Source organism: Notolepis coatsorum (genome assembly GCF_963971535.1).
Source record: "Notolepis coatsorum genome assembly, chromosome: 18".
In the NCBI taxonomy this organism is placed as follows: Eukaryota; Metazoa; Chordata; class Actinopteri; order Aulopiformes; family Paralepididae; genus Notolepis; species Notolepis coatsorum.
In genome coordinates this window covers 20,239,661-20,311,749 of record NC_140182.1, presented here as the reverse complement: position 1 = coordinate 20,311,749, position 72,089 = coordinate 20,239,661, and the positions used below count along the sequence as shown (strand labels likewise).

The 72,089-nt window shown below is 40.2% G+C and overlaps 3 protein-coding genes across 4 annotated transcripts in view; all 3 read right to left on the bottom strand.

Annotated features, from left to right (window-relative positions):
* The window catches only part of ppib (peptidylprolyl isomerase B (cyclophilin B)), a 13,231-nt gene extending 5,797 nt beyond the window's left edge, over positions 1 to 7,434 (bottom strand). Inside the window, exons 1-3 of the mRNA XM_084334640.1 lie at positions 7,233 to 7,434; positions 5,864 to 5,977; positions 1,929 to 2,022 (exon numbers count right to left, since the gene is read on the bottom strand). Of these exons, the coding sequence (XP_084190766.1) occupies positions 1,929 to 2,022; positions 5,864 to 5,977; positions 7,233 to 7,367 (343 nt within the window). The 5' untranslated portion in view covers positions 7,368 to 7,434. The remainder of the gene's footprint in view (positions 1 to 1,928; positions 2,023 to 5,863; positions 5,978 to 7,232) is intronic.
* Positions 7,435 to 13,220: 5,786 nt separating this feature from the next.
* adpgk (ADP-dependent glucokinase) lies at positions 13,221 to 40,345 on the bottom strand. Of its 2 annotated transcripts, none has more exons than XM_084335598.1 (8): positions 40,199 to 40,345; positions 24,808 to 25,048; positions 23,978 to 24,203; positions 22,010 to 22,072; positions 20,486 to 20,606; positions 19,984 to 20,180; positions 19,147 to 19,245; positions 13,221 to 18,330 (listed from the first exon to the last, which is right to left on the bottom strand). In XM_084335598.1, exons 2-8 carry the CDS (start codon positions 25,038 to 25,040, stop codon positions 17,764 to 17,766), a joined length of 1,506 nt encoding a protein of 501 aa, XP_084191724.1. In that variant the 5' UTR covers positions 25,041 to 25,048; positions 40,199 to 40,345; the 3' UTR covers positions 13,221 to 17,763. The 2 variants fall into 2 exon arrangements, with proteins under 2 accessions (XP_084191724.1, XP_084191725.1); XM_084335599.1 differs by having other exon boundaries at positions 13,221 to 18,327.
* A 3,473-nt stretch (positions 40,346 to 43,818) lies between these two features.
* On the bottom strand, positions 43,819 to 67,840 carry snx22 (sorting nexin 22). Its single transcript, XM_084334662.1, has 7 exons — positions 67,617 to 67,840; positions 55,118 to 55,201; positions 52,965 to 53,069; positions 50,959 to 51,053; positions 46,470 to 46,502; positions 46,244 to 46,311; positions 43,819 to 45,692 (listed from the first exon to the last, which is right to left on the bottom strand). Exons 1-7 carry the CDS (start codon positions 67,707 to 67,709, stop codon positions 45,592 to 45,594), a joined length of 579 nt encoding a protein of 192 aa, XP_084190788.1. The 5' UTR covers positions 67,710 to 67,840; the 3' UTR covers positions 43,819 to 45,591.
* Positions 67,841 to 72,089: the final 4,249 nt, after the last annotated feature.

The following is a 72,089-nucleotide window of genomic DNA, read 5'->3' as shown; positions in this document are numbered from 1 at the left end:
CTCCTGATTTTTTACTAATTTAGCCCGCCCACAAACAAGTGTGTAAATGAAACATTTCAAAAAGGTGCATCCTTTTTGTCCCACATTTCCGCTGTATAAAAAAACTATTTTTAATTGACGACCACCTCTCTCGTAAACCTCATATACAGAGTCTGGGGCGAAAAAGCTGAAATTGAGGTTTTTATTTTAGAAACGAGTCTCGTTTTTCTCTTGATGTCAAAGAGACAGACTGGTTCAAGCAATGTTCTTGCCGGTTCTTGACCGAGGTGATGCGGTCAGATGCGCTAATAAATGCATCAGCCCATTGTCTCTATATGTTGGATACTGTATTATGGCTCTTTCATCATTGTATATTGTATTCCAAAGTCAATTGGCCCGCTCTGTCAAGACTTTGGCTTAGTCATTTCTATGTTTTTAACTATAAAGGAATTCTGGGTAAACTCCTGTTATTTATCCGTCTTGCTAACCAGAAAACAGGGAACATGTGGGTTACGGGACTGGTCCTCGAGTTCAGACTGAATTAGGAAAGAAGGCCTTCATGTTTTCCGCACCATATGCATGGAATAGCCTGCAAAATGTACTTTGCTCTTCTAGGATCTAGTGAGCACTTCTGAAAAATCCCATTCCTCATGATGACCCAACACCATGTGGGGCAGATGATCTTCTACAATATGTGTAGAGTGCCACCTAGAGGCTCTGATTTATTCTGGAATGAGCAACTGCCACCTATAGGCTCAGATATAATCCGTTAATGAAGAAAAATTGTGTTCCAAGTTTTCCAACCACCACCGAATCTCAAACGAGGCAGTCAAAAGAAGCAGTGTGGCCGTCTTCTGGGTAGAAAACTGGGGTGGAGTTTTCTGAATTTGCCTCCAATGGCACAGTAACTGTAGTGTTGTTTGGTGGTCTTCCTGTGTCGATGAGTCAGTGCTCACTGTGCATCTCTATGAGATTGACCCAATTTTCGGAGAGGTTGTGCTTTCGAGACGAAGAAACCGAATCTGTTCTTACGTGAAATTAAATATGCTATTCTATAAAAAGGATACGTGTTCCTTCAGTTTTATGACACTAAGGTGATGAGCACAACGTAATTCCCATACTTTTTTTTTTATCCACTTTTTCTCCTCTTTCTATTTTTCTCCCATCCCAATTCCATCGTGCCAATTCTTCCCTCCCCTGTCTTGAACGTTGCTCGCATATGCCCCCCACTGGCTGGTTGTAGGGAGGATAGAAGCCTTGCATCACGTGTCCCCTCCGGTACGCGTGAATACTTTGGGCAGCCGAAGAGTGCTTCCGCGTTCGAGTTTTGCGCTCCGATTGGCCAGGTCATGTGACATGTGCGCCAATCGTGGGACAGCAAGTTCTGTGCCTATTTCCGGGTCTAACAGCCTGCAAACTACCTGGCGTTCTATCGCCATGCTCTAAGACAAACTCTAACCTTAACCAACTTCGAAAGAGTGCCTAAGCTTAACCGTCGGAATCAGGGCAGGCGTTCTATCGCCATGCTCTAAGACAAACTCTAACCTTAACCAACTTCGAACGAGTGCCTAAGCTTAACCAGTGTAGAAACTTGCGGTCCCACGATTGGGCGTACATGTCACATGACCAGAAATGACCTGGCCAATCAGAGACGCGGAAACACTCTTCGGCTGCCCAAAGTATTCAGGCGTCCCCTCCTGTACACGAGGAGGCAGCCTGTCACATCTAGGACTGTGTATGTCATTCACCGGAGAGCTCAAAACAGAGAAACACAACAGGACTGTATGTCCTTCACCCAAGAGCTCAAAACGGAGCAATACATTTGAGGAAAATATCTACTTTTGCACAAACTGTTTTTTAAATATATATATATATATACATCTTTTCTCAAATTTGAGAATTTGGGGAATTCTCTCAAATGTGTTACTGGTGTGTAGGTGTCAAATTACCGCCAGTGCCGTCTCCTCTGGTGAAGTCTCCACCCTGGATCATGAAGTCTTTGATGACTCGGTGGAATTTGCTGCTCTTGTAGCCAAATCCTTTCTGGTCAATGGAGAAAACAACAAAAGAACTTTAGTCTCTCACACACACACACACTGCCTACAACGCAGCATTTCCTCTCGTATGTCTGGCTCTATTTCCGTCTAACTAGCATCTCATGGATTTTATTCGTCAGAAATGTGTGTTTTTGCGGCTGGGTGGCGCAGCGGACTAAGCGCTCGTCACCAACGCGAGAGACACTGGTATCGAATCCGGCTGTCAGCGTTGCCCTGGGCTTGGCCGGCCGTCTTACTGGCTCAATTGGCAGAGTCAGCGGGAGGGAAGCCGGTGGGGTGGTATTCTGGTCGTTGTAAACAGCGACTCCTACAGGTCGGTCAGGGCGCCTGCACAGCGAGGGAGGGAGATGGTGAAGGTAGTGTGACCTCCCACACGTTACACCTCGCCAATGAGAGTCCGCGGTGGCAGGTGAAAAGATGCTGCTGGCTGTCTCCTATGTCTCGGAGGAAGCATCTGATAAGACTTCAGGGCTCCCTAGACCGACCAGTGGGGGGCACATGCGAGCAACGACCAGGAAGGGGAGGGGGGAATTGACATAACGACTAAATTGGGATGGGAGAAAAACAGGAGAAAAAGTGAATAAAAAAATAAAATGTGTTTTGTCAGATACATTTTTTACTTTGTGTAAGTATGGCTTTATTTGTATAGCACCCGGCCTTGCCAGCACAAATGCACAGAGTACTTTACACGTAAAATAAAAACACAAAATAAAAACACATCCAAGGTAAAAACTGTGTAAAAAACAGTGCTTCACCAGTTTAAAAAACAAAGAACAGGTCAATTCATAAAAATAAAATAAAAAACAGGCATGGTCAAAACAGAAGAAACTAAATCACGTGTGTACGCGGCCAAACGCCAACCTGAACAGGTGGGTTTTTAGTTGACCCTTGAATGAGTTCACAGAGGGGGAGGCTCTCAAGACCTGGGGAGCTCATTCCAGAGCCTTGGGGCCACAGAGGGGGAGGCTCTCAAGATCTGGGGGAGCTCATTCCAGAGCCTTGGGGCCACAGAGGGGGAGGCTCTCAAGAACTGGGGGAGCTCATTCCAGAGCCTAGGGGCCACAGAGGGGGAGGCTCTCAAGACCTGGGGGAGCTCATTCCAGAGCCTAGGGGCCACAGAGGGGGAGGCTCTCAAGACCTGGGGGAGCTCGTTCCAGAGCCTAGGGGCCACAGAGGGGGAGGCTCTCAAGACCTGGGGGAGCTCGTTCCAGAGCCTAGGGGCCACAGAGGGGGAGGCTCTCAAGATCTGGGGGAGCTCATTCCAGAGCCTAGGGGCCACAGAGGGGGAGGCTCTCAAGACCTGGGGGAGCTCGTTCCAGAGCCTAGGGGCCACAGAGGGGGAGGCTCTCAAGACCTGGGGGAGCTCGTTCCAGAGCCTAGGGGCCACAGAGGGGGAGGCTCTCAAGATCTGGGGGAGCTCGTTCCAGAGCCTAGGGGCCACTACTTCAAAAGCTTGGTCGCCCTTAGTCTTTGTGACCATGGCGTTTTGTTAATGAAACATTATCGTGACTCCAGACAGATCAGCCCGTCTGCACTTCTCCTCATTACGCTGCTTTCATGAATGAATGAAAACTTTATTTAACAGATTGCAGAATGGGTACAATACAACAGTACGGCTCAATACACACAATTGTTAAGGGGATGCAGACCAGAGAAAGACATTTGTCTTGTTTACATCAGGGTCCCCCATTTTCAATTCATAGTCTGGTGTTGGGGACACTAGGCAGACATGTCGCTTCCCAAGGGAGCTCACTAACTGCACCTTCTGTGTAGCTAGCAAACAACAATGATGATCAAATAAACACCCAATAAAGCACTTGGGTGTTGAATTTTGGGCCTTTTGTCTTAACGAGTGTCACTTGTTGTTGTTACTAGAGCTGTGGTCCATGGACAGTGAAGTTATGTTGGAATGTTGTATGCATAGAGCTCAGAGCTCAGGTCACAGGTCACTGGAGCTCACAGGTCGATGACAGAACTACACACAGCACTAAACCGTGTGTACTGTACCATGTCTAATGTTTACTCCTATAACCCAATTATCATAAAGTAACCCATACCAGCCACCAGGGAAATGTGGTTAATGCACGGCTTGGCATGTATAGAGCTTACATAAGTCCAAATATAATACTTCTAAATTATAAACAAACAATACAGAAATATTATTTTGTGTAATATATATATATATATATTTCTTTTTATAATATTGCCTGAGGGCCATAGATGTCCCTAGATGCCAAGAACATGCAAATGGACCTTGTAGAAGTGGAGCAATCTTCCATTTACTTGGGTGTGCACTTTTAGGTGAATTTTCTGAAAATATAGCTAGTGCTTAAGAAGAGGTTAAGTTTATGTTAATTTGTACAATTACTTTTAGATTCCAAAAATGGGGGGAGACTATGTAAACACTTCCTACACGGTTCACCTTATATATGGATGTAAACACTGAAATTACAGCTGAAAGTCTGACCTCAAGTTCAAGTGTAAGTTTCTTTAATTAGTGGTCATACAGAAGTACAGAATACTTTTATACAAAATGCTTCTTACTGTTACGCTCCAGAGACTGTGCTAGACAAGATAAGTATCAAATAACATAGTATAGCATGTAAATTAGAGCCTCAGTCATTGTTCATTGTCATTAAGACTAAATCATCATGTGATCTAATGTGACGAGTACAGAGTCAAACGACATGTGATCCAATGTGATGAGTACAAAGCCAAAACCACTAAAACATTTCCACTGAACTCAGACATACGGACTGCTTCAGCCACTTCATTTGGGGGATTTGATTTAGGCATCCATATTGATATACTCCTAAAGAACAGCCGAGTGCACAGGTGCAGAGCATCCATATTGATATACTCCTAAAGAACAGCCGAGTACACAGGTGCAGAGCATCCATATTGATATACTCCTAAAGAACAGCCGAGTGCACAGGTGCAGAGCATCCATATTGATATACTCCTAAAGAACAGCCGAGTACACAGGTGCAGAGCATCCATATTGATATACTCCTAAAGAACAGCCGAGTACACAGGTGCAGAGCATCCATATTGATATACTCCTAAAGAACAGCCGAGTACACAGGTGCAGAGCATCCATATTGATATACTCCTAAAGAACAGCCGAGTACACAGGTGCAGAGCATCCATATTGATATACTCCTAAAGAACAGCCGAGTACACAGGTGCAGAGCATCCATATTGATATACTCCTAAAGAACAGCCGAGTACACAGGTGCAGAGCATCCCTTCTCCATCGGTTGTTATTGGAGGCCACAAGAAGCTGGTGCGCCAAAGTGCATTGAGCCCAAACGTGCATAGTTGGGAACGTGAATCAATCAATAAAATTTGATGACTGTACAATAAAAATGTTCCATCTACGCGCCCATGCCAGGTTGTGCGGTTGTTTGCATCTATTCGAGCTCTTAAATTTATTAATTTCCACAAGCATTCTTAATCCACTTCTCTACCAAATCAGTGATAACCAACTAACCAGAAGACCACAATATGAATATGATCATAAATTCTTCTTGACGTTTTATTATTTGTGGTAAAGTGCAAAACGATTATGATCTTGTGACGACTTGGATTATTTTTTTTTTAAGTGTGACCACTGGACAACATGGACAAAATATGGCATCACATTTTTCTTATTTTTGACAGTATAATGATATTGGACGATATTTATTTTTTCCAGTGCAAAAGTACAGTGTGATTTGGCATGGAGTGTGTGTTCCACGCCAACTGGCTATTGGCTAAGCCACATGGAGTGTTCCATCACCAAAAAGGTCACAGCTATTGCCAATTCACGCTCATTAATATCTCACCTCCCCAGTTGCCAGGCTGATGAAGTTGTCAACCGTTTTTGGAACAGTTTTCCCGAACACTCCAATAATAATTCTTCCGACATCTTCATCTCCAATTCTCATGTCGAAGTATACCTATGAATTTAGATACAAAAATAAAAATGAAGGCAAAGAAATTTTATAATTTCATCGTGAAAGAAAATAAGTAGGGTAATCTGCTGACAACTACCACAAACACAAAATAATCATTCGATTTTTCCCGGTTTCCTACACCAATCAAATCCATTTGGGATTCAGGGCATGCCTTAGTTAGCACATAATGTCATGAGTGCATGGTCGTTCTTCCAGTGTTGATCAACTCAGGCTGATTGGGAACATGAATGAATGAAAAACTTTATTTAACAGATTGCAGAATGGGTACAAATACAGTACGGCTCAATACACACAATTGTCTGGGGATGCAGACCAGAGAAAGACACGCGTCTTGTTTACATCAGGGTCCCCCATTTTCAATTCATAGTGACATTTATGACACACAACATGCATGACATTTATGGCATAGGGACATACACAGGTTGGTATATAGTACTGTTACATTTGTGACATAGACGATATGCAAATATACAGTACTGTAAATCAATAAATACAAAAACCGGTTGTGCGGCTTGTTTGTTCAAATCAGGCTGGTTGCACATTGATTACAAATTGATGAAAGAATAACTTTCCCATTACAAATTGATGAAAGAATAACTTTCCCATGGCTGCCTCCTCTCCGTTGCTGCTGAGCCAATAGGCTCATAGCTTCCTGATTTGTAGACGTGGCCAAAATCGCGCACCGTGAGTCTGACAAGTCAATAGGGGATATCTGCAGAGCCGCAAGCCCAACGTCTGGGCGGGGCTTCGTGGCTTGGACTAGGTTTGAGACGTTGGGCTTGCGGCTCTGCAGATATACCCTACTCGACAAGTCAGGCTTTAAACACATAATGCAGCAGGGCCACTGACAAAGTGCAACTCGGTCGCATTTTTACAGTCACGAATGCAAACGATATCTCAAGGTTACATGGGTGGATTCATTGGACGCATTTGTGTGACTAGTATGGATTATTAATGCAGCCCCACAGTCAAGACTACTTAACAATAACAGTATCGAACACATCATCCAGCTAGCTATAACAGAGCCTAACCCAAGGCCCATTTTGGCAGCTCTGGGGTTGATGATCCACTGGAAAACAAGCGGTGTGTGTGTGACGTGGCTTTTTAAAATGCCAAAGCAAAGCAGTTGCTAATAATGCTAATAACGGGACGCCAGCTAGCTCAGCGTTTAGCTTTGATTAGTTTGCATGATCAGCTTGCCTCGCCGCGCCGCCTACACCATTATTATTATTATTACCTTCGCCGTCACTTTTGGGCCCTTTTTCTTCTCGTCCGCGTCCGAGCCGCTCGGGAACAGGAGGAAGATCACTGAGCCCACAATGACTGTAACAGCTACTAGGAACTTCATTTTCCTCTCGCAGATCCGAACCATTAAATGAAAACGGGGCAGCCGAGAGACGGCCAGGGGTATCTGCTACCTTTTATATGAGCCGGGTGGGGGGGGGGGACTCGGGTATCCGGGGTCTACTCGGGGGCGGGGCTTCCAGATCACCGAACAGACGCACACGACTAGGATTGGTTCATGCTTTGTAGCGCGTGACCCAAATCACCCAATCAAGTACATACGCGTATAATGCAAGTTTTGACTACGTTTTCAGTCCCAGTCGAGAAGCATTCCTGGCTCAATAATAATAACGTGACCCAAAAGCTATTAGCCTTTTAGCTATTTATAAACCCACAAAGCCTAATTCAATATTATGCCGTTGCAGCATTCCCATGCTTTCTGTACATGCAGGGGACTTTTTTTTTCTTTCTTTTTTTTTTTTTTTAATAATGTAAAATCTAATTTCAGTAAATCTACTATTTGTTCAAGCAGAATGGTTAGCTTCATTCACAATAGGTTTAGGTAAACACTACAGTCAAATAGTTTGTCGTATAAATTGCTTTTCCTTATACTAGCTCAGGCTAACGACAAACTAATGCCAACTCAATGGGGATAAGCTCACACACACAAAGTTGTCTTCAGTCATCTTGTACAGACAGGAACTTGACCCCATTGACTTAGCATTCTTTTATGGTTAACTATCTGGAGTTAGCATGAGGAACAGCATGGATTGTGCTGAGAAAGGATTCTACCAATCAACAACATCATTGGCAAGTAGGAAATAGGGATAGGGCTCCAAAAACCATAACTAGCCAAGAGTCCAAGTAAAGAAAATGTAATCAACTAATCAAAATCACATCATCAAAGTGCATTCCTGAGATGGTTTGGGGGAAGAACAAGGACAGTCATAGTCTTTGACCTATATTAAACATGAAACATATTTTATTCCAAATGTTTAATAGAGGTATGTATGTATGGAAACATACTGTAACTGTACATACAATGTTCTTTCAACGATCTCAGACAATTCAATTAGCATTTTCCTTACTTCCTTAAAAACAATTGTGGCAAATTTTAGGAAAATTTCTACTTTTGCAGAATGATGTGAAAGTAAATTTCAGTGGCACTCTAGTATATCTAAATAACTTTCTAATTCGATTAGTTAGTTGGAACTAATCAAGTATGAGTGCCTATTTTAAAGGAACATGACAACATTATGGGAACTAAGTGTGCTTACTCCAGTCAGATTGATTGATTGAACATTTTATTAACAGACATTTACCGGGGCCAGTTTCGAATTACAGCCTCCCGTAGGTGCTCTTTGAGAGCGGTTTTGAAGGTTTGATTGATTGATTGATTGATTGAAAATTGTATTAACAGATTGCAGAATGGGTACAATACAGTACAGCTCAATACACACAATTGTTAAGGGGATGCAGACCAGGGCCCTATTCCCCGTACCTGGTTCAACTAAGTCGATCAAGAGTCCCATTATCCAGATTCAATTAACCCGATGTTTGAAGCCGGGATTTTCCTGTTCCTCGAAGGTGGATTCAGTCTCGTTAACTCGAACCAGACTTGAGACCCAGGATAAGTGCGCGCGGCCGCTTCAGTTGAAAAGCCAGCACGTATCGATAGCAGAAATCCTGATTTTCTAACGGCATTGATTGATTAATTGATTTAAAACTTTATTAACAGCTATGTTTGAAGTCTCACGGTGTTCCATTAGACAGACCAATTGAACACCACAGATACCACAAATTCTTCTACTCAAGAGAGACATCGAGAGGTTTTGTTTCAGAATTTTATCATCAATTACTAACGTCCTCGTATGAAACCCTCCAACTTGACTCTGTCTGGAGGAGGGATATACCAGACCTGGAAAATGACTTTGATTGGCAAGGAGCCTGGGCAAATGTCCGACTTACATCAAGGAACCCGGATCATCAACAAATCAATCTTAACTATATTCACAGGACATACTTGACTCCTATAAGACTGTGCCGAATGGGGCTCAAACAAGATTCCAAATGCACCCAATGTACAAATGGGGACGAAGGGACATTTATGCACATGTATTGGGACTGCTCACCAGTTAAGGCATTCTGGAAAGATGTGACCCAACAAATATCAAAACTCGTATCTTGGAATATACCTGTACACCCCTCGGTATTGCTGTTGAATGATGTTTTTGAGTTTGCAGTGAATCCACAGCTAAAGAGATTGGTTTTATCGGGTATCACAGTAGCCAAAAAGCTGATCGCATCACGCTGGTTTCAACCGGAAAAAATGTGCCGTAAAGTTTGGTTTCTTACATATCTCGATGTAATTTACCATGAAATATCTACAGCAAGAATTCTGGGTCTCAATGAATCCAAAATGTCAATGTGGTTAGAAGTGGTGGAGAGAATAAAAGCTAGCTTATAATGGTAGTGTCTGGTTAGGTGCGAGGGATAGTGGAGGTACTTCTCAAGGTGGGGTCCGGGAGGGGGGGTTTCGAGCTGAGCATATGTATGTAGGTTTTTTTTTTAGATAACAGGTATTATGGGTATATCTTATATAAAACAACTAACCAAAATGTGATCTCATTGGATGTGCCCTGACAATTAATGCTTGTATATCTTATCGTGTGTTGTCATGTTTGTTTATATGTTTGTTTTAAAAAAGAATAAAAAAATAAAATACAAAAAAAAAAACTTTATTAACAGATTGCAGTACGGCTCAATAGCCTCTCCGACAAGTTAAATGCATAATCTATAGGCTAATTTTAAGTCCCTCATTACCCCAATCAATCAGATTATATTTCTTTAAACTTGCCTGCTGGCAGTAGGTTTATGGAATGGATAATCAAATGAGATCTTGCTAGCGAAAATAATTAGTTCAACTGTTATACAGAATAAGGATACGGCTCTCTTACCCATTGCTTGATGTATGGTGGATGTTTTACTTATCTGCACTGTGGTGTGACGGTTTGTCATTTTGACTTTCACGCAGACGACCGGGGTTCGAATCCCACTTCTTCTAGTCTTTTTCTTCTTTTTGCAATGTAGGAATAATTCAATTTGGTGCACGTTGAGAGCTATATAAAGAATGACATCCTCAATGCATGTAGATTTATAATATTTTAACTTAAAACTAGGCTACTTTTGCGTATAATCATTAATATTATATTCCAAAAGAATTATATTGGAAACGCGGGGTTTCGAACTCGGGCCGTCGGGTTGACAGGTTTGAGCACTAGCCGTTGGACCACTGTGCCAGAAAGGATATATCCATTGTGTATCCATCAATGGACAAAGACCCGTGTTTCGAATATTTTTCTTTTGAATGAAGTTTTATCTCTTTATTCTCAAATGCATTAATGTGACGTCAACGGCTCATTCAATTTCTCAAATCCGTCAAACAGCGCATCTCATCAGACATTTTAATCCCAGTTACAATATCACAATAACGTGTGAGTGATGATACAATTCAACAATCCTCAGAGTCCTCGTAATTCATAATCCACAAAAACCACAATCCACGCATAGACACTTCAATTTTATGCTTGAATGAAACACAATCCGGGCGCTCCGTTAAGCAAATCTACAGCGGAGAATATATGAAACTAATCAGAGCCAAACGGCCGATAGGTTTCATTCATTAAAAATATCCCTGCGGGATTCACATTTGCAATGCGCCTGCAGCGTGTATCGCACTCCGAGCGCCGTATATGACGTGCATTATTTTATTTAGGACAAAGTAAATCTATAGGCTGAATATGATTTATTATCAGCATTTAGTTCTATTATTATACATTTCAAAAGCCCCCTCTAGGAAAACGAAGCACAGAAACATAATTCAGAATGGTATAAATGGGATCTCTAGACTGTGAGAATCATTTCAGGAAGCGAGCTGTCATTTATTTGCGGGGCGTGGCCATGGTTCATCCGGCTAACTGAAGTTAACCCTGCTCTCGACCAGGCTCAAACTTTTTGATCTGTTGTCATGGTGATTTAGACAATCGAGCGTCGGGGAACAGAAAGGTCCGGCTTAAGTCGGCTATACTGGAAATGATCCGGCTAACTCAGTTAGCCAGGTACGGGGAACGGGGCCCAGAGAAAGACTTTCATCTTGTTTACATCAGGGTCCCCCATTTTCAATTCATCATAACATATATGACATACATGACATACAGATAGACAGTACTGCTACATCTATACATTTATGACATACCAGATTTACAAATACAGTACTGTTTGTGATACAAAAAGAGTTAAAAAAAAACAAAAAAGAGAGTATATACATTTGAGGAAGAGGTGGGGGGGGGACTGTACATTGGAGGTGGGGTGGGGGGGGGGGGTGGGGGTAACTGTACATAGGATTATCGACGAAACCTTACTTGGTCCAAGAAGAGGGTCTTGTGTATTACTGGGTTAGGACATTTACTGTACATTGGAGGGGGTTGGGTTAGGACATTTACAGGGCCCAGTTTCGAATTGCCGTCTCCCATAGGTGCTCCTTGAGAGTGGTTTTAAAAGTGGGTAGTGATTCACATTATTTTACGACTGTGGGTAGGGGGCATTCCACATTGTTGTGGCATAATTGCAAAATATGTTTAGTCCCTTGTTTGAGCCGAATCTGGGTTGAACATGATTTGTGGAACTCACTCTGGTGTTATGGTCGTGGTATTCACTGACCTTTGGGAAGTATTTCGACATGTACATGGGTATCTTATTGGTGTAGTGTATCTTGTAGACCAGGCCCATTGCAAGTTGCTGTACTCTGTCGTCTTCTACTCTAAGCCATCCTAGGTTGTCAAAGTGGGCCGGGGTGAGGTGGGTTTTAGGAGTAAGGTCAAGCAGTAGGTTGACCAGTTTGTTTTGTGATGTTTGTAATCTTGTTTTGAGTGCCTTTGAGGTGCTTTGGTACCATGAGGTGCAAGCATAGTCGTAGTACCCTTGAATGAGTGCTCCTACCAGAGTCTTCAGGGTATTATTGTTTACCAGAGAGGAGATCCGGTACAAGAATCTTGTTCGTTGGACAAGAAGACAAGAATATAGAATACCAATTTCCTGCGTTCAGTAGAAAGCTATAGCTTAGCACAAATTAATGGAAGTGGATACAGACCACTAGCTTAGCTTAAAACTCTGGGAGAGGTGTTTCTGGCCAACAGCATAGGCTAGCCGGTTCCATTAATTTGTGCTAAGCTAAGCTAGCTTGCAGGAGGATAACCTTCTACTGAACGCAGAGAGGAAATCGGTATCAATCTTCTGGCTCACTCTGGAGAAGACGGTAACCACATTTCCCATAATGTTGCTGTGTTCCTTTAAGCTACTAGCAAAGACTAGGGAATATGTGTTAAAAAAAACAGCATGCTCTTGTCGTCATATCAAAGAGCACCTACAGGAGACTGCAATTCGAAACTGGCCCCTGTAAATCTCGAAACCCAACCCCCAACCCAATGTCAGCCCCCCCCCCCCCTCATGTAGTCCCCCCCCCCCCTCCTCCAATGTACAGTTTCTTCCCCCTCAAATGTATATACTCTCTTTTTGTACTCATAAACAGTACTGTATATTTGTAGATCTGGTATGTCATAAATGTCTAGATGTAACAGTACTGTCTATCTGTATGTCATATATGTTATGATGAATTGAAAATGGGGGACCCTGATGTAAACAAGACAAAAGTCTTTCTCTGGTCTGCATCCCCTTAACAATTGTGTGTATTGAGCCGTACTGTAGTACAGTATTGTACCCATTCTGCAATCTCTAAAATGTTCAATCAATCAATCAGTCAGTCTTCACCTTTCAAAGTTCTATCAAACTCTTGTGACTTTGACAAAGACCAACACCACTCTGCAACACCACAGTAGATCCAAATATTACTCTTGATATACATTTTAATGACAAACTACAATGAAATAAAACAATTTGACAGTTACAAATGTTAAAAACACAAAATAGGAACTTAAGTAAAATTTAAATAGATTGTACTTGCTAATAAAAAAAACTGTGGGGTTTTAAATGTTCAGATAAAGCTATATTCACCTTTGCAGATGCCCCTTCAAAGCACATCTGTCACGAACTAGTGCAAAGAATCCATACCGTTAAATTAGATGCCATTCATAATTTCTGCATTAAGACTCCATTATTGCATGCCTTCAGTGGCCATTTGAGGTATAAATGAGTAATTGCAACACCTAACAAACATTTTACTTGATGTAGTCATTTGCAAGTAATTTCACTTGAACTAAAAGAACCCTGAAAAAATGTATGCATCTATATATTAGTACAATGACACGTGAATTGAAAATCTTGCGTAAATTCCTGGTGAAAGACTAGCAATGACATCACAAAAGGCCAAATTATTGGGAGTGGACAGTCGATACCGGTGTCATCGTTTTATTAAAGAGTAAAGCCAAGAGTGTGGGAAGCAGACATGGAACAAGACGACACTGAACTCTCCTAGCCTCCTCACCCCAAGGCAGTATTACTACACTGGGACTCTCTAGCCTCCTCACCCCAAGGCAGTATTACTACACTGGGACTCTCTAGCCTCCTCACCCCAAGGCAGTATTACTACACTGGGACTCTCTAGCCTCCTCACCCCAAGGCAGTATTACTACACTGGGACTCTCTAGCCTCCTCACCCCAAGGCAGTATTACTACACTGGGACTCTCTAGCCTCCTCACCCCAAGGCAGTATTACTACACTGGGACTCTCCTAGCCTCCTCACCCCAAGGCAGTATTACTACACTGGGACTCTCCTAGCCTCCTCACCCCAAGGCAGTATTACTACACTGGGACTCTCCTAGCCTCCTCACCCCAAGGCAGTATTACTACACTGGGACTCTCCTAGCCTCCTCACCCCAAGGCAGTATTACTACACTGAACTCTCCTAGCCTCCTCACCCCAAGGCAGTATTACTACACTGGGACTCTCCTAGCCTCCTCACCCCAAGGCAGTATTACTACACTGGGACTCTCCTAGCCTCCTCACCCCAAGGCAGTATTACTACACTGGGACTCTCTAGCCTCCTCACCCCAAGGCAGTATTACTACACTGGGACTATCTAGCCTCCTCACCCCAAGGCAGTATTACTACACTGGGACTCTCTAGCCTCAAGGCAGTGTTACTTAACCCGTTTATACCTGTACACTGTATAAATGCATGTGGAATGTGTGTCCTGACACATTCGGTGTGTTAAACTGCAGGGTTGGGACACCAAATGGTTTGTGGACCTACATATATATTTTGGGTCCTCACTTGACAAGAATAGGTACTACTTTTAATGAGCGTGGGTCCCGTTAATAACTTAAGACTTAATTTCTCAGTGAGAGTCCCTGACTGATTACATTTAAGAACCCTGCTGTAAGGTCTGGCTAGTGTCTAATGACTACACCTCTCTAAGCTACTGAGCTGGTCTACGCCTCTCTAAGCTACTGAGCTGGTCTACGCCTCTAGGCTACTGCGCTGGCATCTAAGTGTTAACTAGACTTGCATAAATTGTCTATACGACCCCTCCATAATAATAATAATAATAATACTTAAAATATTTTTTATTTATTAGATGTTAGTTCCTTAAGAGGAACATCTCTTGAATGTAGCCAGAAGCCACTGATGTGGGCCACCAGGCACAAAAAAAACATGACTGAAAATGTACCAAGTAGGCATTCACTTCTTAGGTTGTTTCTCATAAATCTTTGTCTTTGTTGTATAATTATATATATATATAATAATAATTTAATTTAAATTTGCATCACAATAGACCAAAGATAATATATTTTCACTCTCTGGAGGCATTTTGAAAGAAGGTGTGTGTGTGTTTCAGCCCATGGGTTGAAGTGGATGGCCCCAACATAAGAACAAGTGACAATGACTACAATAGTCATAATAATGACTATAAACGTTGTAACTTTGTTTATACACTTCAGAAACTATAGGTCTTTAAGTGGAAATGTGTAGTCTCTAGGTATTAAAGTGGAAGTGTGTAGTAAGCCAAAGAAAAAACAGACATGAATCTCTGCTCCTAGTACTCTCACCGTTCCTCCTGAAACGGATCAAAACTAAAATGTAAATAAACATCTGGCAAGAGGTCGAGTCTATTCAGGAAGCGACTTCACAGGGAACGCTCCTCAGGTGGTAGCGTTTAACCCTTTCACTACCACAGGGTTAACCCTTTCACTGCGACAATACAGAAGGTTGATCCTTTCACTGCCACACGACAAAGGGTTAACCCTTTCACAACCACACTACAGAAGGTTAACCCTTGCACTACCACACTACAGACGGTTAACGGTCTGTAGTGAAAGGTAGTGTGGTAGTGAAAGGTTAACCGTCTGTAGTGTGGTAGTGAAAGGTTAACCTTCTGTAGTGTGGTAGTGAAAGGGTTAAGGTAGAATCTGTAATGGCGTCAAACAGCAGCAGACTCAATAAGGGCAATAAGAGCTATACGCTTGGTACTGCACTTTGTTTACATTGCTTTTGTTTATAGCAATCCATCCCCTTGTCCTCACTCCAACCCCAGACGTCAGTCCAAATGTAAATTAAGTGCAAAACCAAGCAGGGCTCTTTTTCCTATAGAGGTCGCTGTTTGATGCCATTACAGATTCTACTTTTAAGTACCTTGAAGCATTAGTTTCAAGCTCCGTTGAAAAAAGAATAAGTGTGTACCAGTGTGGAAATAACTTTCCCAATTGATCTCATCGCTCTATTGCTGGGTCTTATTTAAATGTAACAAAAAGATGTAGACCGGAAGAAATACGGAAAAATAATAAACAAAATGTGTTTTTAAGCCTAACATCAATAAAACCACTTAAATCAACTAGAAAATCAGTAACAGGTATAGCGACCGAGTGAACATGTTCTAAAAACATATAGTCAAGAATGTTTCTAAGACCATATAGTCACTAAGTTTCTAAGACTATATTCCTGGCCATTGCTGAGATGTTTATAGTTTGCTTTGCAACATTTAAAAGGGTGTACTCTAAAGTCATTTCAGTCATCCACCAGTGTTTTGCTTTTTAAAGCTGCAATAATCTTTTTCTGACAGTATTTTCCACATTTTCAAAACTTCTTATGACCACCTGCCATCATCAGAAGGTGTCGCTGAGCCATGGTCTCCGGCTCAATCAACCCTGCGTCTCCAGCAGCCTGTTGTTATTAAAAATTCTTCTTTGTTGACAATTATCACTTTGTTTTGGGAGAAAGCGATGTTTACAAATGGCTCATTGCTACCCTCTAGTGGTGAGAAAATTATTACTGCAGCTTTAAGATACAGGCGTTACAAATTATTAATGGTTAAGTAATGCTAATAGTGGTGTCAACAGTGTTACGAATCAAATCTCTTCAAAACCCATATTGAAGTGGTAATCCACTAGATTGTTTCTTTTATTTGGCGATATCTTTGGTAATTGCTGTTGCATGTTCCCACTGCACGCACATGCTTTCCATTGCCATTGCTGCTGGTGATGTAAAACGCATCACTTCCTGTACGCAGGATGATTTCCCCGGTAATGTCCAACCACACACCAGTGTTAAGAACAGCAATGTAAATGTATACGTGGTCATGAACTGGGTAGAGCTGGAATCATTATTGTGTTACATTAATTTGGATGGAAAATAGCAAAACATTCATTATTTGAAAATGTTTTGAGATTATTACTTTAAAAAAGGCCCCCCTTCTAGCAAGGTTCATCGTTTGAGATCTGGTTTGAGATGCAATTCCCTTCCACTAACATTTCTAACAATTGATAATAATTTCTGCCTCCAGTGTCTCAAAGCACTGGTGCAAATGCTTTTTAGTTGGACTGAAATTACTCCCAATTTGTAAAATATAGGATTCTTAAAATAAATGGAACATCCCTTTAACATAGATTATATATATATATATATATATATATATAGATATCTTTCTTTCCTTTTTTTCAAGGCACTGCATATTCAAGATATGCAAGTCAAAAGGAAATCTTGTGACCCAACGAAACTCTTTGGGAGTTTATGGAAATGGCTTCAAGCAGTTTCCCAGTGCATAAGTCTCCCAGTCAGACCCAGTTCTTCTATACAATTCTGCTCCGCATCCTGCGTCTGCAGATGAGTGTTGTTGAGGAGGAGGAGGAGGAGACCAGATGGGATCCAACAAAGCAGGCTGGAGGTTGTTGTCCGAGGCAGGAGTTCAAGCTGGAGCAGCCGGGGAGAGAGGAGGCTTTCACACACACACACACACACACACTCACATTCTAGTCTTACAACTTGAGATTTGGACAGAAGAACTCTTGGGAGGGAAGACACAGAACATGGTCCAGCGCACCGAGGTCTGGCCAGGACCCATGAGTCCAAAAACACTCACAGTACGAACTTCACTGGCAGAGTGAGTGGCTTTGTTTTAGTTTTTTTTTTCAGCAACACACCAACATCAACTTTGTTCTGAGAAAGGAAAAGAGAATACAAGAGTCCAAGGTCTTTACAAAAACGGCTGCTGCGGCTTCAACTCGGAGTACACGAGTCCCTCCGCTGAGATGGCGTCCCCGAGCCCTACTGTCCGCAGCGGCTGCCTGCAGACCAGCACCGGCGTGAGGTGGAAGGTGACGTTGCCACGGCGCCACACAGTGACGGGTTCCGCCGGGTTCAGGGACAAGGCCTCGCTGGGCTCACCGTGGGAGCTGCGGAACTCCAGCGGCGCTTTGAGCTCCACTTTGCTCACGTCGACGGCCTGCAGGCCACACGCCTGGGTGCTGGCCACGCGGGCGCCGGCCGTCACCGCCGCCGCCTGGTTCCCCCAGTAGCCGTCCACCGTGGCGAGGACGTGGTAGGCCAACGTGTGGAAGTGGATCCGCGTGAGGTCCGCCTCGGACGACGGGTCGCTGCGTCCGTGCTCCTCCAGGATCCAGAGGAGGATGTCGCTGACGCGGCCCACGTCCGGCGCGCCGTTCCAGGACGCCAGGTCCGCGTGAGGCCCCGCGCCCGCCTGGGACAGGAACAGCAGCTCCTGCTCGTTCAGTCCAATCGAACTGACAATAGGCATGACCTGCTAACGGGCAAAAACACACAGGAGGGGGGGGGGGGGGGGGGGGGAAGAAAACCTTAAATTAAATACACAGAGCCATCTGGGGAAGCAGCTTTCGACAGCGTCAGGAAGATATGAATTTTGTAGAAGGGCACCACCGCATGCCAACTTTAAAATTCCATGTGGACAACCTTGCCTCAAAGTTGTGACAGACAATTGGCTTCCTACAGTAAGCTACCTCCTTATACTACAGCGTTTATCGTAATGGAATTTTGGAACCTATGGAACCCGTTCTAGTGACTGGCTGGTCCGTATGGTCCCTTGAGTTTGCTCAGAACAGGGTAAATCTGCGTTTCGCTGTGATGCCCCTAGCACATAGAATGAACTCCAACAGTCCTTAAGGCTCGAGATTCTCCTCTGTTGAGTTGAGTTTTATCTCCAACCAGTGTCAATCAAGTTCTACGTGTTTTCATTGATTTGTTATCCTTACTTTTGCCCCACCTTGTTGTCTTATTGTATAAAAAAAAAAGAAAAAAAAAAAAAAATGTGTTTGCTTATTTCTGTATGTACACCCGACTTGACTGTAAATGGAGGGAAACCTCAGTTGCCTTTAGAGTTTAAATAAAGGTTTGGAATGAAATAAAAATCAACAATCATAAGCATATAGTCAGTGTTTTCAGAAGAAATGGGTAAAAAGCACAAAACCTTTTTAAATGTTATTTTCTATATAGCTAATGTGCTAAGGGCTTTGCCTTGGTGACCAACCACTGCTGAATGAATGTAGAGGAAACACTGCGTAATATCTCTAGAGTTAAACGGCGTTAAAAAGTTCACATGTACCTCCTGCATGATGCTGTTCATGTAGTCTTTATCGGTCATGCTGGCCAGCTCCAGGTGGATGGGAGCCTCCTTCCGGATGTCAGATATCACCGCCACGGCCTGCAAGTAACAACCCCCAGCATGTCAAGTCACTGGACATAATATTCAGCAAAAGTCAACTTGATGAAATGTAAATAACATTTGGAGAACCCTGTAAATTGCTGGCCGGCAGACACCCATCGTCACTGCTTTGATACCGACTTACCTAATGTTGGCTAACCTATAATAAGGCTGCTTTATCATTGGTCAACATGGTCCAGAGTGTTGCACCACACAGTGCACCAATCACGACGGTAGAAATATTTGTGGCTTTTTCTCTTTTCTAAGCCACCTTTAGAAGGTTATGATTGAAAAGTTAAAATGTTGAAAGACCAGCGAGTGTATTGCAAACCGATGGAACAAAAATGGGCGTCTCCAAATGTTGTTTACGTTTCATCAGATGGCGTTTGCACTTCTATAAAAAACAAACTTTTCAATAATTTGACGCATTTGCATGTGACAATTCGTTGTGGTCAAGAATAATATACTCATTAACCCTTTCACTACCACACTACCAAATGTTAACGCTTTACAATACAGAAGGTTAACCCGTTCACTGCCACACGACAAAGGGCTAACCCTTTCACTACCACACTACAGAAGGTTAACCCTTTCACTACCACCCTCCTGGTAGTGAAAGGTGAACCTTCTGTAGTGTGGTAGTGACAGGGTTAATAGCGATGAGGAACAAGGATGTTCTTCAGCGATAGTTCAGAGTGATAGGATTGTAAGGAAGGTGCCGTTAGGTCTTTAGTCGACCTCTTTCAGCCTCTCCTCCCACATCTGTCTGCCTTGGCCCTCCATCATGTGCAGCCCGGACAGCACCACCAGGTCCGGCTGGAACTCCTCCAGGCTGGCCATGAACGTCTCCAGCGACCTCATCTCCCCGTTGGACACGTCGTGGGAGAAGATGAAGCGGTTGGCCTGTGGCGCCTGCGTCGCGCCCCACTGTTCGCCTGTAAAGAGGAGCAGAGATGAGGTCTGGATGCTGCGTCGCGACCCCACTGTTGGCCTGTAAAGAGGAGCAGAGATGAGGTCTGGATGCTGCGTTGCGACCCCACTGTTCGCCTGTAAAGAGGAACAGAGATGAGGTCTGGATGCTGCGTCGCGACCCCACTGTTCGCCTGTAAAGAGGAACAGAGATGAGGTCGGGATGCTGCGTCGCGACCCCACTGTTCGCCTGTAAAGAGGAGCAGAGATGAGGTCGGGATTACAGATTCCACCTTTAAAAGAGATGGGAGATAAAGTGTGGAGAGGATACCTGCTTTATACTCCAGAATGAGGTGATATTCGTCCGTCTCCTGTAGAGAGCCTGGGGGCACCACTATCTGTTCGTCCAGCAGCTCGTGCAGTTTAGGACCCACCGGGCCACACAACAAGACCTGAGGGAGACATGAGAGCTGATCTTACACAAGGTGCCGTGCCTGTGAGTCACCACTAGGGGCAGAGTGGCTAAGTGTGAGTGAGTGAGTGAGTGACTAAATAGAGGTTATAGGTGCTTCACACAACACACACATATATATATATATATATATATCTATTAAGGCTGTCAAAGTTAACGCGCTATTAACGCACAATTCTATTAACGCCACAATTTCTTTTAACTCACGATTAACTTTTTTTTCTTTTTCTTTTTTTTACTAGACTTCACTCAGGTGTATTATTGATACTCTCATTGATACTATGTTTGTTTCTGACTCAAAGTGTGTGTGTGTGTGTGTGTGTGTGTGTGTGTGTGTGTGTGTGTGTGTGTGTGTGTGTGTGTGTGTGAGAGAGAGGGGGGGTGAGAGAGATGAGGAAGGGGCAAGAGAGAAAGAGAGCTGGGAGAGTGTGTGTGTGAGAGAGAGAGAGGGGGGGCGGGGGTGAGTCCTCAGCCGTTGTGTGGGTGAATGTAACAAGTTCCTAACATTTTCTTTCCCCTATTATTTCATGCACACTTTATTCATTGTTTTAAATGATTATTTTCTTTTAAGTTATTTTGTGCATCATTCTTGTTTTGAATTTGATGCAAATTTGCAATGCATGAGGGTCATCCTTTTGTGTTAAATGGCTGCATAAAGCAAGCATTTGTTGACTCATGTTGATAAGAGTATTAAAACTTGGAACTTGAAAAATATCTGTTTAAGGTAGATAAAAGATTTTTTTTTAATTAACTATGGACAATCATGCGATTAATCAGATTAAATATTTTTAATCGATTGACAGCACTAATATCTATATAAAAACACTTTTACACAGCACACAACAATCATCTGACACCAATCTGGCAAGTACTTATTTTGATTTTCTTTTAAGGCAACATGAAATAAATATGATATTGCACCAGAAACGTTGCACGCACCACTGTGTGTGTGGGTTCTACTTCAATTCAAACCCCACTGGCAAATCACACCCTGGTTATATGTAGATGTTATACAGTCTACTGTCTGTTGTATGTCTTCCACTGTCCTGTGATGTCCTGTTGCCTTGTACCAGGTATGTCAGTACTTCACTAATGTCACCTGTAGACAAATTCCGGCATCTTAAAATTAAAAAGTAATTATTTAAATGTATTTGTCTTATTGTCAACATAGCCTACGAAAATACCAAAACCAACAATGCATTTCTTCTACTTCCAAGTTACCTACCCTGGGTAAATAAAGACAATAAAAAAGAAAGTGTTCATAATTCATTATAGTAGAAAGGGAATCATGTGGATAGCAGTCTTTAGGACTTCGCTGATGGGGGGGAAAACATTTCTAAAACACCAGTCACTGACTTTACAGGGAAAGGAAAAACATCCTACCATTATATCCGGGTAGATGGCAAACCTCTGGCCTATGAGGGCCGCGTTCCCCCCGACATAGAGCTGGGAGGGGACAGAGAGAAGGGATGAGTCAGTAACACCATCAGCAACAGGAAGCCAAAAAAAATAAAAATAAAATTGCAAAGATCACTCTCAGGACTTGTAGACAACATGGAGCAGCTCCACTTTACATTGTGATGAGAAGAATACGGGACCGAGTTTCAGTTCTCCGGCTTCTGCCTTTTGGAGAGAGTCGTTTGTGTTCATAAATACAGATAACATAAGGAATAATATATGAAATCTTAAAGAGTGGGCCGGGATGAGAGAGCGCTACAACCAAGTCTTAGTGTGTATATCCATAACTTGAAAGGGGTGCTCATCATAACGCAGACAAAACACCTTCATAAACATGACATATTAACTGACATAGATGTTTGTGAATGTTAATGACTGTTGTCATTAAAAACAGACAGAGGGGGAACAAAAAGGTGCTTGGTTACAAAAATGCTTAGTCAGGCTCCGTGTATTTACACTAATAATATTGTCTCATCTCTGAGCAGCTGTCAAAGTAATCTTCACATGGATGGCTGTGTCTCTATTGTACTGCCGTTTCAACTGGCCACAAAACAAATCTACAACTCTCCTGTGATGCCCTTTGTACTGAACTTGGTAGCTCTCCTTTTGGCTTCTCTGCCCCTACCTCATGGAATACCCTGCAGGAAACTCTGAAACTAGACACTATGGGTCAGTTTAGAACCTTATGCAATTGTTTTTAAATTGTTACCTCCGTTTTTTGTTTTTGAAATATGCTCTTAATTTCTCCGATTGTCTGACGTTTCTGTATTTATTAAGGCACTATAACATTTGTGAATGTAACAACTCAATGACACTGTAAATCCATTTAATTACTCAGTGTATTTATTGAGTATAAATTAATGAATGAATTAAGTTTATTTCAAGCCATTTAGCATTTACAAAAAAACAACACACAAATCAAATTACAAGTTGGCCGAAAAGGTTAGGGCTGAAGCTACAAGCTTGTAAATTCCCTAACCCAGTGCATCATCTTAAATGTATCGTCAACCAAAAAAAAAATAAGATAAATCATTAACAACAATCAGCAATACAAAAAAAAATTAATAATTGATCTAATCAATTTGATAAAAAAAAAACACATGGTTAACCATCCATGGCATACTTCTCAAGAATACATTGTTTGTAGGGATGTCCGATATTATCGGCCGATATCGGCATTAAAATGTGATATCGGAAAATATCGGTATCGGTTTAAAAAAAAATATATTTCTTTTTTACATTTCTATAACCTTTATTTATAGTAAGAACAAATTCTGATTTTATTTATTGTCAAAAGTATGCATAATGTGGTGTTAATTCCACAACAAGAGATATGTAATGTTAATTACCTGAAATTATTAATTATTATTATAAAATTACCCTGCATATATCGGTATCGGTTGATATCGTTATCGGAAATTAAGAGTTGGACAATATCGGTATATCGGTATCGGTAAAAAAGCCAATATCGAGCATCCCTAGTTGTTTGTACTTCCTTTTGAAGTTAGCAGTATTTTTACTTTCTTTTAACTCCTCTGGTAGACGATTCCACAACTTCACCCCACAGACAGATATGCGCATGCTTTTTATAGTGGCGTGTGTACAGTCGGCTGTTTTAAGTTAAGTCTCCCTCTTAAATTATATCCCCCTTCTCCTTCTATGAAAATCTTTTGGATGTTGCCTGGTAGTAAATGACGTCTTGCTTTATACACCATTTGTGCAGTTTTAAATTCCACTAAATCCCTACATTTCTGTATCTGTGATTAAAAAAATAGTCCATTGGTGTGTTCATAATATCCTACATTATTCACTATTCCGATTGCTCTTTTTTTGCATGGTAATTATTGCCAGTATAAATGTATAGTGCAGTGAGTTGACGAGTGAGTAGGTTACCTTGGCGCCGGGGTACTCGGCAGCAGCACGAGCGATCCTCTGAAAGACCTCGCTGTCGCTGAAGAAGCGCTCGGCGGCCGCTCCTCGGCCCATGTAGTGGATGAAGGCCTCCTTCAGGTCCTCCCTGGTGTGCAACACCTCGTGGTCCAGGCCTGCACCTGGGTCGATGGCCATAGCCTGCAGTAGTCCTACTCCTGTGACCACCACGTCCACACAGGCGTTCACTCTGTTAGATGTCCAATCACAGTAGAAACCCTCAGGAATGGAAGTCGTTCATTAGTCCGAAATGTTCGGATTATTGAAATATGCAGAGAAAAACACACCTTGTCTGAAATATTTTCTCATTTAAGAACGTACATTGCAAAGTTGTTTACTCGTGTAATATTGCAGAATATAGCAGAGAATGTGTTATATATGATATTGTGTGTGTGTGTGGGGGGGGGGGTAATACTACATTGAAATTGTGATAATAAATTGCTCAGACTATAATTGCACCATCACAATCTCAAACCATTGCAACCCTAATTCCAACCCTCATCGAGATGTCAAGGCCATGTTTAGATGCAACGGTACACCAAGCCCAAGTTCAGTTCGTGCCTTGGTTTTTGTGACATGGTTCCCAAATATAGAAATGGAATGGTGTAAATGTTTCTTTATCATCTGCCAATTATAAATATATTAATGAATGAGCCCTTTGATGCTTTGTTCATGAGTTATTGGCACAAGTTATTAGAGATATAAAAATGTATTTCCACCTAATATCCACTATAAAACTAACTTCTATGTCAGCAGTGATGCCCTGGATGTGGCACAGAAACTCTGAAACCCACCCTACTGCCACTTTGCTCCACTGGCGGGCGGGCAAGGTGATGAGGGTCTGCCAGGCGGAGGAGATGACCTGCTCCATGGTGGGGGGGGCGACCTCCTGGCCCTGGGGGGCTGCTAACCTGAAGGCCGGCAGGTCTATGTACTGGAGGATAGCCTCTGGTAGGTGGGGGCCAGTCTGGTAGAAGTATCCCACAACCAGAGCCAGCAGGGCTGCTGCTGAAGCCTTCCTCCACATGATGACTCCTGCTGCCACACAACAAAAGCACAAACACACGTCTTTTAAAAAGGGTGATGGTGCCTGCTAGGGGTGGACATTCCCAGTTATTTAGTAGCAGGACTGTACGCTAAGCTTTTTCACTAGGGGCACACTTGTCCCTAAATGAGAAATTTAGGGGCACAGAATATTTTTAGGGGCACATTTTAAAATAACAATTTTACCATTATAGTGCAAAAGAATATGTTCCTCCTGCCTCATTACTGTGGTCCTTTTATTTAACATTTAAGTGCGTTTGTTTTCAGGTTTGTATCTTTTATAATGAACCAACTGAGAAAGTGTGTAAATCACTAATAGAACAAAAACAACAAACTGTGTGTGTGTGTGTGTGTGTGTGTGTGTGCGCTTGTGTAGTGCTCCTTGAATGAGATCATCACAACACACACACACACACACACCATTGCATTAATCAGGAGGACAAGAAACTCTGCATACCTTTGTTTCACATTGAAAAGTGCTTTATAAATAAAATGAATTATTATTATTGTAAATAACCCCATGAAAGGTTTATTATTTTTATGGGTAATTACCTGCTTCATATTTGTGATGTTACTGGTTTCAGGGTGTGCCTAAAGTGATCAATCTGTTGGGCCATTTATAGAGATCTATGTCAATTAATGTTTATGTATATCCGGGACTTTTTTTTATAAGAATTGAGAGGCCTACTATGGTATTTGTTATGTTACCTTTATTTTGAAAACCGTGTTACGACGCAACCTTGCTTAAATTTGCGCTTTTGACAGTGAAATGTTCAGTTCAACTTAGCTCGAAGGAAAGACTGTAATCAAAAAGGTTTATTTGACCCGTATGAGGCTCTTACGGTAGGACTTTGATTGTTTATAGAAGATGAATGTAATACTATGCAAAACGAGAAATAAACAGTGATTTTACCAGCAGTAAGTTGCAAGCCACTTTCATACGGGGAACCGTGACCATTATTAGTATTATCTTATTTGCATATTGTCTCATTATTAGATAGATAGATAGGTTGATACTTTATTGATCCCTGGAGGGAAATTTAAGTAGACAGTATTTCACATCCTAACACCAGTGGGCTACTCACGGCTGAACGTTAGAAGTGTCCGTGTCCCCGACCCCGTCAATCATCACTGCCAGCAGGACGTCCGACTTAATTTAATCGGCTATGGTCTCTTATCATCTCTCCACATCGGACGTGGTTCTCATAAGATGGACTGATATGCGCTCCGTTGTTCTTGCGGAGCAAAATTAGCGGCTTAAACTTATTGAAAGGAAGTTCACGTTCAGTTTCGATTTGAATGTCCGCTAGGAACTGGGATTTGGTGTTGGATGTATGGACTCTACCAGACGGGGACATGGTATTTAATCGCACGATAGACTACAACTACCAAGTATATAGCGTGACCTAGATTCACTTCACACGCAAATCTTTTTTTTTCCACACACGGGCTATCGCAGTAAATTCATTCATTGCCGACAGATTTTTTCATAGCACCGCGGCATTATGTCGCTCACACTGTACAGCCCTGTTGTAGGCTAATGTTTTACAATTTTTTTTAATTAATTTAGGAGTGAAATGCGAATGAAGGGTTGAAATCACTACTCACAAGGTTGCCCCCAAATATTATTTACCACTCGCACGGGCCAAATTAAGGGGCAATTTGCGATCATCTCGTCGCAGTGTACAGCCCTGAGTAGTCGAGTATTCTAATGTGTGAACAATGAAAGCAGATCTCCCCACAATATTCCTATTACACTATAACAGTAGCACTATTACACACTATGACATTATTACACTCTGACACTATTACACAATTAGACACTATTACAATCTATTACACTATTACAGTATTACACACTATTGGGTGGAAGAAACCTTTAAAACTATTTGGGTGGAAGAAACCTTTCAAACTTGCAGTTCATTGACACCTCCCATAAGTCTCTACGGTTCATGAGATATGAAAGGGGTGGGGTTTATTTCAATGGACAATGATGGAAATTCAGTAATAAATGCATAGGTATAGCAACGACAATAGGTTCACTATGGAATTTCCATGTTGTAAACAGGGGCCAGAGAGCCGATTCCCAGAGGCTCTGAGCAGCGACCCTGTGTAGTATCGCCCTCTTGTGTTAAAAAGGTGTAACTTTTCCTAAATATACATTTCAATGGACAATGACAGAAGTTAATTCAAATAAAATACTTGTCATTGACCGAAATATTGAGATTAGCTCCGGATAGTTTTTTGAAAAACAGGGCTTTTGAGGTGATGAAATCACTGCGCCCAGGCAGCAGTGGTTTGGCAAAAATACACAGGTCACAAGTCACAACATGTTTACAGGAAAGTTTTGGAGTTGTATTTGGAGTGTAGTTTGTGACTGTTGGAAACTAGGCTACACTGGCAGGCACACCTACTTCCAGGGAATGACGCTAAACTAGGCTAATGGTGCGGCTGTTCCCTAAGCCTAATGCATGCACAGAGAAGAAAAGGGTACAGTATGTATCTGCTTGTCTAACTCCAGGGTAGATGGCAAATAAGCTAATTTCCCAGAAAGTTGGTGTGTTCCTTTAAGGGAAAATAATACAAAAGTATAGGTAGTAGCACCACTCAGGTTACTTCCTCTTTGAGCAGAGAAGTTCCAACGGTGGAACGGCGTTCAACCGTCTGCGTAGGAGAATGGTCGACCATGGATGTTTGATCAGGTTGTCATGGTAACAAGCTTTGTTTCATGTGTGGGTGGATGGTACATGGGACTCAGAAAGATGGAATGTTAATCACAAAATGCCATTAGAATGTTGAGCCACATGATGCAGCCTTTGCCATGGCCACACATCAACTGTCTCTGAGCCCCATGCACTACAGTAGTGCACCAGTGACTACACCAACTTCTTATGACAACATCATGAAACATTATTTGATGACCAATAAGGTGTACATATGGGTGTACCAGCTCAGAGCCATTTATAAACAGTTGCAGGTTGACAACATAAACATTCTAAATGGACCCATGTTTACTTCCTGTTGCAGTGCCAATACCAATAAATGACATCAATATATAAAAGATAAGTCTAGCTAAGCTAGGGATGGCCCGATTCCGATTGCCTATGGCTACATTCACACTGCAAGTGAGCCTTAATGTACACTGTACATTGGAATACTGACAAAGCCATACTTTGTCATTTACTGTACAACTGGGTTAGGACATTTGTAGGGGCCAGTTTCGAATTGCAGTCTCCCGTAGGTGTTTTTTGAGAGTGTTTTTGAATGACTGTTCAGACTGAGGTTGCATTGCAAAATAATCACACCTGTATCTGATTTAGGAGCACATATGAAATTGACCCAAATCATAATAGAAAAGATCAGATTCCATGTGATTTGTGCTGTTCACACAGTTTGCAAGCAACACAATTCCAGTGAATGGAAACAAGACAAACGTCTTTCTCTGGTCTGCATCCCCTCTTAACAATTGTATGTATTGAGCCGTACTGTATTGTACCCATTCTGCAATCTGTTAAATAAAGTTCTCATTCATTCATTCCAGTGATCCATTACCAATGTAATACATGGCTCTGTAACAGCCAAACGGAGATTTAGAATGTAAATGCGCATTCTATCAAGTTCTATGGTTTTGACTTGTAACATATTACCCCATTCCATATAGTTAGGCTAGTAGCGGCTGGGTATATAAGAGGAGGCTAAATGTCCTCACTACTACTAGTGAAAACTAAACTCAACTCAATGAAACGTCATCCACGTCATTATTATGCACGAAACTGACTTGTGAAATAGCAACCAACTGCTTAAATATCAGGAATGTCAATTTCAATAATGTAAATGAAATATTTTTCAATTTGATGTCAAAAGCAACCTCGTTTTTTTTTGTAAATCGCCAAAAAGGTTGGATACGTCATCAGTATGCACCCAAAATATAACACACGTTTATTATTTAAATAAATAAATAAAATATCCACTGAATGACATTCAGATTTAAAAAATATCGATAGGTTTCTAAGACACTAAAACATGGCAAATATGTTGCTCAATTAAAATAAACATCCTCTACTTTTACTGGTATAATAAGCCATTTTTATCTGCTTATTATTTCCCCAGAGCAGGTGACGGGAGGGAGGAGGTCCATGTCTCGGTGGTTCCTTCTCATCTCTGCTAGCAGTACAGTACAGTCTGTGGTATTAATTATGATCACTTCTGAACCAGGCCAATTCACTGCGGTCAAGTGAGCCGTCTTTTGCTTTTGCGTGGTCAAGTGAGCCGCTCTTGTTTTTCGAGTGCGCGATTAGTTCCAGGTTTACGGTAATGCATTCAAACAACCCTGGGAGGCTGTTGTAATGAACCGACGTGACTTTTGAACACAGTCTCGCAAGTAGATCTTACAGAAATACTTAATATGACATTGAATGCGCATCGAATCAATAGGACGTTTAGTCTAATCAATAGGACGTTTCGTATGTGCAGTATTATTGAACATCGAATCAATAGGACGCGCAGTATATTCGACCACTAAACAAAACCTACAGACAATTCCACAGAGGAACACTTCCGGTGAGGATTTCAAAGTAAAGGATGGCATGTGGTTCATTTCTATTATTTCATAAGTAGTTTATTACACTGCCATGTTTGTACTTAATACTTCTCAAGACTACTTGCACAAATAATATTAACTACTTTTACTGTGTACTTTGAGTAATTTGAGTTTCAAAGTCCTTTTTATAGAACAATGAGTATTTTCGACTAACTTTGATGTGGGATAAAAAAAAGATTTTCCCATAAGCACTTTATGAAACTGCCATGGTTGTACTTAGTACCTCTTAGACTACTTGTACAAATTATATGAAATATTTTTACTGTGTACTTTTTGAGTAATTTGAGTTTCAAAGTCCTCAGAATCAGCATTTTCGACTAACTTTGATGTGGTATAAAAAAAGATTTTCCCATAAGCACTTTATGAAACTTCCATGGTTGTACTTAGTACCTCTTAGACTACTTGTACAAATTATATGAAATATTTTTACTGTGTACTTTTTGAGTAATTTCAGTTTTAAAGTCCTCAGAATCAGCATTTTCGACTAACTTTGATGTTGGATAAAAACAATTCTTCCCATAAGCACTTTATGAAACTGCCATGGTTGTACTTAGTACCTCTTAGACTACCTGTACAAATTATATGAAATATTTTTACTGTGTACTTTTTGAGTAATTTCAGTTTCAAAGTCCCCAGAATCAGCATTTTCGACTAACTTTGATGTGGGATAAAAAAAGATTTTCCCCTAAGCACCTTATGAAACTGCCATGGTTGTACTTAGTACCTCTTAGACTACTTGTACAAATTATATGAAATATTTTTACTGTGTACTTTTTGAGTAATTTGAGTTTCAAAGTCCCCAGAATCAGCATTTTCTACTAACTTTGATGTGGGATAAAAAAAGATTTTCCCATAAGCACCTTATGAAACTGCCATGGTTGTACTTAGTACCTCTTAGACTACTTGTATAAATTATATGAAATATTTTTACTGTGTACTTTTTGAGTAATTTCAGTTTTAAAGTCCTCAGAATCAGCATTTTCGACTAACTTTGATGTGGGATAAAAAAAGATTTTCCCATAAGCACTTTATGAAACTGCCATGGTTGTACTTAGTACCTCTTAGACTACCTGTACAAATTATATGAAATATTTTTACTGTGTACTTTTTGAGTAATTTCAGTTTCAAAGTCCCCAGAATCAGCATTTTCGACTAACTTTGATGTGGGATAAAAAAAGATTTTCCCATAAGCACCTTATGAAACTGCCATGGTTGTACTTAGTACCTCTTAGACTACGTGTACAAATTATATGAAATATTTTTACTGTGTACTTTTTGAGTAATTTGAGTTTCAAAGTCCCCAGAATCAGCATTTTCGACTAACTTTGATGTGGGATAAAAAAAGATTTTCCCATAAGCACCTTATGAAACTGCCATGGTTGTACTTAGTACCTCTTAGACTACCTGTACAAATTATATGAAATATTTTTACTGTGTACTTTTTGAGTAATTTCAGTTTCAAAGTCCCCAGAATCAGCATTTTCTACTAACTTTGATGTGGGATAAAAAAAGATTTTCCCATAAGCACCTTATGAAACTGCCATGGTTGTACTTAGTACCTCTTAGACTACGTGTACAAATTATATGAAATATTTTTACTGTGTACTTTTTGAGTAATTTGAGTTTCAAAGTCCCCAGAATCAGCATTTTCGACTAACTTTGATGTGGGATAAAAAAAGATTTTCCCATAAGCACTTTATGAAACTGCCATGGTTGTACTTAGTACCTCTTAGACTACTTGTACAAATTATATGAAATATTTTTACTGTGTACTTTTTAAGTAATTTGAGTTTCAAAGTCCCCAGAATCAGCATTTTCGACTAACTTTGATGTGGGATAAAAAAAGATTTTCCCATAAGCACCTTATGAAACTGCCATGGTTGTACTTAGTACCTCTTAGACTACTTGTACAAATTATATGAAATATTTTTACTGTGTACTTTTTGAGTAATTTCAGTTTTAAAGTCCTCAGAATCAGCATTTTCGACTAACTTTGATGTTGGATAAAAACAATTCTTCCCATAAGCACTTTATGAAACTGCCATGGTTGTACTTAGTACCTCTTAGACTACCTGTACAAATTATATGAAATATTTTTACTGTGTACTTTTTGAGTAATTTCAGTTTCAAAGTCCCCAGAATCAGCATTTTCGACTAACTTTGATGTGGGATAAAAAAAGATTTTCCCATAAGCACCTTATGAAACTGCCATGGTTGTACTTAGTACCTCTTAGACTACTTGTACAAATTATATGAAATATTTTTACTGTGTACTTTTTGAGTAATTTGAGTTTCAAAGTCCCCAGAATCAGCATTTTCTACTAACTTTGATGTGGGATAAAAAAAGATTTTCCCATAAGCACCTTATGAAACTGCCATGGTTGTACTTAGTACCTCTTAGACTACTTGTACAAATTATATGAAATATTTTTACTGTGTACTTTTTGAGTAATTTCAGTTTCAAAGTCCCCAGAATCAGCATTTTCGACTAACTTTGATGTGGGATAAAAAAAGATTTTCCCATAAGCACCTTATGAAACTGCCATGGTTGTACTTAGTACCTCTTAGACTACTTGTACAAATTATATGAAATATTTTTACTGTGTACTTTTTGAGTAATTTGAGTTTCAAAGTCCCCAGAATCAGCATTTTCTACTAACTTTGATGTGGGATAAAAAAAGATTTTCCCATAAGCACCTTATGAAACTGCCATGGTTGTACTTAGTACCTCTTAGACTACTTGTACAAATTATATGAAATATTTTTACTGTGTACTTTTTGAGTAATTTCAGTTTTAAAGTCCTCAGAATCAGCATTTTCGACTAACTTTGATGTGGGATAAAAAAAGATTTTCCCATAAGCACTTTATGAAACTGCCATGGTTGTACTTAGTACCTCTTAGACTACCTGTACAAATTATATGAAATATTTTTACTGTGTACTTTTTGAGTAATTTCAGTTTCAAAGTCCCCAGAATCAGCATTTTCGACTAACTTTGATGTGGGATAAAAAAAGATTTTCCCATAAGCACCTTATGAAACTGCCATGGTTGTACTTAGTACCTCTTAGACTACCTGTACAAATTATATGAAATATTTTTACTGTGTACTTTTTGAGTAATTTCAGTTTCAAAGTCCCCAGAATCAGCATTTTCGACTAACTTTGATGTGGGATAAAAAAAGATTTTCCCATAAGCACCTTATGAAACTGCCATGGTTGTACTTAGTACCTCTTAGACTACGTGTACAAATTATATGAAATATTTTTACTGTGTACTTTTTGAGTAATTTCAGTTTCAAAGTCCCCAGAATCAGCATTTTCTACTAACTTTGATGTGGGATAAAAAAAGATTTTCCCATAAGCACTTTATGAAACTGCCATGGTTGTACTTAGTACCTCTTAGACTACTTGTACAAATTATATGAAATATTTTTACTGTGTACTTTTTGAGTAATTTGAGTTTCAAAGTCCTCAGAATCAGCATTTTCGACTAACTTTGATGTGGTATAAAAAAAGATTTTCCCATAAGCACTTTATGAAACTTCCATGGTTGTACTTAGTACCTCTTAGACTACTTGTACAAATTATATGAAATATTTTTACTGTGTACTTTTTGAGTAATTTCAGTTTTAAAGTCCTCAGAATCAGCATTTTCGACTAACTTTGATGTGGGATAAAAAAAGATTTTCCCATAAGCACCTTATGAAACTGCCATGGTTGTACTTAGTACCTCTTAGACTACGTGTACAAATTATATGAAATATTTTTACTGTGTACTTTTTGAGTAATTTGAGTTTCAAAGTCCCCAGAATCAGCATTTTCTACTAACTTTGATGTGGGATAAAAAAAGATTTTCCCATAAGCACCTTATGAAACTGCCATGGTTGTACTTAGTACCTCTTAGACTACTTGTACAAATTATATGAAATATTTTTACTGTGTACTTTTTGAGTAATTTGAGTTTCAAAGTCCTCAGAATCAGCATTTTCGACTAACTTTGATGTGGGATAAAAAAAGATTTTCCCATAAGCACCTTATGGGAAGAATTGTTTTTATCCCACATCAAAGTTAGTCGAAAATGCTGATTCTGGGGACTTTGAAACTCAAATTACTCAAAAAGTACACAGTAAAAATATTTCATATAATTTGTACACGTAGTCTAAGAGGTACTAAGTACAACCATGGCAGTTTCATAAGGTGCTTATGGGAAAATCTTTTTTTATCCCACATCAAAGTTAGTCGAAAATGCTGATTCTGGGGACTTTGAAACTGAAATTACTCAAAAAGTACACAGTAAAAATATTTCATATAATTTGTACAGGTAGTCTAAGAGGTACTAAGTACAACCATGGCAGTTTCATAAAGTGCTTATGGGAAAATCTTTTTTTATCCCACATCAAAGTTAGTCGAAAATGCTGATTCTGAGGACTTTAAAACTGAAATTACTCAAAAAGTACACAGTAAAAATATTTCATATAATTTGTACAAGTAGTCTAAGAGGTACTAAGTACAACCATGGCAGTTTCATAAGGTGCTTATGGGAAAATCTTTTTTTATCCCACATCAAAGTTAGTAGAAAATGCTGATTCTGGGGACTTTGAAACTCAAATTACTCAAAAAGTACACAGTAAAAATATTTCATATAATTTGTACACGTAGTCTAAGAGGTACTAAGTACAACCATGGCAGTTTCATAAGGTGCTTATGGGAAAATCTTTTTTTATCCCACATCAAAGTTAGTCGAAAATGCTGATTCTGAGGACTTTAAAACTGAAATTACTCAAAAAGTACACAGTAAAAATATTTCATATAATTTGTACAAGTAGTCTAAGAGGTACTAAGTACAACCATGGCAGTTTCATAAAGTGCTTATGGGAAGAATTGTTTTTATCCAACATCAAAGTTAGTCGAAAATGCTGATTCTGAGGACTTTGAAACTCAAATTACTCAAAAAGTACACAGTAAAAATATTTCATATAATTTGTACAGGTAGTCTAAGAGGTACTAAGTACAACCATGGCAGTTTCATAAGGTGCTTATGGGAAAATCTTTTTTTATCCCACATCAAAGTTAGTCGAAAATGCTGATTCTGGGGACTTTGAAACTGAAATTACTCAAAAAGTACACAGTAAAAATATTTCATATAATTTGTACAGGTAGTCTAAGAGGTACTAAGTACAACCATGGCAGTTTCATAAAGTGCTTATGGGAAGAATTGTTTTTATCCAACATCAAAGTTAGTCGAAAATGCTGATTCTGAGGACTTTGAAACTCAAATTACTCAAAAAGTACACAGTAAAAATATTTCATATAATTTGTACAGGTAGTCTAAGAGGTACTAAGTACAACCATGGCAGTTTCATAAGGTGCTTATGGGAAAATCTTTTTTTATCCCACATCAAAGTTAGTAGAAAATGCTGATTCTGGGGACTTTGAAACTCAAATTACTCAAAAAGTACACAGTAAAAATATTTCATATAATTTGTACACGTAGTCTAAGAGGTACTAAGTACAACCATGGCAGTTTCATAAGGTGCTTATGGGAAAATCTTTTTTTATCCCACATCAAAGTTAGTCGAAAATGCTGATTCTGAGGACTTTAAAACTGAAATTACTCAAAAAGTACACAGTAAAAATATTTCATATAATTTGTACAAGTAGTCTAAGAGGTACTAAGTACAACCATGGCAGTTTCATAAAGTGCTTATGGGAAGAATTGTTTTTATCCAACATCAAAGTTAGTCGAAAATGCTGATTCTGAGGACTTTGAAACTCAAATTACTCAAAAAGTACACAGTAAAAATATTTCATATAATTTGTACAGGTAGTCTAAGAGGTACTAAGTACAACCATGGCAGTTTCATAAGGTGCTTATGGGAAAATCTTTTTTTATCCCACATCAAAGTTAGTCGAAAATGCTGATTCTGGGGACTTTGAAACTGAAATTACTCAAAAAGTACACAGTAAAAATATTTCATATAATTTGTACAGGTAGTCTAAGAGGTACTAAGTACAACCATGGCAGTTTCATAAAGTGCTTATGGGAAGAATTGTTTTTATCCAACATCAAAGTTAGTCGAAAATGCTGATTCTGAGGACTTTGAAACTCAAATTACTCAAAAAGTACACAGTAAAAATATTTCATATAATTTGTACAGGTAGTCTAAGAGGTACTAAGTACAACCATGGCAGTTTCATAAGGTGCTTATGGGAAAATCTTTTTTTATCCCACATCAAAGTTAGTCGAAAATGCTGATTCTGGGGACTTTGAAACTGAAATTACTCAAAAAGTACACAGTAAAAATATTTCATATAATTTGTACACGTAGTCTAAGAGGTACTAAGTACAACCATGGCAGTTTCATAAGGTGCTTATGGGAAAATCTTTTTTTATCCCACATCAAAGTTAGTCGAAAATGCTGATTCTGAGGACTTTAAAACTGAAATTACTCAAAAAGTACACAGTAAAAATATTTCATATAATTTGTACAAGTAGTCTAAGAGGTACTAAGTACAACCATGGCAGTTTCATAAGGTGCTTATGGGAAAATCTTTTTTTATCCCACATCAAAGTTAGTCGAAAATGCTGATTCTGGGGACTTTGAAACTCAAATTACTCAAAAAGTACACAGTAAAAATATTTCATATAATTTGTACAGGTAGTCTAAGAGGTACTAAGTACAACCATGGCAGTTTCATAAAGTGCTTATGGGAAGAATTGTTTTTATCCAACATCAAAGTTAGTCGAAAATGCTGATTCTGGGGACTTTGAAACTCAAATTACTCAAAAAGTACACAGTAAAAATATTTCATATAATTTGTACAAGTAGTCTAAGAGGTACTAAGTACAACCATGGCAGTTTCATAAGGTGCTTATGGGAAAATCTTTTTTTATCCCACATCAAAGTTAGTCGAAAATGCTGATTCTGGGGACTTTGAAACTGAAATTACTCAAAAAGTACACAGTAAAAATATTTCATATAATTTGTACAGGTAGTCTAAGAGGTACTAAGTACAACCATGGCAGTTTCATAAAGTGCTTATGGGAAGAATTGTTTTTATCCAACATCAAAGTTAGTCGAAAATGCTGATTCTGAGGACTTTGAAACTCAAATTACTCAAAAAGTACACAGTAAAAATATTTCATATAATTTGTACAGGTAGTCTAAGAGGTACTAAGTACAACCATGGCAGTTTCATAAGGTGCTTATGGGAAAATCTTTTTTTATCCCACATCAAAGTTAGTCGAAAATGCTGATTCTGGGGACTTTGAAACTCAAATTACTCAAAAAGTACACAGTAAAAATATTTCATATAATTTGTACAGGTAGTCTAAGAGGTACTAAGTACAACCATGGCAGTTTCATAAAGTGCTTATGGGAAGAATTGTTTTTATCCAACATCAAAGTTAGTCGAAAATGCTGATTCTGGGGACTTTGAAACTCAAATTACTCAAAAAGTACACAGTAAAAATATTTCATATAATTTGTACAAGTAGTCTAAGAGGTACTAAGTACAACCATGGCAGTTTCATAAGGTGCTTATGGGAAAATCTTTTTTTATCCCACATCAAAGTTAGTCGAAAATGCTGATTCTGGGGACTTTGAAACTGAAATTACTCAAAAAGTACACAGTAAAAATATTTCATATAATTTGTACAGGTAGTCTAAGAGGTACTAAGTACAACCATGGCAGTTTCATAAAGTGCTTATGGGAAGAATTGTTTTTATCCAACATCAAAGTTAGTCGAAAATGCTGATTCTGAGGACTTTGAAACTCAAATTACTCAAAAAGTACACAGTAAAAATATTTCATATAATTTGTACAGGTAGTCTAAGAGGTACTAAGTACAACCATGGCAGTTTCATAAGGTGCTTATGGGAAAATCTTTTTTTATCCCACATCAAAGTTAGTCGAAAATGCTGATTCTGGGGACTTTGAAACTCAAATTACTCAAAAAGTACACAGTAAAAATATTTCATATAATTTGTACACGTAGTCTAAGAGGTACTAAGTACAACCATGGCAGTTTCATAAGGTGCTTATGGGAAAATCTTTTTTTATCCCACATCAAAGTTAGTCGAAAATGCTGATTCTGAGGACTTTAAAACTGAAATTACTCAAAAAGTACACAGTAAAAATATTTCATATAATTTGTACAAGTAGTCTAAGAGGTACTAAGTACAACCATGGCAGTTTCATAAGGTGCTTATGGGAAAATCTTTTTTTATCCCACATCAAAGTTAGTAGAAAATGCTGATTCTGGGGACTTTGAAACTCAAATTACTCAAAAAGTACACAGTAAAAATATTTCATATAATTTGTACAGGTAGTCTAAGAGGTACTAAGTACAACCATGGCAGTTTCATAAAGTGCTTATGGGAAGAATTGTTTTTATCCAACATCAAAGTTAGTCGAAAATGCTGATTCTGGGGACTTTGAAACTCAAATTACTCAAAAAGTACACAGTAAAAATATTTCATATAATTTGTACACGTAGTCTAAGAGGTACTAAGTACAACCATGGCAGTTTCATAAGGTGCTTATGGGAAAATCTTTTTTTATCCCACATCAAAGTTAGTCGAAAATGCTGATTCTGGGGACTTTGAAACTGAAATTACTCAAAAAGTACACAGTAAAAATATTTCATATAATTTGTACAGGTAGTCTAAGAGGTACTAAGTACAACCATGGCAGTTTCATAAAGTGCTTATGGGAAAATCTTTTTTTATCCCACATCAAAGTTAGTCGAAAATGCTGATTCTGAGGACTTTAAAACTGAAATTACTCAAAAAGTACACAGTAAAAATATTTCATATAATTTGTACAAGTAGTCTAAGAGGTACTAAGTACAACCATGGCAGTTTCATAAGGTGCTTATGGGAAAATCTTTTTTTATCCCACATCAAAGTTAGTAGAAAATGCTGATTCTGGGGACTTTGAAACTCAAATTACTCAAAAAGTACACAGTAAAAATATTTCATATAATTTGTACACGTAGTCTAAGAGGTACTAAGTACAACCATGGCAGTTTCATAAGGTGCTTATGGGAAAATCTTTTTTTATCCCACATCAAAGTTAGTCGAAAATGCTGATTCTGGGGACTTTGAAACTGAAATTACTCAAAAAGTACACAGTAAAAATATTTCATATAATTTGTACAGGTAGTCTAAGAGGTACTAAGTACAACCATGGCAGTTTCATAAAGTGCTTATGGGAAGAATTGTTTTTATCCAACATCAAAGTTAGTCGAAAATGCTGATTCTGAGGACTTTGAAACTCAAATTACTCAAAAAGTACACAGTAAAAATATTTCATATAATTTGTACAGGTAGTCTAAGAGGTACTAAGTACAACCATGGCAGTTTCATAAGGTGCTTATGGGAAAATCTTTTTTTATCCCACATCAAAGTTAGTCGAAAATGCTGATTCTGGGGACTTTGAAACTCAAATTACTCAAAAAGTACACAGTAAAAATATTTCATATAATTTGTACACGTAGTCTAAGAGGTACTAAGTACAACCATGGCAGTTTCATAAAGTGCTTATGGGAAAATCTTTTTTTATCCCACATCAAAGTTAGTCGAAAATACTCATTGTTCTATAAAAAGGACGTTGAAACTCAAATTACTCAAAGTACACAGTAAAAGTAGTTAATATTATTTGTGCAAGTAGTCTTGAGAAGTATTAAGTACAAACATGGCAGTGTAATAAACTACTTATGAAATAATAGAAATGAACCACATGCCATCCTTTACTTTGAAATCCTCACCGGAAGTGTTCCTCTGTGGAATTGTCTGTAGCTTTAGTTTAGTGATCGAATATACTGCGCGTCCTATTGATTCGATGTTCAATAATACTGCACATACGAAACGTCCTATTGATTAGACTAAACGTCCTATTGATTCGATGCGCATTCAATGTCATATTAAGTATTTCTGTAAGATCTACTTGTGAGACTGTGTTCAAAAGTCACGTCGGTTCATTACAACAGCGTCCCAGGCTTGTTTTAATGCATTACCGTAAACCTGGAACTAATCGCGCACTCGAAAAACAAGAGCGGCTCACTTGACCACGCAAAAGCAAAAGACGGCTCACTTGACCGCAGTGCCAATTCAGTCATGCATATTTCCTAATTCATTCCCTCTATGGAGCATCTGCACATTTTACACGATTGATGACATAATAAATAACAACCGGTCTTTCTGCTAGAGTTGTTCATATTCACATATACTGATCATATATCAAGCTTCCTTTTATTATCTATATAGCGACGCACATTAGAGATGACTGTCCAGTGGTAAAGTATGTTAGCCTACTTTACAGTTTAATAACATTAACACACTAACCTGGGAAACAAACAGGACTAGCTGACTGTGCCAACGAGTTCAAGATCAACAGCAGGCTGGCAATGTGATTAGCCAGGAATCTCATTTAGAGTTTAGCCAACTAAAGCTCGCTAAGAGCTAAGAGTTTAGACAGCTAGCAAGAAAATTAGGACAGGTACTAGCTAGCGAGATGCAGCAGCTAGCAACACGTACCAGAATCTATAGCCTTCTTCTTCTAAAAGCTTGGCAGTTAGGAGGATGGCGATCCTGCTTCCTGATATGTTGCAGAGGAACAGTCTGTCCCTGGAAACTGCTCGGTCCAGTCAGTACCTGTAGTGGCAGTAGCTCCAGAGCAGTGACTGAAGGAGCAACGGTTGGAAAGGCAGTCTGTCAGCAGCACCCGATAGGATCACTGCACTTCCGCCTACGTCATCAAGCGCATGCGCCCGAAGCCGATAGCTGAAGCTGCCAACTCACCGGAATCATAAATAACCATAATAATAATAATAAATTGGATTTTAAGAGAGAAGCGTCTTTCTCAGACTCAAGGACACTGTACAAGGAAATGGTAAACATTTTGAAAAAATAAAAGATAAAAAATAAAAATGATGAATGTGTGTATAGTAACAGGAAAAAACAAATAAGATAAAAATGGATGAAGTGGTTGAAATTAACAAACAAAAAAACAGAAAACAAACAAACAACAAAACAACGGGATCTGTGGCTTAAAAGAAAAGAGTCAGGGGTGGGCTACTTGGGAGCAGGGCCGTGTTGCGTGAAGGCAAGTGTGAACAGGTGGGTTTTGAAGAGGTTGATGGTTGATGGCCTCGAATGGAGGGGGAGAGGGAGTTCCACAGCCTGGGGGCAGCTACAGCGAAAGCTCGGTCTCCCAGTGTGGAACGCCTGGTGCGGGGGATAAGATAAGATATTAAGATATTCCTTTATTGATCCCCTTGGGGAAATTCAGGCATCATAGCAGCATGGGGGAAGGGGGTACAGTACAGGTAGTAAAAACAACACAAGCAGTAGGATGGTGAGGAGGTTGGAGTTGGAGGAGCGGAGGCCGGTGCTGGAGGACCATAATAATGAACTTTATTTGTATAGCACCTTTTATACAAGAATTGCAGCCCAACGTGCTTCACAGCAGTAAAATAGACATACAATGAATGAACATAAAATATACAGAATAAAAACGATGCAGAGTATAAGAAAAAGGATAAAGGCAATGCAGGTAATAATAACAATATAAATGACTCACATTTTAAAACCTGAATCTTTCTTCCCCATTAGATGGTCGTAAAAAAAAAACAATTTAGTTTGAAGTTACTTGACCCCCCGTTTTGATTGACTGATATAACCCTATGAATCACTTGTACAAAGAAAATTGATTTGATCTTTGAAGCTAAATACTCAGCTTTCTTACTTTTACTTAGTGGCCATTTAGATACTTTCACAAATGGCCCAGTTCTGACTCAGTGACTGGTGTAGGGCCTATAACGTGTAGAAGTGGTATTATATAATATAACTCTTTGGTGGCGACACATAAAACCTTTATGGGGGGGGGGGGGGGGGGGGGGGGGGGGGGCATTCAAGCATAATGCTTGTCACTACATGCAAACTATTTTTGCCTAAGGCTGCAGTTAAATTGTCTTGTTTGGTGTTCCCAGCTTCCTCCCCAAATACAGTCAGGTCCAAAAATATTTGGACATTGGACAATTATGGCTATGTACACCACCACAATGGACTTGAAATTAAACAATCAAGATGTGCCTTAAGTGCAGACTTTCAGCTTTAATTTGAGGGTATATACATCCAAATCAGGTGAATGAGAGCCATTTCTTCTTCAATATACTTTCAAACACATCAAATGCTTTCTACGTGTCCCGCCCACTTTTTTTTAAGGGACCAAAAGTAATTGGACAAACTAACAAATCATAAATCAAATTGTAAATTGTAATACTTGGTTGCAAATCCTTTGCAGTCAATGACAGCCTGAAGTCTGGAACCCACCAGATGCTGGGTGTCGTCCCTGGTGATGCTCTGCTAGCCTGTGCTAGGCCTCTACTGCAACTAGCTTCAGTTCCTGCTTGTTCTTGGGGCATTTTCCCTTCAGTTTGTCTTCAGCAAATTAAATGCATGCTCACTTGGATTCAGGTCAGGTGATTGACTTGGCCATTGCATAACATACACATCCATGTCAGCAGTCACATCATCAATAAATACAAGGGAACCAGTTCCATTGGCAGCCATACATTCCCACGCAATAACACTATCACCACCATGCTTCACTGAGGTGGTATGCTTTGGATCATGAGCAGTTCCTTTCCTTCGTCATACTCTTCTCATCATTCTGGTACAAGTTGATCTGTGTCTCATTTGTTCATAGGATGTTGTTCCAGAACTGGACAGGCTTTTTTTCCCTCTAACTTCGACACAGATATGCCTATACCTCCTGGGGTGTTCTTGATCTGGCCAACTGTTGTGAAGGGGTTTTTCTTCACCAGGGAAATAATTATTCTGTCATCCACCACCGTTGTTTCCGTAGTCTTGGGCCTTTTGGGGTTGCTGAGCTCACCAGTGCATTTTTTCTTTTTAACAATGTAACAAACTGTTGATTTGGCCACACCTAATGTTTTTGCTATCTCTCTGGTGGGTTTGTTTAGATTTTTCAGCCTAATGAGGGCTTGTTTAACTGATACGATAGTGACAGTTCTTTGGACCTCATATTAAGAGTTTACAGCAAGATTCCAAATGCAAATAAATACCACACAAATGGTACTGCTGTAAATATAAAAACTTAATTCTAGACCGTTTATATGCTTCTTGTAAACGAAATAATGAGAGAATAATACACACCTGGCCACAGAACAGCTGAGCAGCCAATTGTCCAATTACTTTTGGTCCCTTAAAAAGGGGGAGGCACATAAAAGAATACGATGGGGCTCTATGGAGAAACCATGGCAATCCCCTGACTAAAAGCTGTTTCAAACGAAAACAGCTGGATGTCATTTAGCCAAATCAGCATGGCTGTGAGTGCGAGTCATTCAACGTTTACATATCTAGCTTTGGCATGGATTGATTGTTTAGATCGCTAGCATGGCTAACAAATGCAAATATATTGTAGTCTGCCCCATTGTTCTGACCAGGATTACATTCCTTTCTGCCTCTGTGATGCGCACGCACACTGAGTCTGACGTATACAGTGAACAGGTCTATACCGTTTACCTGATTTGGATGTAAATAAATACCCTCAAATTAAAGCTGAAAGTCTGCATTTAAAGCACATCTTGATTGTGGTGGTGTACAGAGCCACATTTTTTATTGTGTTAAACATGTTGGATAAAACACTGTAGGTTAACCGTCTAAAAGCAAAATCTATTTGTCATTAAATGGACTGCATTTATCCAATTTACAATTTATGACTCACATTACCCGTTCACCGACACATTCACTCACCAACGGCGGAGGCAACCACACAAGGTGCCAACCTGCTCATCGGGAGCAGTTGGGGATTAAGTGTCTTGCTCAATGACACGCTGCCAAAATAAGCCATAATCGGGGCCTTCTGATTACCAGACGACCAACTCTACCTCCTGGGCCACCCGTCAGCCCAGTAATAATATTTATTCTGAAAATGTGGGTCCCCTGAAAAGAAGTTTGAAAACCACTGCTGTAGATCGCCATCTTCAAACCACTGCTGTCGACCACCATCTTCAAAAGAGCAGCCCCCCCCCCCCTCCAATTTTTTTTATAAAACTCAAATCAAATCATTTTGACAACCCAATGTTCTGTATGTTGATAATATGAATGATTCACACAAGATATGTTTTCGGCACATTTATTATAATTATATGAAAACAAACCCGACAAACTGAAAAGTCATCAGTCCATCTATATTCCAATGCTGAACACGTTTGGCTACACAGAGACATTTCTTCAATACCATGAAACATTCCATGGCAGGATCTGGCATACATGAAATGTAGAGCTGTTCAAATGGAGATCATATTTGGAATTCACCTCAAATACTGCTATACATCCTTAAAATGAGGATGTGAGAAACTGCAAGTAGTTGCCTTCTGCCCAAACTTCATGTATTTTTTTTTAAACAACTCTAGTACTGTAAGTTTGGTCTCATTTCTCTAGAGAGTAAACCTTTAACTAAAAACGTTAACGGAAATACCGTATCTCTAAAAAGTAGCCACGGTTCCTTGGTTATTCAAGTTAAATTCCTATATCACCAATAAAACTGTATTTAAAAAAATGTAATTCACTATAAAAAGGTATTAGTACTTGACTTGTGTCATGTTGGCTTATTACAGTGCAGAATGTTGCCATTTCTCACTCACATTGTGCATTGGGCGCGTTGTCCCCAACATTGCCGCTGCCTAGCTACTGTTCATCGTCAGACCCAATCCAATCCAAACCTAGTCACAACCAGGGTGGGAAATTAAGGCAATGCTGGTAAATCCTGCCTGGTTCAAATGATCCAGTGCTGCTTGTCAGGTGGTCTTGAAATCTATGGAAGATCCTTTACATTCAAACTAGGACTTCCCCTTTCATAGTTGAAATATTTACTATTTGGTCATTGAGTCTACGCTGACAACACTTTAGTTTTGTCGCCTTAGGGTTATTTATTTATGCATTACCGGTACTTTTTTCATTTTTACTTTATTTATTATACATTTTTTTACAGGATAAGAAACAGCTATACACCTTCTCAACGATGTCTAGGACTGAATTCACTTTTAAGAAAACAGGTGATGACCATGAACTACACAAAATCCCCCGCTGATAAAAGTAGATGGAATAAACCTCCCCACAACAGAAGAGTTCATATCTTGTAAACAGGAGGCAAGAACTGCCCTACACTGGACACCAGGAGGAAGGCGTAAGACCCAAAGAAACTTGGCGTGGAACAGTGGAGAGAGACCTGGAAGGCCTGAGGCAGACCTGGGAGGCCCAGTTCACCCTGAACAGACAGGAGTGGAGATCCTCTGTTGCTACCTTACATGCCAGTAGGCATAAAGGGCAGTAAGTAAGTAATACTAAGCAGGGCTCTTACTTTCAACTACATTATTTGATTAGTCAACTAAACCTTGTGATTTATTAGTCAACTAAGAATGTTTTTACTCAAGATCAGCCTCCATCCTGGCAAGTAAAAATGAAGAATAATTAGTGAAACTTTTGTATTCTCCCGTCACTGTAGCTAATAGAACAAACGTTTAGTTTCCTCACCTTGACTACAACCTTCTGGGAGAGAGATTTACGACCCCTCAAGCTCACTGGTGTCCAACCTAAACATTAGATTTTTTTTAAGTGCCGTAGCTGGGTAATGTGGCACATACATGACAACAAGCTTCCCACAGAAGAGAATCATTTATCAATTCCTCTTGATAAGACATATTTTGATGCATACAAAATCATACAAAACGTATGTTTTTATATCGTTTGGATTGAGGACTGTAGAACTTTCAAACATACTCAACCATTAGATTAAGTGCTTATCCTAGGTAACAGTGTGTGGTTGAGTCTACGCGGTCCTCATTCCAAACGATCGGAAATCTTACTGAGTGCATCTTTTAAGTTGAGGGGCTACAGACTTGTCAGATTGGGGAACTGGCTTTAGTGCCGGCAGTGAAGCTGACTCTGATGTCCCTGGGGTAAAACCCTTGTAGGACACCATCCACAACCACATCTGGTAGATCTGAGAGAGAAAGAGGGCAAAAGTTATCTTATAAAACCCCTCTGTCCCTTACAAATACATACTGTGTAAAGAGCAACGGTTAGCTTTTAAAACCTCTTTGTCCCTTACAAATATATACAGTGTAAAGAAAAAAAGTAGGACTATAAAACCCTGCTGTCCCTTACAAATATACACTGTGTAAAGAGCAATGGTTAGCTTATAAAACCCCTCTGTCTGTTCATATCATTCCAGTTATGAGAAACTACTCCAAATCAAGAAAGTTCCAGAGGATGTAATCAATTGAATGAAATACAGAGTAATGAACAAATTCCCTCCTACCCTTTCATCAAACACAAATAAGGTATGGTCGGTGCATTTCGCCCAAAACAATGCCAATTTATTATGCACATAATCTCACACATATCCCAAACAAATTAATTTAGTTGGACAGTTACTGAGAGTTAATGAGTTAGATCATGTTTTTAGTGATGTCATTGGAATACACAAAATTGCGTTTTCAATGGAAAATTGTCGATATGTACGTCTTTAATCATTGGGAAAATCTCCCATACCTGATGTGCAGTCTGAGAGGTAAGGGTCCCGGCAAAAACCCAGCACACGCTGATGCTGTAGTTGATAGCTAAACAGAAAACAAGAGAGAACGATTATTCAAAATAAACATAGTCGACATCCATGTTTCTTGAAGGACTATAAATATTCATCATAACTTAATTCCTCTCACTTGCATGGAACAGAATCATATCAGAGTTTGAGTTTAAGCACATGACATGGACTCACCTGTAACTCTGTGATTCTAAATCGTCAAGTGATCTGTAACAAAGAACAAATTACTCTTAAGACTCTACTTACAAAGAGAGTATGTCAAATCAGCTCGAGGAAGGCTTATCAAAAACACAATACCTATCAATAGTATCCAGTGCCTGTGGCTGTATTTACACTAGAACAATAGAAGCCTTGTATGGAACGTACAAGCAAAACTGTACATTGGAATATTGACAAAGCCATACTTGGTCATTTACTGTACATTGGAGGGGGTTGGGTTAGGACATTTGCAGGGGCCAGTTTCGAATTGCAGTCTCCCGTAGGTGTTCTTTGAGAGTGGTTTTGAAAGTGGGTAGTGATTCACATTCCTTTACAGCTTTGGGTAGGGCATTCCACATTGATGTGGCATAATCAAAGCTGACACTTTTATCCAAAGCAACTTACAAGGTCTGTACGACAAGTCAGCAGGAAGTGTACAACTCTTTCAGCTGAGTAACAATGTCAACCAGTGCTGAAACTTGGGTGCTGCAGTGTTGAGTGCATAGTAGTAAAGACATTAGTATAGTAGGAAGAGTGCATGGTAGTATAGGACAGTAAGAAGGTTAGTGTATTTATAATCTTTTTCTTTTCTTTTTTTCTTTTTTAGATATTGATTGAAGAAGTGTGTTTTTAGTCAACGGCGAAAGATTGGTCGGAATTCGGCTGTCCCAACTGTGGCGGGAAGTTCGTTCCACCATTGTGGAGACGAGGACCGAGAATAGGTGGCTTCTCTTTGATGACCCTCCTGGTGCTCGGATAGGAGTGGGTCTGAGGCGGCCATAGGATGTAGAGCGGAGGGGTCTTGAGGGTGTGTAGTTAGAGACCATTGACCGGAGGTAGGCAGCAGCCGTTCCCTTCGCTGCACGATATGCCAGGTCGAGGACCTTGACGCGGATTCGTGTGGCGATGGTCCCCAAGAAGTGGGGTAACATGGGCAGACTCTGGTAGGTTAGAGATCAGACGGGCGGCTGCATTCTGGATGAGTTGAAGAGGCTTGGTGGTGGTGGTCGGTAGACCAGCGAGCAGCGCATTGCAGTAGTCGAGGCGAGAGTTGAGTGGCTTCTTTTGTCAGGAAGGTGCGGATCCTTCTGACATTGGTCAGGAAGAATCTGCAGGTTCTGGTCATTGCGGCAATTTGAGCAGAGAAGTTCAGCCAGAAGTCACCCTCATCATCGAGACTTTACAGACATTTCAATGCACACATTTCTACAATATAACAATAAATATGAATAACTATCTATATAGTATAAAATGACCATAGGCATAAAATCAGCACACAGATTGACAGAATAAAAAACAATGCATAAATTGCACACATAAGAATAGGTATAAAAGACAATAAAAGTAGTGCAATGTAAACGTGCAGACAACAATGGCATAAAATAAGTACAAAAGTACAATGTCGCTCGAAGGCATGTGAACCTCCCCGGAACAGTCAGTCCCCCCAAAACACCCCACACATCAATCCCTACCACATCCCCATCCAAGACGCACCCCCCCCCCCCCGATAAAGCATGCCATGACCGAAGGAAAAACACAAAACAGCCTCCGCACGCCACTCACATCGCCATGCACGGCGACGGGAATGCCACCCTTGCGGGCCGCCCCATCTCCACCGGTCCCGGTGCCCCCGCCACCATGAGGAAAACCAGCAGATGTCAGACAGAGATTCACTCAGAGACATGGATATCTGAGGGAGGAAAGGAAGAGTTGGGTATCATCGGCATAGCAATGATACGAGATCCAAGGACCAAGCCCTGGGGGACACCTGTCTGAAGGGGCCGACAGGCCGACACGGTTCCTCTCCATGATATTTGGCAGGAGCGGTTGTCGAGGTAGGATGTCAGCCATGCCAGCGCAGAGCCAGCCACTCCCATTCGTACGAGCGAGGGGGATCTGATGTTTGACTGTGTCAAAGGCTGTCGACAGGTCCAGGAGAATCAGGACAGAGGAGAGGCCCTTTGCTTTTGCTAAGTGAAGAGCCTCTGTGACCACTATGAGGGCCGTCTCTGTGGAGTGACCAGTCCTGAAGCCTAGGACTGATCTAGGGTCTAGGAGGTCATTCGGGAGTGAGGGTCAAGCAAGCGAACAAGCAAAAGACCTTCAGCCAGATCGGTGAGCTGCTGGTGGAGCCACTGCTTGGGTTTAGGGCTTTCGATGCAGATGTGAAATAGCAGGTGCAGGACTGCCATTTTTTGGTGCAGCGGGATGCTCGTCGTTGTCGTTCATTGTAGGAGGTTTATTGTCTGCGTTGGAAGGTGCTTCTAGCACAATCCTCAGCTGAAAGAAACGGAAGGGAGAGCCAAGCTTCTGCCCCGGCTTTTTTTACTTGCCGGTATGGCATGGCCCTGGTCTGTAGAGGTGCATTGATGAACTTATCTCAGCTGGTGCTACTACTCTACTGCACAGCTGGAGCAGCTTTTACTACCATCATAGGTGAACCTACTGAATAGTAGGTTCTAAAAGCATAGAGTGTGGGTAGTAAGGTTAGTAGCTTCTGTGTGATTCTGTACTGTAGGTACTGCGGTTCAGACGCACGCATGTGAAAGAGTACAGGCTATATTGGGGTTGGAATGAGGATGAAAATGTCAGCATAACTCAAAGGTGCCACAGCAAAAGGTCTCCTCTGCAAGCAAGTGGCTGGTTGTTTAATATAATGTTACCATATTTGTACATTTGTAATTCAAGCAGAATTAAATGCTTATGTACACATCGTGGATGACATTTTCTTTTTCTTGTCTTTTTGTTTGCTTACAAGGGGGATAGCACCTACTCTTCATGTCCTCACCAAACATTTATTATGCTCATAATCTCTCTCATATTCACAAACTATAAACGAATATAAATTAATTTGATTCGAGTTATTGAGTTAAAATGTGTGATATTATTATGATGTATATTACTCAAGTGATTATAAGTAATAAATACAGCTCAATGAAATTATGAAAATAAAGAAAGTTTTAGGGGCGCCCTCGTGGCGCATACCATAGTGCCTCTCGCACCTACGCGGCCGCCCCGGGTTCGCTCCCCGCTCCCCGCTCCCGGCGATATTTGTCGCATGTCTTCCTCACATCTCCTCCCGTTCGCCCTCTCCTCTGTCGGTCCTGCGTGACCATTAAAAGCTGTAAAAATGCTAAAAATAATTTAAAAGTTTACTCTATGGCAAGGCCTTTGCACACGCCTTTCGCACAAGGCAGTTTATCATTTATGGTATATGATTATGATATATGATAAGATTATGGGCACAATAAATGAGCATGGAAGCCACGGTCACATGGAAGCCAGTCACATGGAAGCCACGGTCACATGAGCAACATTGCCACCATTCTAAAAAACACACTAAATTGTTGTGAAGAAATTCTGCCTCGCTTTGTTCAGTAAATGCGGTCAACTTTGACCTACAAAATAGCTCGACACACCTATGTTCAACCAATAGTGGGAGCAGTGGAGAGGATTTGGGCAGATGAGCAGTGACTGATTGACTGAACTCCAAGCAGAAGCATATCCAGCATATTATATATTGGCCACTTTTGGCCCAGTATCCAAGGAACTTTGGTGTTGCCAAAGACTGGTCTAACCGTGCAAAGAGGGTGTACTCTGGCTGTTATCTGATGACTGGAACATGGCTGGTATTACATATAAAACCCTGTGAACCTCTCTGTTGACATGGATATGATTTGATGTGACATGGAATATGTGGTAAGAAATCCCCCAAAACTAGCGGATAAAATAATCCTCCTCCACTTCCCTCCCTGATCATTCTATGGGTATGACTAACAATCACACATGTATGTAAACAATTGGCTCTTCCAGATTCTACTCGATTGGATGCTTGCAAGTCTATTCTGGAGCAATTTTTTTTTTAATAAATGTTGTGTTTTGGAGTTGCAAAATGTAGTTTCCAAAAGGAAAAAGAGAGTATGATTCTTTGGAAAATACAGAGCAGACAGCTAGCTACATTCTGCAGTTAAATGTTAAACATTTTGCCATTTGCCTTTGAAAACTACAGTTCGTAGCCCCAAAACTTCAAACGTCATACTTGTTCAATCATTTTGCTCCAGTATAGAGATACACTGGTGGAAAATAAGCAGGCAATTAGGACCCGGAAGCCGATAGCTTACATGCTAAGCTTACATGCTAAACACACAACAACACTGTGACGTTCACATACAGTACATGCACCATTGCACCACCGTGACGTTCACATTATTGTACATGCACCACCGTGACGTTCACATTATTGTACATGCACCACCGTGACGTTCACATGCCGTGTCCCTCTAACTGTAACTTAGATGCCGCTGTTCCAAACTCCACAGAGGAATGTTTGCTAAAGCATTTCTTCTTTTTTCTTACCGCTATATCTATTTGCTCGCGCATTCGAAAATAGCAGACCTAAATATAGAGATGCATGTTAACCTGGGGCGGGCGGGTACTAAGGAGAGATGACCCCTGGAGCACTTACTCAAGGCTGCTGACTTTGTTCCCAGAGTGAAAGTGTTTAACATGGAGGAAGTCCAACAGCACCTGCGGAACCTCTTCATTTTGATAGAGGATGTCCTGGACAAAACAAAAGAATGGAGCCAAATTATGTAAAATAACGGTGGTTATTTAAAAAAATATAATAATAATGGTTCAATAAATTAAAAAGGCTATTGTCAGCAAAGCGTTTCAAGCGTCCATGTTCACCATTTGTAGATTACAAAAGGTTTTACACACACACAAGAGTGTTGAATTATAAAATATATTGTTATGACTGCTCGTTAAAAGTCATAACAAAGATGGGAGACCACATGATAAAGAACTGGTTAAAGGTGCTATAAATAACATGCATCCACTAGATGTCGCACTAGAGCACCAGCATGCAATTGATCCAATCAGGTGCATTCCACATGGGGAAATAGGAAGTAGGGAGGGGATACATGCACGCAACATGTAAACAACAACATTAAATTTGGACCTGCACAATTTTTTTTAACACAATGAGCGCCAGATGGCGCTGTGGGCGTATGGCCGTTTGTGCCAGCACTTTGTTCAATGGGATAATGCCGGTGTTTGCGACTGCTAAAACTATATTAAATATTGTAGCTATGTATGGATCTAATAACATTGTCGATTGTCAGTGAGTTTCTTCCGGTCAACATGCAAAAAACAGATACTTTTTTCATCTGTACATTTCCGTTTTATACCGTGGTGAATATGAGTATAGTTTGAGTGATTCTGAGTAATCCCAGGAAAAGATGCGAAAACAGCGTTTTAGTGAAATTCACAAAACACGTTGCCATTCCTCGCTTGGATCAAAAATCTATCTGAAATCAACACTAGATTATTATCTTGCATCACACACACACACACACACACGCACGCACACACGCACACGCTTCGATCGCGGGGAAAGAATTATCGGATCAACGCAAGATCGATAACATATAGTCCTTACCTTTTCAATGACAAGCAGCTAAAAAGATACACATTAGAGAAATACAGAAATGAGTAATGGGGATAAACAAAGTTATGTTATATTGTGTTATGTAGTGCTGTACTATATTCACTGCTGTCAAGTGAATCAAGTTTTTTTAGATTTCTTTTTTAATATAAGTAAAAGTATATTCTATATTGTAATATACTAAATTATGTTATATCTAGTCAAATTAATGGAAGAACAAATATAAATGTAAGGGGGTAGGGATCAATAAGCTTAGCTTCCCTCTACTCCTTTTTTGGACATGTCTGCTAACCAAACACATTGCTCTTGACCTTTTGTTTATAATTCCTTTTTCTTTTTTTTAATGTTTTTTTTTTTAACGTTTTTAAATTTGTTGTTATGATTGTTTGGTTTGACGGAACAAGATACCGTGATTTGTTTGGAGGAAATGGAGAATTACATGTTCAAAAATAAACTTTTCATTCATTCATTCATCCATTAAATGATGTACTGCAAAAAGAATAATCCAATTATCTGATCGCCATTCCAAATACTGGTCGTGTCAGTGTATCCAGCGTTATCCAGCATTGCATATGAAAGGGGGGGGGGGGCCTAGTCGATGCATCAATATAAGCCGGAGTCTTGCCGGAGTGTTTAGACCCCGCCTGCATGGCTCAGCTCGGCCAAGAAAAGAAACCACATAGTTTCAAATGGGGTGTAATAGCGGCCGCAAGGCGTTAGGCGGCAGTATCGGACCGCTGTGGTCTCAGACAGAGTGTCACCCAGTCCTACAGCACAGCAGGATGAATTATGAATGGAAATAGCGAATAAAAGAAAAACGGATCCAATAACAAGTTTACTCGTTGTTGGCATCCAACGATTGGCGGGCTATAACGAGTTAATTCCTTTTTTGGCGCAGAAACGGTTAATGGGAAAAGCTATACTTTTATTACGCACCTTTCTAAAGGCTGTTGATTTTTTTTTATTATTATTACTCTACATAAGAAATTGTATTTACAGCCCATTTAAAGTGTAGAGTTCCTTACCTGGATGTAGTCTTCTAGCTCCTGCCTCCTCTGCTCCAGAGGCTTGGTCCTCAGGTGGGGATTTCTTTTGCTGGGGAAGTCAGGGGTCTGCAGAATCTTCCTAAGCTGTATAGATACACCAGGTTAACCATCAACACTGGCTGAAACGAGCAGGGCAAGAGAACTATATGGTATCCTTTTGTCATCTTTCCATGATGGGACCATATCACAGTGAAAAGAATCATATTGTGGTAAACAATTCTGCTGACAATTACAGCAGAAACATCAATTACAATTTTGCACAAAAATAGATTGGGAGGGAATATGGCTTTAAAATTACAGTTTTGGTTTGATTTGCTATCAAACATTACGGCAACATTAAAAAATCTAAATGAACTGAATGCGGACTAGATGTATTTTTAAAATGCATCAAGTTGTTTTTAACACTTTGATTGTCTAAGGCTAAATTCATGATATACCATCCGTTGCCAGCTCTATTTAACATGGAGAAGTTCCCCTTCTTTGCAGGGCTATAACTTTTTAAATTCTATTGCTAGATTGCCATTATTAGGGCCCATTCAAGGTCCTATATGTATTGTTCATGGTGTAGCAACGTTAAACTTTTTCATTCACATATTCATACTAAAATATGATCTAAAGTATAAGTATGTTTTCATCTCTTTCTGCAGCTTTCTCCAGAACGTGATTTATAGCCCCAAATGCATTATATTGATGATGAAATACAGTTTGATAGCAATCAGCGCGATATAAAAAATTCCAACTGGAAGTACTTCTGGAAGTTACTACACGTCATCTGATGTTGACCGGATGGGCGAGGGGGCGTTTATAATTCCGTGGGCAGCGTTATACCATTCATCTAATGTGGGACATATGTTCATCAGATCAGTTAGTATCGAACACGGAAATATTACACGCTAAAACTCACCCCAGTCTCCGCGGGCCGTTGGGCGATCAGCGTGGGGTAGACAGTTTTCCATTATGGGATGTAAAAATACCCGGTCCATTTCCAGGTTGTATAATGGTATATACGTCCAAATCATGTTGTTTATCGAGTTATTGGCAACGGATCGCTATGTATTGTGTCAAGATGGAGTCGCGGGAGCTATAGAGAGTGGCCGGAAGTAATATGGGTGATCAGCACTTCAGCCACATCACTTCCTGTTTGGCGCTTCTGCCGATCGGCCACCAGATGGCGCTCTTGAACCGCTAGAGGATTGAGAGGAGCTCTGAACTGTGTGTGAAGGCTGCGGATGGAAAATATGATTCCGATCACAGATTTTTGAAATATTGATATCAAAGACGAGTTACGGCGTCTTCGGCAACTTGAGCATGGCGGGGAAGGACGCCTAAACTCGTCCTTTGGCATCTAAAGTGTTAATAAAAAAATGTCTGGCAACATATTTTGGCTAAATATACCTCGTTTTATAAATGTGTATTGATAACAGTGCTGTAATTAAATGTTGTAATAAATATGCATGATCAAGACCAACAACGTGTGCTTTTAGTTTGATATTCCTTAATTCCACTTTGAAATTACGCAATACATTAAGTGTGGGGTCGCCAAAAAGAATTCCTAAATAAAATGGGGTTGTGATATAAAAAAGTTTGAGAACCCCTGGTCTAGAGACTCCCTTTGCGGTCTTTGTGGCACTGATCATGCCGGACCAGAAGAGCTCCTAATATGGGCAATTTCTCCGTTTCATGCCTCTCTGCTGGGAGGGCTTTCTCTTGTTCAGCCCACCTTGGCCCAACTCTGTGAATCAGATTGCTAAATATTTTTTCATGAAAAGGTTACGTACTAGCGCAGGTTTACTTTATGGAGGATAATCTTTATCGGTCCCAAGTACTTTTGGAACCCTGAACGAGGGGGGGGGGGGGGGCAACAGCCTGCTGCTTTGCTTTGGCAACATAGGCTTTGGCAGCATATGGCTGGGGCCTCAAATGAAACCGGCAGACAGCATTTTCACCCATAGATCATCTTGTTGTTTCAAATGAAGACTAATGAGAGGTTGAAGCCAAAACATCAAACAATGGGTCACTGTCCTGATCCTGTCGCAGCCCACTGAACCAGACATTTACAGAATGTTGATATGAATTATTATATCTCTGTTCTATCCTTCACTGAGTAGGAACAGCATGGACCACATCTATACCTTTCTGTGGAGAGTCTGGAACTCACTGTTTCTTCTGAGCACAAAGTGTTTTCTTCCATTGAATAAGATGTCAACTCGGAACAGCTGGGGAGGGAGAGAGAGAGGGAGGGTAGACAGAGAGAAGATACAGACAGAGAGTGAGTGAGTGAGTGAATCAGACACACACACACACACATACAAAGAGAGAGAGGATAGACAGAGAGAGATACACAGAGAGAGAGAATGAGTGTGAGAGAGAGTGTACAGACAGACCGACAGGCAGGCAGACAGATGGAATTACATATAGTGTAGATATTGATTATGGCTAATATCTGGTTCACACTGTGGAAAGCATTATCAAAATGAATCAAAGTGTATTTACTTGGTATTGATTTCAGATACAAATAAATCAACAGTTATCTTTATGCAAAGTTTAGAGAATCTTTCCCAGAAACCGTCATAATTCAAATTTCACAGTTCATTTACATTCTTGCTGCAACTACCTACACCTGGTCAGCCTTCAAATTGTGATTGGCAACATTGCATGCGGACACATAATCACAATTTTAAACAGAGTTACATATAAATCGAACCAGGAATGGGTTGAACAGAGGAGGCATTAAAAAGTAGTGTGACACACAAAAAAAAAGAAAGTATAAAAGATATGTATGCATGTACTGACAGGTTAATCATAGTTTCCTATTTTTGAGGACCCAGTTTTTGCTCTTGGCTGCTGAGTTTCACCTAGTGGTAAAAATGTATCCATTCGGTTTTCACAATTAGTAGCCTTTAAATTAGTTAAAGACAAATCGTTTTGGGGTTTTGAAGAATGGACAGAAATGTTGATTATCGTTTCCGTTAGCCGGTAATTACCGGTATTTGACCGGCAAAATATGTTGAAGTCCGAATATTTAAATCTCTCCGGTCATAATGTCCGGTGAAAATAATTTCTCTAAGCACAATTTTATTATTTGAATTGTATTAAAATAGGCTAAAATTAAATAGCCTATGCGATGAACGAAACAATCATTACATGTTGCTTCACTCTGATAAAGCGCGGATGGCGCCGCTCGGATGTGAATCTTTTTTTCTTTCTTTTTTTGAGCCTGTCTGGCCACCATAACGACAAACAGGTATACGAGCGAGAGAGAGAGATGGCCAAAACAAGCTAAGCTTAACAAATATTTCATGAAACCAAGCACAAGCAGGTCTAATAATAATGACAACGAAGATGAGTCTTCTGAACTTGAAGTCACAGAGACCGCTGATGCCGTGGTGAAAGAAAACAGAAACAGAAATGTCGAGCGTTCAGGCCCGAGTGGAAAGTTTAATTCTCCTGGCTGAGGTGCGACATTATATCCACATTTTCCAGTTCACTGATCCAGCCAGGGTTACCACAGTTCATTCTGGAACCTCAGATCCCCGCTGATCATGGAGTTCTACAGTATCGCGTTGGATCCATACACGTATCGATTTTTTCGAATGGTGATCAGGAATTGGAATATACCAGTTGGATACCATCTGATGTCAGGTAAGGACTCTATGTTATCAGTGTTAGGATAATCAGAGTAAGTTTGATGAAGTTATAAGCTGTTTTGTGAAATGTCTTCTTTCGGTTTCACTGTAAAATTCCGTGAGGAAATCAACGGAGCGATTATCCGCGCGCGGCCGTAATGTGCTTGCGTGCACGTATAATATTGATCATCTAGCGTTTATTTGAAAACGATTCATAAAAAGGCAGACGAATATATACGTTGTGGAATATTCCACTAAAAGACGATTTTCATAGAATGCTCCAGAATGAGCCGTTTTTTATCTGAAAACGGGTGCTTTTCTAAATGCTCTGAAACGGAAACGACGCGATAAACAGCCTTGACAGCACTGACTGGAAAATAGTCTTTGATAATGCGATGGGCAGATTAGACACATAGCCATAATTTAAAACATAGATTAGGCGATATTAACGTTAACATTGGCGCCGATGGTGGCATTCAGCCGGTAAAAAGGAAAACCAGGCTGACCGGAATTTCTCGAATATGTCCGGGGATAGAAATCTTGCAGGACACCCAGACCGGCACGAATATGTTCTAACGGAAACGCTGATTATATAACATGCTTTACTCCCATGGACAACAGTTATTCAAAGTCGACATAAATGAGAGCCTTAAGGCGAGACACTGCAGGTGAATAGTCAAATATACTTTTTTTGTTGATTTTGAGATTTTGTTATATTTTGCTTCCTAAACATGTCTTCTATGAAACTAGTGACAATAAAACGTCAATAACACACATTTAGTTGTTTATTTTACATCATTTTGCCTTATTGCATCCATAAATGTGCACATATGTAATGGGGAAGTGCCTCATTTGCATATATAAACATAAATTTCAGAAAACTTGCAATATATTTTTTCTTAGTTTATATGTACATAACAAATTGGGAAAGTTTCATAGTGATATCTATTCAAATATTTTTTGCCTATTAGGGGGTACTACACTGTACTACACTGTTTGTAGCCTGTGTGTAGTTCTGTTCAGTTCAATAACATCATTATTATTATTATTCAGTTATCAGGCATGTGTTTAGGTTGTCTATTACTAATGGTTTGATTAGGTATTGTGTTAGTAAATATCTGTTTAAAAAAAAAAAGTATGGCATTTTACAATACAGAACTTTGAAGGCGTTTTCCCAAAAATGAGTTTTAAGAGTTTTTCCTCATACTCTGAGCCAGAAATCTCCACTTCAGTAGCACACACATACACCAAACCTTCCAGTTCTATTCATATCTATGTTCTGAAGGTATTTACAGAAGGGTTTGTTGATATCGCATTCATACCCTGATTTATATCACATTTTATTCCTAAAAACATGGCGAAATATGGAATTTTACCATAAAAATGGACTGAATGGAGTATTTTCTGATTTATGGAGTGATAAAAAGAGATATCCAAAATCCCCTCTGTAATAACCTTTGGCTCTAATATGTCAACAAAATGAAACTATAATTTTGAAAATGGCTTTATCCAATGTTCAGATTTCTGTCCTGGAATTATATGCAAATTAGTGCATATTTAAGTAGATCATGCCTCATTTGCATATTTAAACATACAATTTCAGAAAACTTGTAATACAAAAAAGTCTTGTCTTAATATAAGTAATCAACTGGGGAAGTTTCATTGTGATATCTATTAGTTAATTTGTTTACCCTATTCACCTGCAGTGTCTCCCCTTAAGTGGTTAGTGTCACAATGCAGTAAAGTAATTTATCCAACAGGGGGCGACAAAGGATGTCATAGTCCTATGAAATCATTAGGGAATCAGTTGATGTTCAGTGAATTATATATAATATAAAATAAAAACACCACCAGTCAGGGCCAGGGACCAGTCCCTGGGAAGGGCAAATCCACCTCCAGAATTTACATTGTGCTATTCCAATGATCACTGGAAGTAAATGTATATAGACAGCTCCCTAAGCTGGAAATCAGAGTATCAAGACTTGAATCTGTGATCTCATTGGTGATGTCATCATCAACCTACATTTTGTGGGCTAATGGAATATCTGTCCGAGCCGTTACATCCAAATGAGTTTCATGTAAATATAAGGGCTTGCAGCTCTGAATAATGTACCCATAATGGTTAGTATAATCACCATGGTTACGTCATAGTGTCGTCATATCCTAATATAATCACCATGGGTACGTCATATAGTGTCATCATATCCTAGTATAATCACTAGGGATGGGTACCTTTCACATTTGAACCGATACCGGTACCTGTGAATCGATACCGGTACCCAACAGTACCTTTTTTCGGTACTTTAGTCTCAAGAAATTTAATTTACCTACCTCAGTCGTAAAAAAAAAATCCAAACTTCAAATAACTACAATTTCGACAGTTTTCGGCTTGTCATTGCTCCGACTGCTTTGTTGTTGAATCAAGTCAAATCCTAGGTAAGCATATATTGTGCGTGTGAACGTTGACATAAAAAAAGTAAAAAAAAAAAAAAAAAAAAAAAAAATTCTCACTTGATTCGATACTCGGTAGTACCGACGTGTTTCGGTTCGGTACCTCAAAAGTACCGAATTCGGTACCCATCCCTAATAATCACCATGGGTAATGTCATAAGTGTCATCATATCCTAATATAATCACCATGGGTACGTCATAGTAATAATTTATCATAATTTATCTCTAGATGACATCATCACTAGAGTTATATTCACAAATCGAAACAGAGATGTGCAGTACTATAGAGATACCATGTGAATTATATTTGAGGGTGGATTGAGTGGCCCTTGGGAGTGGTTTTATGATATAGAACAGGGCTGGGTTATGCCCCGATAGTAGTGCTGTAGCTCTCAAGAAGATCTTGAGACCAGTTCCCTCCATCTCAGTCTCTCATCTTATATCAGTTTCATCTCAGTATCAGTCTCATCTCAGTATCAGTCTCATCTCAGCCTCTTCAAGTCTCATCTCAGTATCAGTCTCATCTCAGTATCAGTCTTGGATTTAAATGTTGGGCCTCCGGCATTGGTCTTGATTTATTCCATTCCAATTTGAGCTCAGTGAAGTTGAATTTGATAATAACTATATAACGATTAATAACACGTATCAAAAGGTCTAAACAGTCTCCAAAGACAATTCAATCTTCCAGTCCATGAAACAAAAAGGTTTCAGAGTTGCTATTTAATTTTTTTTTTTTTTTTTTTTATAACACTCATCACCATATTATGTGTATGTGTTAATACATGGCATCTCCCTCTGAGACACACATCCATAGGCTACAGGCATTCCACCAGAGGGTCAGTCATCTCAGCTGCTGTGTAGCAGGTAGGGGGTTTGTGTCTTGCATTTCAACAGGGGGGCACACTGGCTGTTGCAGGGGTTGAACAGGTTAATAGTCAAGTCTCTCTAACCACGGGCCACTCCCATGTTGCTGAGCTAAGCTAGGTCACACTACAAAGAGCCCCAACAAAAATAACAGGAGACATTGTTTTGCTCCCAGATTAAGTGGCAGAGGTGTGGCAGACCACAGGGACTAGAGATGGTCATATTACTGCTATGACATACTCTGGTAACCTTTTTATTACAGCATGAATAGGAGCTCTGTGTGTGTGTTCACATGTCACATGTGAGTGAGAGTGAGAGAGAGCATGCACTACTTTAACTGAACATTTTGTCTTGCCACAAACACCCCCCCCCCCCCCCCCCCCCCCACACACACAAGCATTTGTATTGAGACTGTCCATCCATCACTCTCTCTAGCTAGCCTACCACTCTAGCTAGCCTACCAATATATCCAGCTAGCTAGCCTAACACTTTTTAACTACCCTCATCACTCCCTCTAGCTAGCCTACCACTCTCTCTAGCTAGCCTAGCAATCTCTAGGTAGCTACTGTAGCCTACCACTCTCTCTAGCTAGCCTACCACTCTCTCTAGCTAGCCTAGAAATCTCTCTAGGTAGCGTATCATTCTCTTTAAATAGCCTAGCACACTCTAGCTAGCCTACCAATATCTCTAGCTAGCACATCACTCTCCCTAGCTAGGTTATCACTCTCACTAGCTAGCCTACCACACCCTCTACCAGTACCAACCGACCACTATATCTAACTAACCTATCACTCTCTAGCTAGCCTACTACTCTCTCTAGCTAGCCTAGCAATCTCTCTAGCTAGCCTAGCAATCTCTAGCTAGCCTACTACTCTCTCTAGCTAGCTAATCACTCTCTAGCAAACCTACCACTCTCTAGCTAGCCTACCACTCTCTCTAGCGTATTACTCTCTAGCTAGCGTATTACTCTCTCTAGCTAGCGTACTACTCTCCAACTAGCTAGCCTACCACTCTCTCTATCTAGTCTATCACTATTTCTAGCTAGCCACTGGCTGTGAACATCAGGATATTAGGAATATTTTGGATATTTGGACATTACAGGTAGAATCTGTAATGCCATCAAACAGTGACCTGTGCAAAAAAGCCCCAATTGGTATTGCACTTGCAAATTTTTTGTTTTGGTCTGATGTGTGGGTTGGAGTTGAGTGTAGATACGGGAGGGGTTGCTATTGCTGGCCACACCCGAGGCTCTGCCAAGAGAGGTCCAGAGAAATTCACAGTATGAGAATGTATATTATATAAACTCCAACCAATGCTTCAGGTAGTAGTATAATTGATGCATTGCCATCAGCTTACTACTCAATAAGTCCAGTGGAGTTCTGGCCCAGTTCCAAGCGAACCGGGAAGCTTCAGACAGGCAGAAAATGGGGTCATGTTGGGGCTTGTTCCAACATAAATCAAGCACAGGAAATGCTCGAGGCCCATGGTTTTCTGTTGTAAATGGTTAAAACCTTTGCCTGCGTGTTATGGTGTGAATTAACACTTTTCTCTCCTGACCCCATTTGCTACCTGACATGTCGTTGTGATATTAGACTTTAAATAAACTTGACTTGGCACCCAGGCTAATCTTCCTATAAGTCTGGCATAGACATTGGGTTATTTTTTATATAATAAAACACAAGATACTTGTGCCTATACATGCTTGTACTATGGAATTACACTGTACAAATGTATTACATCATTGCCTTGTACAAAAAAGGTTAATAGAGAAGTTACATGAGAATATCAAGTGGGATAGGATGAAGATTAAGCCTCGTAAGTCAAGAAGCATTTCATTGACCAGAGGGAAGGTAATAGAGAGAAGGTTGTATGTAGATGAGGAGGAAATTCCATTGATAAGGAACAAGCCAGTGAAAGGTTCTACAAATGTCCAACTACTTCCATGTCAAATAGAGAACCTTGATTATACAGGCTAGTCATGTTTTCAAATCCCTTTTCAGGTGTTAGCATTGCACTGATATAAACACGTGTTATATATATATATACACACAGATGGGTGACCAATTAAAAAGGAAAAAACAACTTAGTAAGGACTTGGGCCACGAGCCACCAGTAGTTGAATTGGGTTGAGATCTGGTGACTGCAAAGACCTAGCATGTGATATCATTTTCATACTCATCAAACCATTCAGTGACTCCTCATTCCCTGTGGATGGGTTAGGCCGGGTTAGTGTCCTGTGGATGGGTTAGGGTCCTGTGGATGGGTTAGGGTCCTGTGGATGGGTTAGGGTTAGTGTCCTGTGGATGGGTTAGGGTTAGTGTCCTGTGGATGGGTTAGGGTCAGTGTCCTGTGGATGGGTTAGGGTTAGTGTCCTGTGGATGGGTTAGTGTCCTGTGGATGGGTTAGGGTTAGTGTCCTGTGGATGGGTTAGGGTCAGTGTCCTGTGGATGGGTTAGGGTTAGTGTCCTGTGGATGGGTTAGGGTCAGTGTCCTGTGGATGGGTTAGGGTCAGTGTCCTGTGGATGGGTTAGGGTCAGTGTCCTGTGGATGGGTTAGGGACCGGGTCCTGTGGATGGGTTAGGGTCCTGTGGATGGGTTAGGGTCAGTGTCCTGTGGATGGGTTAGGGTCCTGTGGATGGGTTAGGGTCAGTGTCCTGTGGATGGGTTAGGGTCCTGTGGATGGGTTAGGGTCAGTGTCCTGTGGATGGGTTAGGGTCAGTGTCCTGTGGATGGGTTAGGGTCAGTGTCCTGTGGATGGGTTAGGGTCCTGTGGATGGGTTAGGGTCAGTGTCCTGTGGATGGGTTAGGGTTAGTGTCCTGTGGATGGGTTAGGGTTAGTGTCCTGTGGATGGGTTAGGGTCAGTGTCCTGTGGATGGGTTAGGGTCAGTGTCCTGTGGATGGGTTAGGGTCAGTGTCCTGTGGATGGGTTAGGGTCAGTGCCCTGTGGATGGGTTAGGGCAGGGGTCGGCAACCTGCGGCTCCGAGACCGCATGCGGCTCTTTAGCCAATCAGCTGCGGCTCTCTGGCCCAAAAAAAATAAACAAACATTTAAAAAAATATATATATATTTATTTATTTAAACTTTTTTTTTTCTTCTTATTTTGGAGATCGATGTCATACTGTGACATTTTCCACAAATAAGGGAAGGACTCTAATAGAGCAGCATAATTCAGCGTTTTATTTCAAAGTAGGTCTACACATGGTAGTCTTTTTTCAAAGTGGACTACTTTTTATTTTATAAATGTTCCACAAATAAGGGAAGGACTCAATTATACCTGAATAGTTCAGGGTTTTATTTCAAAGTCGGTCTACAGACACCAGTGTTTTGTCTCCTCTTCTGTGTTTTATTTAAAAATAGGTCTACACAGCCAGTATTTTTTCTCCTCTTCATAAGAGTTTGAGGTTTTCCTTTGTTATAACAGGTAAAAACAGCAATAAAAAGTAGAAAAAAATCTTTTTGTTGCTTTGTTGCTCCATTAATGCAACAAACTGTGTGCTATAAGTATAAAGTATAATAAATCGCAAATTACTTTGGGTATGCAATTGTCAGGCGTTTTATGCTAAATGTGGGGTATGCTTGGGGATATATAAAGCATTATACACTGTGTTATCTTCATTTTAAGGGTAAATAGGTTGTGTGGCTCCCTGAGCATTTTATTTTGTGGGCCGGGGGTTAAAGTGGCTCTTTTGATAGTAAAGGTCGCTGACCCCTGGGTTAGGGTCAGTGTCCTGTGGATGGGTTAGTGTCAGTGTCCTGTGGATGGGTTAGGGTCAGTGTCCTGTGGATGGGTTAGGGTCAGTGTCCTGTGGATGGGTTAGTGTCAGTGTCCTGTGGATGGGTTAGGGTTAGTGACATCCTGAAAGAGACCACTCCCATTAGGATAGAAATGTCTCATCGTAGGATAAAGGTGATCACTCTATAACTTTGTATACCCTCTCAAGGAGACAAGTTGTCGCGATTCTTGTACCGGATCTCCGCTCTGGTAAACAAGAATACCCTGAAGACTCTAGCAGGAGCACTCATTCAAGGGTACTACGACTATGCTTGCACCTCATGGTACCAAAGCACCTCAAAGGCACTAAAAAACAAATTACAAACATCTCAAAACAAGCTAGTCAGACTACTACTTGACCTGACTCCTAGAACCCACCTCACCCCTGCCCACTTTGACAACCTAGGATGGCTTAGAGTAGACGACAGAGTACAGCAACTTGCAATGGGCCTGGTCTACAAGATACACTACGCGACCAAGGTACCCATGTACATGTCAAAATACTTCCCAAAGGTCAGTGAATACCACGATCACAACACCAGAGGGAGCTCCACAAATCATGTAAAACCCAGATTCGGATCAAACAAGGGACTAAACACGTTTCGCAATTATGCCACATCAATGTGGAACGCCCTGCCTAAAGCTGTAAAGGAATGTGAATCACTACCCACCTTCAAAAACACTCTCAAAAAACACCTACGTGAGACTGCAATTCGAAACTGGCCCCTACAAATGTCCTAACCTAGTTGTACAGTAAATGACCAAGTAAGGCTTTGTCAATATTCCAATGTACAGTGTAAAATGTGTGTGTGTCCCCTTCCCAACCCCCCCCCCCCCCCCCCCCCCACCTCCAATGTACAGCCCTCACCCAACCCACCCAACCCCACCCCACCCAACCAACCTCCTCCAATGTACAGTTTCTATGCCAAATGTATATACACTCCTTTTCTGGACACTTTTGTATCACAAACAGTACTGTATTTGCAAATCTGATATGTCATAAATGTATAGATGTAGCAGTACTGTCTATCTGTATGTCATGTATGTCATATATGTTATGATGAATTGAAAATGGGGGACCCTGATGTAAACAAGTCGAAAGTCTTTCTCTGGTCTGCATCCCCTTAACAATTGTATGTATTGAGCTGTACTGTACTGTACCCATTCTGCAATCTGTTAATAAACTTTTCAATCAATCAATCAATCAATCGCATACCATGGCAGGAAAATGCCAGAATGTCTTTCCTTCCTTTCTAACCTTTTTAACCTTTTCCCTCTGCTCACACAGCACTGCTAACATGCAGCCTAATTGCATTCATTCTTTTTAGTGTTATGAGAAACAAAAAGGTAGCATATAGACCAATGGCAGAAATAAACAGCCTTTTCCTTTCCCGTTTAGTTACCAATTGATTTTGTCCATGATACTGTAATGGTAAAATTTGGTTTCACCAAAGGATTTTATGATTCGTTAACGTTCCGATTTTTAAAAGCCAGATTGCTAACCCCAAATAACCTGATCTGCAACGCTAAGCTAGTTTTTTTTTTTTTTTTTTAAACTGCCGCTTAAAATTCTAAATCCCCTGCCTTATCAGAGAGAGAATATTAGAAGGCTTTGACCATGGGACCACAGCTGCATGAACCACAGACAAAGTTATGAGTGATCTATTAATAGTCCATTCATTTTCCTATACTGTAGCTGCAGGAGATTGTGGAGACTCTGGAGCAGCCGTAAAATATGACCCGTGAGAGGTCTATTGTGTTTTGCTTGAAGGAAACTGCAAACAACAGAGGCTTATAGCTCTTTAAATGGTGCATTTATATAGCACCTTTATCCAAAGCGCCTTACAATTTGTTCCTCACTTTTTAGTTTTTACCCATTCACACACAGACGGCAGAGGCGACCATGCAAGGTGCCAACCTGCTCATTGGGAGCAGTTAGGGGTAATCTGGTAATGAGATGTTTGTGTTCACTAATATTTTGGACTGTCTTAGACCTATGAATAACTTATATATATATATATATATATATATATATACATTATTAATAACAGCATGTATGAATTCTTCAATTGGCCATAGTTCCTCTTTAAGTTCTATGATATGTGTTGTGGGGTAACAGTAGGCTACAATCAATTCCTCAGTCTTCAATAAATTCCTGCTGTTTTTAAGGATGCATCTTGATACATTTCATAATACTAGGCCCATGCACCCCTCTGTGTTTAGAATGATCAAGTCTGGTCATATGAAAACTCCAAGCAGCTCATTATGCTTAGACTGGCTTTGAAGGACCAAACCATGATGATTGTATTCTCATTGTTCTCCGTTTCCATGTGGTTCTATGTTTCTTTGTTTTCTTTGTTTCTTTTTTGCCTATTGCGACTTTGGGTCTTTGAAAAGCGCTATACAAAATAAATGAATTATTATTATTATGATCCAAATGTAAGCAAATGGGGAACCCCACCACCGACAAAAAGAAAGGAGGGGAAAAATAACTAGAGACATTAATTATCTAGTTGATTGACTGAGCTCTTCATACAAGGACTAACAGTAGATAGTCTACACATGCCCTATGCATTCTAATAATCTGTACTTGCTGTATTTCGAGGAAATATGTTTGTTTACATTGGTAACGTTTGTAAACACTGGAGAAAAACTGACATAGGATTTATATGATGGGGTGAGAAAGTCAGAGTCCCAAATAATAATCTACAAATAACTCTTTCAGAATGTATCATACATCCCTAAAGTTGGTCAAATACAACTCAGGATTGTGCCTTTGAGGAGAGCAATAAACTGCTACTTGTGCATGGAGGTTTTCCCTCGTCACATTAGTAAACGGTGCATGTAGGCTACACCTACGGTACTGGTGTCAGTTTTCAAACGGCAAGGGCATCAATAGGCTAGTGCAGTTCTCCTAAAACTTTTTCACGTCAAGGATGCCCAAATTGATATGTAATTGACCTAGGACCCACATGTGTTATGATCTTGTCCCAGGGCCCCCATCTGACAAGATATTGATACATTATGATTTAATAAAAATGTTCAGTTGCTATTGCATGCACTTATCTGCATTTCATTACACATATGTGTGCATGCTTAGTTACCAACTGTCTCGCCTGTTTTATTGCAACACTATTATCACCGACATCTAAGAAGGGAGATCCCCCCTTGAACGGTCGGCCCTTCTAAGGTTTCTCTCTTCCACCTTGCCTGTGGTGCATTTTCCCCTATTGCTAGGTTTTAGTGAGTTTTTCCCTTACCTTCGCGTGAGGCATGTCTGGGACTCAGTGTTGCATTCATTTATTAAAAAATGTTTGGACTTCATGGTGTTTTTGTTTTGTTCTTGATTTATTGTGATGTTTCTTCTTGACTTGTTTAAATAAGACGTGTCTGGCCCATGGGGACATTAACGTGTGTTGCCGGGCCTTACAAATAAATTTTATTTTTGAATCCACAATTCCATAACTGGCAATACTGTAGTGTAGGTGGAGAGATAACAGAGGAGAGAGAGCAGTCATTATTATACATTCTCTCACTGTACTAACTTTTAGTAAAGTATATATTAGTGAAATTAAACTATTGTCCATTTTGCTGAGGACCATTTGGGACATCCTGGAGCCTGGAGGACCTCTGGTGGTCACCAGACCCCACTTTGAGAACCACTGTACTAGCGCTTACCTGTCTGCCGTTCTGTTCCCATCGCGAGGCTTCAGGCACATTTCTCTCGCGTTGCTCAAAATAATAGCCTACATCGCGTGATTCGCATTGCCCAGTCTGCATTCATACACATTTTAGGCATGGTGGTAGTAGGGATAATCGATAGCAAACATACTGTTTTATAGATCTAGTCCAGCCGGGCTGTTTTTCTTTTTACCGAGCTGACGAGATAAAAGATTTTAGAGACCGTCCTCCTCACCTTTCTCAGCTTTCCCGACTCATCAACTTCCCGCTCCAGTGACGGAATCGACACTTCAATCATATTATGGGAATATCCTTGTTGCACCCACATCAAGACCTTCACCGAGAGATCAACCGACAAGCGACAACCTATCTACACACTAGAGACGGAAAAGTTACTTTTAAAAAGTGTTGCGCTGCTTGAAGAACTTAATTTGTGTTGTTGGCTGTCGATCTCCTGTAAACACTCCCTGGTTCAGTCTGCGCTCCACCTACAAACTAATTGGGCATGAAGTGCCCCAGCCACGAGTATTAAAGGTGCAGACAGTCTATTATTCCAGGGCCCAGTAGTACATTATCATAATAACATAAACTAGCCGGCTAGACTAATTTTTCATTCATTGGAAGAAGGGCAATTCTTTTGGAGTGGGTCTACAGATATACAAACAAAATGCACCATCAAGTGTAGGCCATCTGGATCTGCATATAATGATCATTATCTGATTGATTGAATATTTTATTAACAGATTGCAGAATGGGTACAATACAGTACAGCTCAATACACACAATTGTTAAGGGGATGCAGACCAGAGAAAGACTTTCGTCTTGTTTACATCAGGGTCCCCCATTTTCAATTCATCATAATTATATGACATACGTGATATACAGATAGACAGTACTGCTACATCTATACATTTATGACATACCAGATTTACAAATACAGTACTGTTTGTGATACAAAAAGAGTTTAAAAAAGAGAGTATATACATTTGACGAAGAAACTGTACATTGGATGAGGTGCCTTTGAGGTGCTTTGGTACCATGAGGTGCACGCATAGTCGCAGTACCCTTGAATGAGTGCTCCTGCCAGAGTCTTCAGGGTATTCTTGTTTACCAGAGAGGAGATCCGGTACAAGAATCTAGTTCGTTGGTTGACTTTTTTTTATTACATTGGATGCCATTTTGTCACAGGAAAGATTAGCCTCTAGGATGCACCTAGGTATGTAATTTCATATTTCCTTGTGACAATATTGTCACCCACTGTAACTGAGAAGCCGTCGGTCTTGCTGAGTTTGTTATTTGAACCGAAGAGAATGGACTCTGTTTTGCCCATGTGTAATGATAGTTTGTTGTCAGCGAGCCAGGTGCAGATTTAGCCTAGTTCCGAGCTGAGGGGTTTTTCAACCTGTAACTTGTTCTTGTCAGAGACCAGCAGGGCTGAGTCGTCCGCGAACAGGAACAAGTTGCAGTCACAAGCTGACGACATGTCATTTGCATAAATTAGGAACAGTAGCGGTCCTAGTATGCTTCCTTGTGGAACACCACAACTCACTGGGAGGGGGGGGGGGGATAGGGTACTGTTTACCTCCACCATCTGTTCTCTCCCCTCCAGGTAGGATTGCATCCAGCTCACTGATAGACTATAGCCTACAATCACATAATTATTTGAATGTGTCTAGTTGAGAATAACTCGTTCAAAAACCACATTACAGGAACAGAAGTAGACCTAAAGATCTGTAGACTAGTTCTGTCTTTTTTTTTTTTACTTTAAAATCCAGATTCACTTCCCAATGTGCGTGCACAATGTAAATAAATCCATTACATTACAGGAACAGAAGTAGACCTAAAGATCTGTAGACTAGTTCTGTCTTTTTTTTTTTTTTTTTACTTTCAAATCCAGATTCACTTCCCAATGTAAGTAAATCCATGTGCTGTAATTCACATAGACAAAAAATGATGTAACCCTAACCATCTGCCTCAAAGCTATTAAATCAAATCAAATGTATTTGTAAGGCCCGACAACACACGTTAATGTCCCCATGGGCCGGACACGTCTTCTTTAAACAAGTCAAGAAGAACAAAACAAGAACACCACAAGGTCCAACAAATTTAAAATAAATGCAAAATAAATGAATGAATGCAAACACTCCCAGACATACCCCACGCGAAGGTAAGGAAAAACTCACTAAAACCTAACTAGGGGAAAAATGCTTTACTGTATACCCAGCTCACAGTATCTCACAGTATCTCACAGCTTTGAAACACTTGGTAGCCCTGTGTAAAGTAAGTTAGCCTATACTTACTGAGAGAAAAATACCTTCATCTCACTTCAGTTTGAATAAAATGTATCAAAAAGGTAGGCTAACTATACTGATCTATTTGAAATCGACAAAAAAGGAAATTATCCTATCTTGTTGCAAAAGTAAACAGTCCAACTTTCTTTGCACAAAACCCAACAATCCTTTCTCAAGGTTTAAAAAAAAGAAATCGATTATAATCAAGACAAGAATGGAATTAATCATGTTTATCTTGAAAAATATAAATGAAACAAAGTGGAGGGTACACAGAGTTTGCACCTACAATTTCCACATGTCCAGGTCCGGTGGACCTGCACACCACGTAGCCTGTGTGTAATGTGTAGGGGGTGAGACGCACAGTGTGTGCACTCAATGAAAATGTGTTCTTTTATATGATACGGAAAATTTGCCAAGGCCAATGAGTCTCAGGTTTTAAATAAATAAATAAATAATAATAATTAATTGTATAATTTCTCTTTTTAGTAAACATTGAAAATGGCTCCCACAGACCCAAACACTACACAAGGTTTAAAAGAGGATATGTGGTGCAGCCTATACAGTAGCTGTTTTAAAAGAGGATATGCGGTGCAGCTTATACAGTAGCTGTTTTAAAAGAGGGTACACTGTGTATAGATTCTCAATCCCATAGAACAGCTATAGAAGAGTGCACTTAAATTGTTCGATAAGAAACCTCACTCATATCACCACTGTCACATGCTTCAGAGGTAAATCTTTTTGAGTTTGGCCAATTTTAAAGTTTTTAAACAGGCTATTGTTATATACAAGACCCTACATGGTCTGTGCCAGCCCCCTCTGAGGGAATTCATAGAAAGGAAGCCCGATAGAGGAATCAGCACTAGGAGCAACCACTAGAGGGGATTGCGAAGTGACCGGCCGGCAAACCACCTTCGGTAAAAACATCCTCTCAGTCCAGGGCTGTTTAATCTGGAATGATCTACCATTGACCATAAGAGATTGTACATCATTTCCATCTTTTAAATTCAATCTAAAAAAATATGGTTACTCGACAACCAAACCTGTGACAACCAAACAGGCCTGCATGTTTTTATGCTTAGTCTCGTAGCATGATATGCTTCACTGCCGGCCTGTTTCGTTTTTATGTTTCGTGTGGGGACTGCGGATGAAAACTAGCAGCCTTGCTAAAGAATTTGGTGTATTTACACTGCATTTATTTGTAGTGTCCATTAATATGCTATGTCCCGTCTAAATAAACAAATAATAAATAAAATATAGCCTATAGCTGCTTTAAAAGAGGGTATGCGGTGTACAGTAGCGTATAGCTGCTTTAAAAGAGGGTGCGGTGTAGCTTATAGCTGCTTTAAATGAGGGTACACTGTGTATGTATAGCATATAGCTGCTTTAAAAGAGGGTACGCAGTGTAGCATATAACTGCTTTAAAAGAGGGTATGTAGTGTAGCCTATAGCTGCTTTAAAAGTGGGTATGCAGTGTAGCATATAGCTGCTTTAAAAGAGGATATGCAGTGTAGCCTATAGCTGCTTTAAAAGTGGGTATGCACTATGCAGTGTAGCATATAGCTGCTTTAAAAGAGGGTATGCAGTGTAGCCTATAGCTGCTTTAAAAGTGGGTATGCAGTGTAGCATATAGCTGCTTTAAAAGAGGGTATGCAGTGTAGCATATAGCTGCTTTAAAAGAGGGTATGCAGTGTAGCCTATAGCTGCTTTAAAAGTGGATATGCAGTGTAGCCTATAGCTGCTTTAAAAGAGGGTACGCAGTGTAGCCTATAGCTGCTTTAAAAGAGGGTACGCTGTGTAGCCTATAGCTGCTTTAAAAGAGGGTACGCTGTGTAGCCTATAGCTGCTTTAAAAGAGGGTACGCTGTGTAGCCTATAGCTGCTTTAAAAGAGGGTACGCTGTGTAGCCTATAACTGCTTTAAAAGAGGGTATGCAGTGTAGCCCATAGCTGCTTTAAAAGAGAATATGCGGTGCAGCCTATAGCTGCTTTAAAAGAGGGTATGCAGCGCAGCCTATAGCTGCGTTAAAAGATAATATGCAACGCAGCCTATATCTGTTTATAGCTCTTTCTCCAAAGTTCCATGATAGAATCACATGCTCTGCCTGCGACCTGTGACCTGTGGTCTTGTGATATATATATATCTCTGTTGATTCATGGGGTTTTAATTAAGCAGACAATACAGCTTGCTTAAGCAAGTCTGCACGAGGATGTGTGACCTCATGGACCCTTTAGTGCAGCTTGTGGGTTCACCATAAACCAAATGTCAGCAAACAGTGGTGTAATTTGCTGGTGTCTGTGTTTCATCATTATGCTTTACTACAGCATTGGCTAACAGGCCTGCGTTAGTTCCTACCACACTAGTGGACATTCATTGTTTCAGAACTTGCAGTGTCAGCGAAACCAGACCATACACATTAAC

Coding starts and splice junctions, on each gene's coding strand:
- adpgk (XM_084335598.1), bottom strand. CDS start 25,040: ATGTGGAGGAAGGCTTCAGCAGCAGCCCTGCTGGCTCTGGTTGTGGGA. Junction 20,607..22,009: donor CCATCTACCCGGATATAATG/GTAGGATGTTTT, acceptor TGTCTCCCTCAG/GTCTTGTTGTGTGGCCCGGT. Junction 19,246..19,983: donor GGGAGGAGAGGCTGAAAGAG/GTCGACTAAAGA, acceptor TGTTACTTGCAG/GCCGTGGCGGTGATATCTGA.
- snx22 (XM_084334662.1), bottom strand. CDS start 67,709: ATGTGGGTGCAACAAGGATATTCCCATAATATGATTGAAGTGTCGATT. Junction 53,070..55,117: donor TCCAGACTCTCCACAGAAAG/GTATAGATGTGG, acceptor GTATCTATACAG/CTTAGGAAGATTCTGCAGAC. Junction 51,054..52,964: donor AGCTAGAAGACTACATCCAG/GTAAGGAACTCT, acceptor TGTTTTGTCCAG/GACATCCTCTATCAAAATGA.